The sequence below is a fragment of the Pinus tabuliformis genome, chromosome 4_2 (genome assembly GCF_031772625.1).
Source record: "Pinus tabuliformis cultivar Carrire ecotype Pingquan chromosome 4_2, CPIR1, whole genome shotgun sequence".
Taxonomy (NCBI): domain Eukaryota; kingdom Viridiplantae; phylum Streptophyta; class Pinopsida; order Pinales; family Pinaceae; genus Pinus; species Pinus tabuliformis.
In genome coordinates this window covers 770,359,577-770,428,557 of record NC_142304.1, presented here as the reverse complement: position 1 = coordinate 770,428,557, position 68,981 = coordinate 770,359,577, and the positions used below count along the sequence as shown (strand labels likewise).

The following is a 68,981-nucleotide window of genomic DNA, read 5'->3' as shown; positions in this document are numbered from 1 at the left end:
TTTTGTAATTTTATTTTATTATTAGAAAAATTGTAATAAAAATTTAAGTAAAAATTAAAACTATCTCAAATAATATAAATTAAATGGTGAATGAATCTAGATAAAAATATATTTGGTTTGATCCCAAATATTTTTGGTATAAGTTATGAATCAAAGAAGCCTGCATTCTGAGATTTTATCCTTACACACAAAGGCAATGACCAACAAAGTTAGTTAGCACTTAAGGATTTCGAAAAAAATAGCTGATATAACTTTTCTCAAGAGATGTAGAGATTAGCCATTGCATCTCTACTATAAATATTAATCTTCTATTTTAGCTATCCATTTATGTCTTGATGATGAACCACAGTATCTTTTATATATATTAGTCCTATATTTCAACTATCCATGTATATTCTAAAATTAAATTATTATAAATTATAATTAACCTAATAAATTAATCACAATTAAATAATAAAAATAAACCTTTATAAAAAATTTAATTAAAATTCTTTAATTTATAATCAAAATAAATTGAAATAAAATTACTAAAAAGCTTTAACTATTTCAAAACCATTTTGACTTTTTCCCACCGAACAAAATTATTAAACTAAATCTATTATCAGAATAAACTCAAATAAATAATTTTAGCTAAAGCAGTTTTGACTTTTAGCCTGAGACTGGTAGTTGTAATTCATTATCCATCATTTTTAAAAAAGTGACTTTGAAATGAAAATTGGTGTGGTGGATATGTGTTTGCCAAGCAGGTATGTGGATAAGGGCTCTCCAGCTGCATTGATCATATTGTGCACAACAGTTTAATATATGTGTATGGCCAAAGTCCAAACAGAATATATGGCCTCCTCCAATGCAGAGAAGATATGACAGCCGACCAGTGCTTCAGTTTTGTTGGCAATTTGCAACCACTAACATTCGACAAGATTGTGGGAATGCCATTGGCGGTAGTATCTGGCCTTTTCAGTGCTTCTTACGCTACGGAAACTATAATTTCATCGGACAGCTGGATACCGATTTGGGTCTAATTACGCTGAGACCTTCAGCGGGAACACGGTTGTGTTTGTCCCGCCTGACTTTGAAGCTACTGCACAGGATCTGTTAAAGAAATTGTCAATTGAAGCAGCAAGCGAAACGAAACGATCTGCTTTGTCTACAGCTCTAGATTCGGCGTCCCAAACGATTTACGGTCTGGTTCAGTGCACCAGAGATCTCTCTACTCGTGATTGCAGAAGGTACCTGTCATACTCTATCAGTAAAATGTTCACTTCTGACACGGCTGCAGGAATTCAGTATTGGAGTCAAAGCTGCATACTCCGTTATGCAATATATCCTTTTTTTAATTCGGCCACGTTTGCACTTAACAGTACGCAGGGGGTAGCTAATAAAGCACATGAGGCCAAGTCTTCACACAAAAGCACACCCATAATTTTAATTTTAGGTGTTGTGGGGGGCTTGGCTCTCGTATTCATGGCATGCGCGTTTCGCAACTGGGAAGAGACTGAAATCCGCTACATTCGGAAAAGGCTATGAAGGTATTTGTATTAACAACTCTTGGTATGGCTGGTTTTTGAAAGCTGCCACATGTAGTTGGATTGGAGTGCATTTTTTGCTTGTTCAAAAGGTAACCTGTATTTTCATGATACAGATGAGGAAAACACAGCAACCGATCCTGATGGACATATGGTATTTAAGATGGAAGCATTATGAGGTGCCACCAATAACTTTCATGATGACAACAAGCTCGGAGAGAAGGCTTTGGTCGTGTATACAAGGTAACATATAAGGCTAAGAAGCTTTGTACTAGTTTTCATTGTTCAGAACCTTAAATTATAGTAATAATACAGGATGGTCTCATCGCACCAGTGAGCGTTGGATGTAGATTAGTAGCCTCAAAACGAGTGTATTGCGGGAAGCAAATTAAGCTTAATTACTTTACAAAAGTTTCATTAGATTTTTTTTGTTTAAATTATTCAAGGAACTACCAAGGATGGGAAACAAATGGTTGTAAAAAACTGTCCTTCACATCCATGGAAGGAAGGAATTTCTAAATGAAGTTAAACTTGTATTCAAAATTCAACATAATAGTGGCAATAAAACTTATAATTATTGTCATGCACATATGCAGACGCAAACAAACGTAGCCAGCTTGATGGGCAGAAGCGTTACAACATCATAGTGGGATTAGCTCGTAGTCCTTTCTTGAAATGTGACATGAGAAACAAGCGCCGTATTGCATAGATTGGTCTTTTGTGTACACAGGCAGAATCCCAACTTCTGTTACATGGTCATTTGAATATGCTTTCACTGATTCCTTGAGTTACTTCTAACACCACTGCTTCCATGGGTGATTTGGTACCCAGGTAATGCTAAATCTGCAGAACAAATAAGAGAAAAGTTTCAGTTAATGTTTTAATATCTATTATAGCGAATGAAACAAAAGAGCTTAAATGTAAGGTCCGTAAGTCTGTTTGTAAAAATATAAAGACATCGACGTTTTATTTAATATCTTTATTAATAAATAAGAATTAGTCACTGAAGTTTTTATTCTTCCTGTATCATTTTATAAAAGTTTCATTTTTTATTTTGAGATTTTTTTAATGTAGAAATGTAGATTTTGAGAAGAGTTTGACATTTTCTATTGTATTTTGGAATATTTTTAGAATCTTAATTTGTTTCGGTTGATATTGAAAATTAATCTTTTCTAGATTAGTGAGCTCTTTTATGTCTATAAATCTGGATCTGTCTATTTTAGAATAAGGCTTTTACAGTTTTAATTTAATTAACAATAGTTATTAGATGGATTGTAGAGATTTAACCTTGATGACATATTTCTAGTATATTCTTTTATTAAATATTGAGATTTATCAACATATATCTTTAATATAGTTCTCTTTTTTTTTTGTCTTTTTAATTAAATTCATTAATTAAAAAAATATCGTGTGAACATGTATCATATAAACATGAGTTAATGTTTTTTCCGACATGTGTTTTTAGTAAGTCATGATATTGGTATATAGTGGCATAACAATGCCTCTTTACAAGTTAAAAAATTTGAATTGCGTTGAATCTCCATGGTTAAGAATCTTGTTACCTTTTTTAAATGTATATAAGTTTAATTCATATAATAATTATTTTTAGTATTTTATAATTGATAATAATGATAATTTAAAATAAAGTTATAATGAAGTTAATTTATATGATTTTTTGTTTGTTAATTTATATGGTTTATGTGTAAGTTTTTTTATTCTTAATTGCATTTATCAACCATTTAATTTATATGACTATGCTATAATAATGTTAGGCATAGTCTAACTAATAAATTTTGGCGAGAATTTGACAATACAATTTCTTGCAAGATTGTGATTTCTTGTTATTTAAAATATAATTTTGAATGTAGAAAATGGATTTAACATTCTAAAAACCCTTGACGAACTAGATGTTTGCAAATTAAAGAATTTAAACATATGATTTTTAAAAATATATACAACAAAATTGACTAGAGAAGTTCTAAAAAAGAATGATTTTGTCTATTAATTAAACTATACGATAAAGTTAAGTTAATATATTTGGGATGTTAGATTTATATTTTAATATTAAGTAAAGAGTTATTATGATTTTAGTGATAAGAATATTATATAATTAAATTAGAAAAACTGATAAAGTAATATTTGATATTATTAAGATAAAGCTAAGTTAATATATTTGGGGATATTAGATTTATATTTTAATATTAAGTAAAGAGTTATTATGATTTTAGTGATAAGAATATTATATAATTAAATTAACAAAATTGATAAAGTAATATTTGATATTATTAAGGGCATAGTGCAATTAAAGAAATGATACTTCTTTTAAACATTTTTGGGGCCAATTTTATAAATTTAGTTGTCCTGATTATTTGTTGGGTTAGTTTAACAATTAATTTCATGCTAGCACATTGGTTTTAATGTTGGATATATTAATTTTGTTTTTTTGTATTCTTATTGTTGTAAAAATAATTTTGATAAAAAAAATTAGGATATATAAAAAAAAAAATCTTATTTTAAATTTTTTATAATAATATTAAGGGTCATAAATTTAATTTTATTTCACACAGAAAAGAAAAAAAAATATGAGGATATATAATTGTGATAATGTTTTTATTAATATTATTAATTTTATTATATAGAATTGTAAATATATTAAGTTAATTACTGAAATATTTGACAGATAGTAATGGAATTTTATAGAGAATTGCAATCATGTTTGAATGTGAATAGAATATAGTATTTTTATTTAAAATGTTAGAAAAATATGATGTAGAATCAGAGCAATTAACTTTCTGAAGTTTGGTAAATTAAAAACGTTTTGATATTGTGGGAAAACTAAGATACTCGTGATTGTGTTAAATGAACTATAACAACCATTATCTATGAGAAAATGTAAAAAAAATAAAATAGCATTAAGCTTGCACATAAACCTTTATAAATGATTATATATGATGGTATAAAATGCCATCCTAACCAATGTTTACATCCATGTTCAATTTAAGTATATTTGATTTGGTTGATCATTTTCTCGTTTTGGTTTGAATGTTAATTGTGACTTGTTAGTATTTTCTATGACAATAGTAGTTTCTAGGAAAGAGAGTAGGGTTATAGGTAAATCACAATAGGAATAGGGTTATTAGGGTGGTTAAGTTAGAGAAAAAACAGTTTGGAAAAGAGATGGTTAGGGTTAATATTAGTTTTTTTAGGCAAAAGAACTAATAGATTTCATTAAATAAAAGTCATTACATAAGTCAAAAGAACCTAAAACCTAGAACAAAACCAAATAGACTGAAAAGATACCACCCGAGGAACCAGGGCCCAAAATGTAACAACATGTGAACTAAAATATGACTTTGTTGACTTTGCTGAAAGCATGTAATACAACCCCTATGGATACCAAAAGAAGGAAAAAAAACCCTATCATAATGACCCCAGACCAGCAAAATGAAAGAAAGACATACTTGGGAAGCTAAAGATGAGAGGCAAAAAAACCAAAACAAACCATCATAGGTTAGGTAATGAATGGACCATGTTGTTGATGAGGAAGCTGAGATGAAAAAATCCTGAATCCTGGAGTTGAGAAAATGTTGTGCCTTGAAAGATAGTCTATAAGTTTAATTCATATAATAATTATTTTTATTATTTTATAATTGATAATAATGATAATTTAAAATAAAGTTATAATGAAGTTAATTTATATGATTTTTTGTTTGTTAATTTATATGGTTTATGTGTAAGTTTTTTTATTCTTAATTGCATTTATCAACCATTTAATTTATATGACTATGCTATAATAATGTTAGGCATAGTCTAACTAATAAATTTTGGCGAGAATTTGACAATACAATTTCTTGCAAGATTGTGATTTCTTGTTATTTAAAATATAATTTTGAATGTAGAAAATGGATTTAACATTCTGAAAACCCTTGACAAAGTAGATGTTTGCAAATTAAAGAATTTAAACATATGATTTTTAAAAATATATACAACAAAATTGACTAGAGAAGTTCTAAAGAAGAATGATTTTGTCTATTAATTAAACTATACGATAAAGTTAAGTTAATATATTTGGGGATGTTAGATTTATATTTTAATATTAAGTAAAGAGTTATTATGATTTTAGTGATAAGAATATTATATAATTAAATTAGAAAAACTGATAAAGTAATATTTGATATTATTAAGATAAAGCTAAGTTAATATATTTGGGGATATTAGATTTATATTTTAATATTAAGTAAAGAGTTATTATGATTTTAGTGATAAGAATATTATATAATTAAATTAACAAAATTGATAAAGTAATATTTGATATTATTAAGGGCGTAGTGCAATTAAAGAAAATGATACTTCTTTTAAACATTTTTCGGGCCAATTTTATAAATTTAGTTGTCCTGATTATTTGTTGGGTTAGTTTAACAATTAATTTCATGCTAGCACATTGGTTTTAATGTTGGATATAATAATTTTGTATTTTTGTATTCTTATTGTTGTAAAAATAATTTTGATAAAAAAAATTAGGATATATAAAAAAAATAAAATCTTATTTTAAATTTTTTATAATAATATTAAGGGTCATAAATTTAATTTTATTTCACACAGAAAAGAAAAAAAAAATATGAGGATATATAATTGTGATAATGTTTTTATTAATATTATTAATTTTATTATATAGAATTGTAAATATATTAAGTTAATTACTGAAATATTTGACAGATAGTAATGGAATTTTATAGAGAATTGCAATCATGTTTGAATGTGAATAGAATATAGTATTTTTATTTAAAATGTTAGAAAAATATGATGTAGAATTAGAGCAATTAACTTTCTGAAGTTTGGTAAATTAAAACGTTTTGATATTGTGGGAAAACTAAGATACCCGTGATTGTGTTAAATGAACTATAACAACCATTATCTATGAGAAAATGTAAAAAAAAATAAAATAGCATTAAGCTTGCACATAAACCTTTATAAATGATTATATATGATGGTATAAAAATGCCATCCTAACCAATGTTTACATCCATGTTCAATTTAAGTATATTTGATTTGGTTGATCATTTTCTCGTTTTGGTTTGAATGTTAATTGTGACTTGTTAGTATTTTCTGTGACAATAGTAGTTTCTAGGAAAGAGAGTAGGGTTATAGGTAAATCACAATAGGAATAGGGTTATTAGGGTGGTTAAGTTAGAGAAAAAATAGTTTGGAAAAGAGATGGTTAGGGTTAATATTAGTTTTTTTAGGCAAAAGAACTAATAGATTTCATTAAATAAAAGTCATTATATAATTCAAAAGAACCTAAAACCTAGAACAAAACCAAATAGACTGAAAAGATACCACCCGAGGAACCAGGGCCCAAAATGTAACAACATGTGAACTAAAATATGACTTTGCTGACTTTGCTGAAAGCATGTAATACAACCCCTATGGATACCAAAAGAAGGAAAAAAACCCTATCATAATGACCCCAGACCAGCAAAATGAAAGAAAGACATACTTGGGAAGCCAAAGATGAGAGGCAAGAAAACCAAAACCAATCATAGGTTAGGTAATGAATGGATCATGTTGTTGACGAGGAAGCTGAGATGAAAAAATCCTGAATCCTGGAGTTGAGAAAACGCTGTGCCTTGAAAGATAGTCTATAAGTTTAATTCATATAATAATTATTTTTATTATTTTATAATTGATAATAATGATAATTTAAAATAAAGTTATAATGAAGTTAATTTATATGATTTTTTTGTTTGTTAATTTATATGGTTTATGTGTAAGTTTTTTTTATTCTTAATTGCATTTATCAACCATTTAATTTATATGACTATGCTATAATAATGTTAGGCATAGTCTAACTAATAAATTTTGGCCAGAATTTGACAATACAATTTCTTGCAAGATTGTGATTTCTTGTTATTTAAAATATAATTTTGAATGTAGAAAATGGATTTAACATTCTGAAAACCCTTGACAAACTAGATGTTTGCAAATTAAAGAATTTAAACATATGATTTTTAAAAATATATACAACAAAATTGACTAGAGAAGTTCTAAAAAAGAATGATTTTGTCTATTAATTAAACTGTACGATAAAGTTAAGTTAATATATTTGGGGATGTTAGATTTATATTTTAATATTAAGTAAGGAGTTATTATGATTTTAGTGATAAGAATATTATATAATTAAATTAGAAAAACTGATAAAGTAATATTTGATATTATTAAGATAAAGCTAAGTTAATATATTTGGGGATATTAGATTTATATTTTAATATTAAGTAAAGAGTTATTATGATTTTAGTGATAAGAATATTATATAATTAAATTAACAAAATTGATAAAGTAATATTTGATATTATTAAGGGCGTAGTGCAATTAAAGAAAATGATACTTCTTTTAAACATTTTTGGGGCCAATTTTATAAATTTAGTTGTCCTGATTATTTGTTGGTTAGTTTAACAATTAATTTCATGCTAGCACATTGGTTTTAATGTTGGATATATTAATTTTGTTTTTTTGTATTCTTATTGTTGTAAAAATAATTTTGATAAAAAAAAATTAGGATATATAAAAAAAATAAAATCTTATTTTAAATTTTTTATAATAATATTAAGGGTCATAAATTTAATTTTATTTCACACAAAAAGAAAAAAAAATATGAGGATATATAATTGTGATAATGTTTTTATTAATATTATTAATTTTATTATATAGAATTGTAAATATATTAAGTTAATTACTGAAATATTTGACAGATAGTAATGGAATTTTATAGAGAATTGCAATCATGTTTGAATGTGAATAGAATATAGTATTTTTATTTAAAATGTTAGAAAAATATGATGTAGAATCAGAGCAATTAACTTTCTGAAGTTTGGTAAATTAAAAACGTTTTGATATTGTGGGAAAACTAAGATACCCGTGATTGTGTTAAATGAACTATAACAACCATTATCTATGAGAAAATGTAAAAAAAATAAAATAGCATTAAGCTTGCACATAAACCTTTATAAATGATTATATATGATGGTATAAAATGCCATCCTAACCAATGTTTACATCCATGTTCAATTTAAGTATATTTGATTTGGTTGATCATTTTCTTGTTTTGGTTTGAATGTTAATTGTGACTTGTTAGTATTTTCTATGACAATAGTAGTTTCTAGGAAAGAGAGTAGGGTTATAGGTAAATCACAATAGGAATAGGGTTATTAGGGTGGTTAAGTTAGAGAAAAAACAGTTTGGAAAAGAGATGGTTAGGGTTAATCTTAGTTTTTTAAGGCAAAAGAACTAATAGATTTCATTAAATAAAAGTCATTACATAAGTCAAAAGAACCTAAAACCTAGAACAAAACCAAATAGACTGAAAAGATACCACCCGAGGAACCAGGGCCCAAAATGTAACAACATGTGAACTAAAATATGACTTTGCTGACTTTGCTGAAAGCATGTAATACAACCCCTATGGATACCAAAAGAAGGAAAAAAACCCTATCATAATGACCCCAAACCAGCAAAATGAAAGAAAGACATACCTGGGAAGCTAAAGATGAGAGGCAAGAAAACCAAAACCAATCATAGGTTAGGTACGACACCAGATGAATGGACCATGTTGTTGACGAGGAAGCTGAGATGAAAAAATCCTGAATCCTGGAGTTGAGAAAACGCTGTGCCTTGAAAGATAGTCAACCACAAAATCATGTTCCTCATAGACATGGGAAAAAGATATATGGACGAAAGAATCCCTCAGATTCAGAGCCTCCTGAAACTAGTGGAATAAAGAAACATTCAACGAGGAACAACCATTAACCCAGTCTATAACGGATTTGGAGTCCCCGACAATAATAATGTCCTCAATGGCAAGCTAAGATGCAAACCTTAGAACACCCCAAAGGAAAAGAACCTATATCCTGCAACTATGACCAGAACCTCTTAAAACACCCCAAAAGGAAAGAACCTCTATCCTACAACTGTGACCAGATCCTCGAGATCACAAAAAGCAAAAAGCTTTGTATTAATGGATTACAATAAAAGCCCCACACCCACATACACCCCGCCAAGTTGCACCGTAAAAAATCTAACAAGAGAGATTATTAAAGTAGTTGGTAATGTTAATATTAATTTTAATTAAATTAATAATAATATTAATGTTAGTCTGAAAAAAGCAATTTGGAAAAAAAATGACTGGAGGTAGTATTAGACTTCTAACATATTTGTCAATGTTAATGTTAAATCACATGATGCTAACTCTTCACACAAAAGCGCACACATAATTTTAATTTTAGGTGTTGTGAGGCGGTTGGCTCTCGTATTCATGGCATCCGCGTTCTCAACTGCGAAGAGACTGAAGTCCGCCATAACGCTTCGGTATTGCTTGTTATTGAAAGCTCCCAGGAGTGGATTTTTTGTTTTTGGAAAAAAATTATGGTATTATTTTTTATGATGAATTTTTTTATTTTTTAAAGCAAAAAGATTATGGTATTATTTTTTATGATGAGTTTTTTAATTTTTTAAGCAAAAAAATATATGGTATCACGTATTTTAAAGTGTGAAATAGATGAATATGAGGCATTTAAATGTTTATATTTAATAGCTTAAAAAATAAAAATAAAAATAAAATCTTAATAACTGTATACCATTTGTTTTGTTTTATAAAATTTTACTCGACTGAAATTTGGATTTTTAAAATTTCACTTCTATTGAAATTTGGATATAAAAGGGTTTTGAAATTTTAGTTTATAAAATATTTAAAGTTTAAATTTAAGTTTTTGAGGATTAATAATTTTTGTTTAATTTTTTTATTAATATAATATATATATATATATATTTTGGTATAATAAATTTAGAAATATAATTATTTTAAAATAAAATTAGTGTAATTATATGAATGAAATAGTTATTAGTAAATATGAGAGCACTTACTTTACCATAAATCTCACATTATTAGTATTTAAAAAAAATTAATTACATTATAAATTATATTATTATTATTATTATTATTATTATTATTATTAAAATTTAATTATTAATATTATTGCCAAAAATAATATTTAAAAATAATCTGGATATTTTTACAAAAATATTGCCAAACATTTTATAGTTTTTATATTAGGGAGTAGTAAGTTTTGCCTAGGTTTCTACATTTTAAAATACTTTTTCATCTTTAAATTTTTCCTTGGTACAACAATTGATGTAAATTAAAGTTGTTGCTTGCATTTACATGACAGTTAAAAGAAGATTTATGGTTTTCTCCTTGGGTTTCCATGTCAATATCCCTAAATTTATGGTTTTCTCTTTATCGTATATGATTGGTGCATCATTTTGTGATTCAACATGTTTGATTGGTTTCATAATTGTATTGATTCACATCGACTCCCCACCCCCAGTCTCAGTATTATCTTGGTTCCCAACATAATACACTAACATCTTTGATTCCTGACTATAAGATCATTTTTTTTTTATTAAAAGAGAGATTGATCTGCAAACATTCAATATGAGGGATTCCTATTGGTGTAACTTGAATTTTCTTTTAAAGCCAGAACAAAATAATGAATTCATATAAGGATATCAAGTATGATCTTTCCAATCACATCATGAAACCTTGGGAAGAAATATGTTGCAACAAACACAAAAAAACTGGGATATGATAAGGAAGTTACCTTTTATATTTCCTATTATTTCAAACCAATCCACTTCTATAATGTAGGATTCATTTAAGAAGATTCCACTTCACTAGTTTCAATTCAACATCACTAACTACCAACATTGTCATCAAGTTCATTACATGAAGAATTAGTGTTTTGATCTCCATCATTCACATAAATGTCAAAAGGAGGAGAAGGCTACAATGCAAAATAGTTCATTATAGTTAGAGACGTTATTGGCAATGGAATTCACAAATCAAATGAAATGGAACTCTCTTGCACCTAAAAAGGGTAGGATTACATTCAAAAAATAAAAAAGATTTACCCAACGCCTTCCAGGAAGAGGGCATGTTGTGAAAATGTTTGGTGGTCAACCAAAACCACCAAATACATGGTATCAAATACAATTATCAATTATGAGCTATTAAATAACAATATGAAGTCCAAGAATGGATCCCTTCCTCATAATTCTCACTTTCTAGCTAACAATCCGTACTAAAATGATGATAATTAGGATTCAAGTTTTGAAATACTATCACTTAAAATTTAATCAAATTGAGAGGAATGTGAACACAAAAACCAACCTCCTCAATAAAATATCTACAATTTAATCAACTAAAATCTATCTCTTCAAATTATTTTATTGGGGAAATATATGGCATGGAATCTAGAATACTCCCATTTCTCTTCAACTATCATTCATATTTTTTTCAACATCTAATTCTGTCTAAATTTACAAAGTTTCTCAATGACTCTATTTGTTCAGTAATAATAGATTGATGATCCTATTTATTCACAAATTAACAAAGCAAATGTTCAAACATGGAAATTATTCACTTCCAAAAATTCTACTATTTTTCAAAATTAATTTCTAATGGACCATTCAAGATCCATATTGATAGTTTTCTAGAAGTATCTTCATCAAAGATTAGTTCAAAAGTTTTAGATTGAAGATTAAAGATAATACTAGTTTATGCACTAGTTCATATTGCCTTATTAGCACAACCATTCAAACATTTGATTGAGGAGAGAAATGTTAATATTACGATTAATTAGACAATAACAAATTGTATAGCTTTTATCCTTATCTAATAATGACACATTGTCACTACCTACTTATGAGTTGTTAATGAAATCTAAATATATATAAGGTCAAATACATATATTATATACTAATATTGTTGGATGATTACAGGTGCAGAACATTGATTAGAGACTAGCATAGAAACAGTCCTCAATATGCATGGGCATTGGAAACTCTGGGTTAACTATTTGTTTACAATTTTTTGAAAGAAATATATACAACGATAAGAAATTAAAAACCCAAAATTGCCTACATCCAATGTAAAAAACCATGGTTTCTTGTCCTAGACACCTAAAATGTATTGTTACAACCAATTGAAAACTATACCAGATTCCTAATGAAGCAATCATAGAGCCAAAGAAGACGATGAAAACTATACCAAATTCCTAATGAAGCAATCATAGAGTCAAAGAAGACAATGGGTCTAGTACCCCAATGAAATCTCCAATCTATGTTGCATGTTTTTTTATTATAGGTTATCAAACAACCTTACTTGGGAGTTTTGCATCCTAAACAATAGACAAAAGTAAAGCAATGAAAAAACAACATAGCAGCTTGGTCATTCCATATTTTATCCTTTGTGAGAAAGAAGATACAAGTAAAATGTTATGTATATGAAATGATGACTTACAAACAGTATCTATGTTGTTGTAACAAAATTGGTTCCAAATTTATTTGAAGGGAAAGTTCTTCAAAGTCATTATTTAAATTACATTTTTAAATGTAAAAGTGCATTTACTATCTAAAAAATAAAACATTTAAATTATACAAATTTAGCATCTTAAAAATTACAATTTTCTCAATTTTAAACTAATTTTAACAAATAACAAATATCTCCCTCCTAAAATCTCACAAAGAATATGATTAGCAATTGCACTGAGAGGTGCAAAGGAAAACCGAAAGGAGGAGATGAGAATGTGGAAGGAAACTATCTCCTTGTGCTACATGTCAGGGTACATCATCAATGTCACCTTATGGGGTGCACAATGCCACACTGAAGGGAAAAACTTTCTAACCTCTAGACCTAGGAACCACTCCAGTCCTTGCAATCAAAAGGGGTCATGTCAATGGATGTGATCTCTACTTGAGTCTTACTTTTCTATAACATCCATGGATGTTATAGATGATAACACATCAAAAACATTCCATGGATTTTGGGCATCGATAGGTGGTTTTCCATCTAATGTTATGAGTCCAAGTTATGAAATCAGATAAATAAACAAGGATAACGATTTTTTTCTCTCCTTTTAAAGGTAGAATAAAGTTTGATAGTCAATTTGACTATTGCAACAATTCTCCAGACCAAGTTATCTTTTAATGGGTATGATTTGATTCTTTCCCCAAAGATTAGAGTTAGATTTAAGTCAACTTAGCCTTGGAGGAGTTTGGTAAAGAGGAAATTAAAAGACCAGTATAATACCAATGGGATAAATACCTCAACTCCAACCCAAAACAAAGAGGAGCTGGAATTATAACCTAAAAATATATACTTTCAAGTTTCAACCATTTTACCATAACACAGCACCAACGATATCATAAGAAGAGTGGCTCACTTGTTCAAATTGGTTTTCACTGATTTTTTCTCTCCATATTATTGGATATCAAAACGAAATGTTTGCAATGAGAATACATTATGATTTCCAAGTTTGAAAAATAAATAGTAAGAACCATACTTGAGCTGAGAATTACGATAACCAAAAGTTGCCATGGATTATTAATCCATTGTCATGGCCCTCTTGGTCTAAAGTGGTGTACAATTTATATATCCACATAGTAGAATCCCCTTTCTTGACCTATACTTCGAGTCCATTATGGTCCAAAATAGTGATTGAGAGTTCTCCTTCCTTGAATCCCAGCGAACAAAAGAGAAGGCTTACTGAATTTATCCACCTCCTTGTTTAAGGTTTGCCAGAAGGCACTTGAGGGATGTTCCCCATTCTTCCAACATTGCCCTGTAGAAGAGCTTTCACCTTTGTTTACAGTGCCCTAATATCCGCGACCTAGAGCTTTTATGTACTCCAAGGGACTTCGAAAATCTCTGCATGCTATACAATCAACACCCTCTGATGACTCAATTGCATTACCATGAGTGATTTTGCCTTTAAAACTGAGAGGTGAGCGACTAATGGTGGAAACCCTCTTGTACACTAAACCAATATCTTGCTTGAAAGTTGTGGAATTCTAGTCTCCGATTGTGGTGAGAGAAATTTCATGCTATGTAGCAAACAATAGACCTGATATCAACATTGGGCTTCTATATTTTTGAAACATAACTCAAAATTAAACACTAAAATCAAGCTAAAATCTCTACCAATGATAATGTATTGGAATTGATTTTAAGATTTCACATTTCAGAGAATGGTTGAAAACCTCACGAGTTCCAAGAAATGATATAGGAGTTCATGATAGTGCAGAATTTTACCCGTTGAATACAAAAGAAAACTTTGAGAGCACAACTTCCTCTTTGTTGAATAATCTTCCTGTATCTAAATAATCCTCATGTCTCTAAAGTCTATATTCAGAACCTCGTGTCTATAAAGTCTACATTCAGTGATTCAATTCATATTGGTGCTAGATGTGAACAAGAGGAACCTCAGTGGCATCGTTTGGAAGTCAAATTTCTGGGGGTTGTCCTCTGATTCGATTCATATGTTATCAGTTCACAAATTTTCTTCGTTGTGACATGTGGTTGTAAAGCCGAGCAAATATTTTCATAAATATATCCATAATTGATAACGATTCTCACACTTCATTGTGCTCAGAATGTAGTCACCATATCATTCCTCATGATTACAAACTTTAAACCCATGACAAATCACAACTATATTTAAGATGTCATTTTCCATTGTTACATAATCTTCAAAATTATATATATATATATATATATATAACGTTAGAATTCTTTTAATTATTTTTTATTAATCAAAATATGATTAAATATTATTCCATTACCTTTACATAAAATGAAATACAAATCCAGAAAAACAAGTATTTTAAAGTCATGGTTAAATATAAGATGGAAATGATAAATGGCCAATGGGATGAAACTAAGCCGATTTGTAATGAGTTTATGTGGACGATGCCACCATTGATTTACTTGGTAACATGGACAATGACGTCTTTATTTGGGCACATGGAAACGTCAAAATTATAGCATGGGTTATAGTATGTGAGCGTAAACACTATCTCACTCTGCTAGGTCTGTGCACAAGCTTCTCTTGTGTGCAGAGTAGAGCTACTAAGAAGATCTCGTCTCCTCCTTGGGAACTTTATTAATTTTCCATCTATAATCTTCATAACTTCTCTTTCTGACTAGTCATCTTCTTCACCCAACCTACGATGCCTCATGCCCTCGATTCATACGTGGAAGTTCACAAATTTTCCTCATTGTCATAGTTCATTCCATTAATTTATATGCCAGAGGACACCTACGCTACATTAGTCACTTAATAAATTCCTTCCTTCTGCTCTCTTGAATTTACTTACCCCTCCTGGGAATTTGTTTCAGGATACGCCGTAACAACTTCAAATGGAAAGGATAGTGCAAGAACAAAAACCTTTTATATTACTTACCTAGTTTGTGAGTTTAGAACACGCTGGGATGCAGGCTGCAAGAATCAACTCGTAAAATATGAAACTACTTTATCAGCAGCTTTAGAGTCATCTTCAAGTGAGAAGGTAAGATGCAGTACCGAATAGGCGGAGAATATCACAATCCATATTCGAACTATTTTATGCACAATTCCAAGGATCTGACCAGAGTCTGGCAAGCTGCCAAATAGAGAAGAAGGTCAGATAATTTCCACCACATTGTATCAAATACACCATCACCATTATCATCAACCATATATGATTACTGGGGTGAAGATCCCCATCCTATCCTCAAAGATTTCGCTAGTGAGAGTGCTAAACATAACTCTACACAATGACATTGAATCCAGAATTTCAACAATCTTATAGTATTTTGTTTTATAATGTATTAAAATCATAAATGATTTGCTTAGAGCATTATAGGAAACTATGATGTTGTCTATTGGAACGTGTTTATCTCTTTTCATTTCCACGAAGTGTCAGGATTTTTTTCCACTCAATAATCCATTTTATTTTGTGCCTATTCTAAATTATGACTTCCAACATCTTATGACTGGTAATGTTGGGGATTTTTCTGTCAAAATCCCAAAAACAAAATCACAGAACAGAGAATAATGCTCTGTTTTAAACACACAGGATCTTAGCACAGGGAAGCTTTAAAATTTCTTTGAGCAGACAGAGATTTCACACACAAACAAATTTCTATTCATTAATAAAAACTGTTGTTACAAACTATGGTTCTTCCTCTCTCACAGAGGGATTTACAAAAAAAACAAAAGACTCAGACTGTTGTGTCTGCTGTATATTCTATTTTGTTGTTGTTGCCTTTCTTCTTCATTCACGCGCTGCTGCGTTCTATATTTTCACTTCTTCGCACTGTTGTGCATTACAACACAATTTACACTGCTGTGTATTACAATTCTATTACCTGGGCGCTGCTGCATCTCACCTCTTCACACTCTAACACAAAAAAAAATTACAAATATATATATGACAACAAAAGAAACTTACTTCACATTTTCACTTACCATGCTCCGTAAAATAAATAATGGAAATTAAATGCTTTTACCGACTATTACTTGAGCCCATACTCCCGCTGAAATAAAATTAAAAACTTCACCAAAACTTACCAACCACAGTAAATTGCATTTACTGTTTTACTGACATTTACTGGCGGTCAATAAATGTAACCTTTACTTCACGTAAAATTCATGCTGCAGCCCTGTACTCAATCGTTGACTTCATTTAGATCGCATCGCAGAAATGGCTTTTGGCAGAACACAAAAATGGACCACACATATATGGTGCAATCTGCGATATGCGATCGGATCGCATCGCACCATCGCAATCGCCAGAAAACACAACACATATCGGAGGGTGACAAGGTGAGTTGCGATTTGCGATATGCGATAGATCGCATCGCAAATAAAATAAACTTGCAGTTGAAATTATATTTCAACACTCCCCTTTAATTTCAACTGCTGGGTTATCAATCATACCCAGATGCTTCCTTAAAAATTCAAAGCTTTTCTGGTCCAATGGCTTGGTCAGAATATCCGCAACCTGTTCCTGAGTGCTACAATGTTGTAAAACAATTTCTCCATTGTTCACCAATTCTCTGATGTAATGGAACCTTGTATCAATGTGTTTCGTTCGCTTGTGAAACACAGAATTCTTGGACAACGCATAGCTGAGCTATTGTCACAGAAAATAACTGTTGCTTTTTGCCTGCTCTTGGCCTAAGCTCCTCAACATTCTTCTCATCCAAACCGCTTGACACATTGCTGCTATAGCTGCCACGTACTTTGCTTCTGCTGTAGACAATGCTACAATGGACTACTTCTTAGAAGCCCATGAAATGCCTCCTGAACCCATGTGAAAAACGTAACCGGATGTGCTTTTCCGATCATCCACACTTCCAGCCCAATCGCTATCTGTGTATCCAATTAAATCTGAACTTTCTGAGACACTATATAATATGCCAAACTTTTTGGTACCTTTGACATACCTTAAAATTATTTTTGCTGCCTGCCAATGTGCCTCTTTTGGCCTCTCCATGAATCTGGAAATCAAACTAACAACAAACATTATGTCAGGCCTAGTTGCAGTTAAATACATAAGGCTGCCAATTATGCTCTTATATAAGCTAGGATCAAAATCCTTGCTGCTGTCCTCTTTGCTGAGTTTTAATCCCATTATCGTGGGAGTGATTGATTCCTTGCACTCTTGCATATTAAATATTCTCAACACTTCATTTACATATCTTGCTTGAGAGATAAAAATTCCATTTTCATTTTGATCTACTTCTATTCCTAAGAAGTATCTCAGCAAACCCATGTCAGTCATCTCAAATTCCTCTTTCATGACTGATTTGAAGTTCTCAATGAGGTAGTCATCATTACCTATAAAAATTACATCATCAACATACAAGACAACAATTAAAATCTTGCCATCCTTTTCATTGATGTAGACTGTGGGTTCTCCCTCACATTTGTCAAATTCATGTTCCAGTAGATAGGAGTCTATTCTACTGTACCACGCTCTTGGCACTTGCTTCAGCCCATAAAGAGCTTTCTTCAATCTGCAAACTTTGTGCTCTTGGCCTTTTTTTTCATAGCCTAGAGGTTGTTCAATGTAAACCTCCTCCTTTAACACTCCATTTAGGAATGTCGACTTCACATCCATCTGGTAAACTTTCCATTTGTTTTGAGCTGCTATGGATGGCACTGCTCTCACAGTTTCCATTCTTGCAACAGGTGCGAAAGTTTCCTCATAATCTCTTCCATATTGCTGCTTGTATCCCTTGACAACCAGCCTTGCCTTGTGTCTTTCAATTTTGCCTTCAGCATTGCACTTGGTCTTATAGACCCATTTGACTCCAATGACTTCTTTACCTTTTGGTAGCTCAACCAAATCCCATGTCTTGTTTCTTTCTATGGCATTCATCTCCTCATCCATAGCTTCTATCCATTTCTTATATTTTTAATAGCATCTTTGAAATGAATAGGATCATCAACATGACAATACAAGGCAAATAAGGAATTCATTCCTTCATTATAAATGTCACTTAAGTTTCTGAATTTCTTACCTCTTTCATTCGGTGTGCAAGTGCTTGAAGATGCACTTGAATTTCCTCCTTGTGGTGTGCTTGGAGAAGCACTCTCATTTCTCCTCAAGGGTGTTCCTTGATGTCCTTGTGTTGGCGCCACTGTTTGGGGATGTATTTCTACCATCTCTTCATCATCTTCATCATGAGACAAATAGTTTTTAACATTAAATGTTTTCTCTATGCTTCCATCCCAAGCTTCCTCCTCAATGAACTGAACATCTCAGCTCACAAAGAACTTCTTGGTGGATGGGATATACAACCTGTAAGCCTTGGATTCCTCACTGTATCCGATGAAGATACATTTCTCCCCTTTGTTGTCCAACTTCCTCCTTAACTGGTCAGGAATGTGTGCATAGGCCACACATCCAAAAATTTTCATGTGGGTGACTCCTTGCTTTCTCCCACTCCATGCTTCTTCCGGCACTTTGTTCATCACAGCTTTTGTAGGACATCTATTCAAGATATATACTGCACAGTTTATGGCTTCAGCCCAATAATCATTTGGCAAATGCTTTGCCTTCAACATGCTCCTCGCCATATCCATGATGGTCTGTTCTTCCTTTCAGCAACTCCATTTTGCTGTGGGGTGTACCTTGCTGTGAATTGCTTGTGAATTCCATTTTCTCTGCAAAAACATAAAAATTCTTTGGAGATATACTCACCTCCTCTGTCTGTTCTCAAAACTTTGATGCGCAGCCCACTTTGATTTTCCACGAGTGCTTTGAAATTTCAGAATTTTTCAAACACTTCCGATTTGTTCTTCAAGAAATAAACCCAAGTCTTTCTTGTAAAATCATCAATGAATGTTAGAAAATATTGGCTGCCTGCTAAAGATGGGTTTGCATTGGTCCACATAAATCTGAGTGGACAATTTCTAAGGGTGCTTTTGCCCTTATGCTTTTCCCGCTTGGAAAACTTTCTCTGTGTTGTTTTCCCAATATGCAGCCTTCACAAAGGCTGTCCGGTTTCTCTATCAATGGTAATCCTCTTACCATTCCTTTTCTACTCAACAAGTTAAGACCTCCAAAGTTGAGATGTCCAAATCTCAAGTGCCACAACCAATTTTCATCTTTTGGTTGGCTTTGGAAAGCCTCTTGGGAAACTGCTGCAATTACTTCTTTGTTTTTCAATTCTGCTCTTATTCTGAGAGGGAACATTTTGTTCCTCGCCATCCTCACTTCAGCAATACATATTTTGCTGGGTGGAATATCCATGATGGTGCATACATCATTCACAAAGAAAACATTGTAACCTTTTTGAACAAGTTGTCCAATACTCAAGAGGTTACATCTCATTCCAGGAACATAATAGACATCTGTTATGGTTTTCTTTTCACCTTGCTTTGTAAATATTTTAACTTCTCCTTTACCCATAACAGAAATTTTGCTATCAGTCCCAAGTGTGACTTGTGACTTCACATTTTGATCTAAAGCAGAAAACAAAGCTATGTTTCCTGTCATATGGTTGCTGCAACCGGAGTCTAGAAACCATATATCTTCACTATTTGTTTCAGCCATGTTACAAGCTAACAATACATTATCTTGGCTGACATTTTCTCTAGTAATATTTGCATTAGAGCTATTACTCACATCATGCTTCTTCTTTCTACATTCACTGGCATAATGCCCATATATTTTACAATAATAACATTGGACATTGGGTTTTTCATACCTTTGTCCTTGAGCATGATGTTGTCCTCCTTGTTGGCTGCTGCCTTGACCTTGATTCTGATTTGGATTGCTGCCTCTTCCTTGAGCATTTGCTGGACTGTTCATTCCGCCTCTGTTCTGGCTTCTGCCTCTTCCTCTCTTGTTTTCTCTACCTTGACCTCTTCCTCTTCCAAAGGACATCTGGGTCTTGAAGGCTTGCTCTAGAGATGAGTTTTCATTTCTACTCAACCTCTGCTCATGTGTAATCAGTGATGCATGAAGTTCATCAACTGAAAAGTTTGAGAGATCCTTTGTCTCTTCTATGGTGGTGACAATCACATGGAACCTTGAGGGTAGGCACCTCAATAGTTTCTCCACAATCCCCTTTCTTCTTCAAGTATCTCTCCATGAGATCTTATTTATGTGACCAGGCCAATTACTTGAGTGAAGAATGAGTCAATATTGTCTGACTCCTTCATACACAGGTTCTCAAAATCTTTCCTCAGCAACTGTAGTTTTGTTGTCTTCACTTTCTCCATGCCTTGATAGGTTGTTTTAAGAGTTTGCCATGCTTCTTTGGATGTCTTAGCTGCTGCTAACCTTGGAAACACGCTTCCATGCACTGATACAAGAAGAAGAGGGCTTTTGAGCCCTTCTTCTTGTGGCTCTTTAACAAATCCTTCTCTCCCTGAGTTAATGCATTAAACTCATTTTCATCTGCTGGTTGTTCAAAACCATCCTCAACTATTTCCCATAAGTCTTGGGAAGCAAACAAGGCTTTCATTGTTAATGCCCAATAGACAAAGTTTTTACCATCAAATAGTGGGAGCTACATACCCATGCTATTGCTGGTGCTGGTGCAAGCCATTTTTGCACTCTTAACTATGCTTCAAAATACAGTCAAGTATTTAAGAGAAATACCTTGGATTCTTTTGCCTGAGACTTCACTTTGCTGGAGAAGCTGCTGCAACAAGAAACCTTCCTTCAGCTTCTTTGAACCCTTCAAATAGCCTGAACTAGCTCTGATACCACTATTGGGGATTTTTCTGTCAAAATCCCAAAAACAAAATCACAGAACAGAGAACAATGCTCTGTTTTAAACACAGGATCTTAGCACAGGGAAGCTTTAAAATTTCTTTGAGTAGACAGAGATTTCACACACAAACAAATTTCTATTCATTAATAAAAACTGTTGTTACAAACTATGGTTTCTTCCTCTCTCACAGGGGATTTACAAAAAAAACAAAAGACTCAGACTGCTGTGTCTGCTGTATATTCTATTTTGCTGCTGCTCTTTCTTTTTCATTCACGCGCTGCTGCGTTCTATATTTTCACTTCTTCGCACTGCTGTGCATTACAACACAATTTACACTGCTGTGTATTACAATTCTATTACCTGGGCGCTGCTGCGTCTCCCCTCTTCACACTCTAACACAAAAAAAACATTACAAATATATATATGACAACAAAAGAAACTTACTTCACATTTTCACTTACCATGCCCGTAAAAGAAATAATGGAAATTAAATGCTTTTACCGACTATTACTTGAGCACATACTCCCGCTGAAATAAAATTAAAAACTTCACCAAAACTTACCAACCACAGTAAATTGCATTTACTGTTTTACTGACATTTACTGGCGGTCAATAAATGTAACATTTACTTCACGTAAAATTCATGCTGTAGCCCTGTACTCAATCGTTGACTTCATTTAGATCGCATCGCAGAAATGGCTTTTGGCAGAACACAAAAATGGACCACACATATATGGTGCGATCTGCGATATGCGATCGGATCGCATCGCACCATCGCGATCGCCAGAAAAACACAACACATATCGAAGGGTGACAAGGTGAGTTGCGATTTGCGATATGTGATAGATCGCATCACAAATAAAATAATCTTGCAGTTGAAATTATATTTCAACAGGTAATATGGTGGGAGAGTTGATAACTGCCAGGGTGATGAAAATTTTATTACAAATACCTTACATTTCCCATAGAATGCCTCATATAGATGATTCACATAATGTTTTTTGATCGAGATGAAAGAATATATGTGTCGCTTAGGTTTCCATAGGAAAGAATTTCCTTGAAAATAACTTTGTCTCGGATTTGAACATTGAATAAGCTATCAAGAACTTGTGGAGAAGAAGAAGAAAAATCACCATGAGTATTTGCGATAGTTTATTTTTTGCAAAGACATTTGCTTATGAATGCAGGAGAATGTATGTGAATCTGTGTGTTTATAAAAGTGGTTTTACATGTATTGTCATTCCAAATAAAGTATCGGTGTGAAAATTGGTGCCCTCTATGGAGGTGAAATCAAATTACCAACAAACTGCAAATTTTTAGTTATGGAATTAAATTTGAAAACTAGCTAAGTATATGAGTTTATGGATGCCCCTCTATTTATGGATTTTCACGAAGTGGAGAGTGACAACTTAATGAAAGCGAGGTGGGCTAAACTCAAATAGACAAAGTAGAATAATAGAAATGAGAAAGAGACCTATGTCTTGTGCTTTAATACGCTCTAAATTCATATAATAGTGGTCCTATGCATCCACGATTCATTCATTGATCCATTCATCCCTCGCTCGATCCATCCACAATTGTATCTTTGTTTATCCTATCCCATCAATACCAGGTCGTGTATCTTGAAGTAATCCTTGTCGCATATAGGTTGATTCCTAGAATAGTGGGTGCCTGAGAATTGATTAATAATCTCATATTGGCCAAATTCAGAAGCTGTCAGAGCTATCACCTGTAGATTGTAGTTTGGTGATTCCTTGTTGTGTTATTGTGTTGTTTCCTTGTTGTTCATTGCGGCGAATATCCTCCTGAGTTGATGCCACGTTCCCTTACACAATTGGTTGTGGGTTCGTCCTAGGTATTGTATGCCTGTACCGAATTTCATAAAGGTTGTAAGATATTATCTGAGTCAGTTTAATCATGTCTAATTATTCATAGGCGGGTTTCTCTAACCAAGTGTTTACCACAGAACATGATTATGTCATAAAAAGTCTCTCTGTTTTGAGTAACAAGGCATCCCTGTCAGCAACATGTCTGTGAGGCTACAACTGCCCATTAAGATGGTGAAAAGATGATATTTATAGAAGTGGGTCTATAGAAGTACCATTGAAGGGTTATTTCCAAGCGCTAGTTATGGAACGTACTTGGTAATGCCTCTCCTCAACCTTCTTAGGTCAGTGGCAGGCCTGTAATTTAACGTCCCCCCGGGGTGAATAACGTATTTTACAATGGTGAAAATTTTTCCATTTCAGGTTTGACATGTGGTATATCTATGCAACCCATCAAAACGTCTAATTCCATAGGTAAAATCTAAAAATATATAATACCTCTATTTTATAAGAGTCATGCCTTGAAACTAGTACAAAACATAGTTTGAATTTAAAGACTATTTAAATTCTCTAGCATTCCACTTCCTACTACCTTAGCATGGTCTACCATTAATGGGAGTAACCTCGAGCTACCATCTGTGGCTCCACCCATAAAAACGCTATGAAAATTTATATGAATGTTATGCAAATTCAATCTGATGAAATGTGCAAATTCAAATCTTACGCTTCTTATGGTTTACCTATTCCATGATCCATATTCACGAGTCACGTTGAACATTGTTGTATTTTGAATGCTAAGTTAGTGTCGGTGGACTTTGATTCACAATTTAGAGAAACATACGATTTTGTTTTGAGACTTTCATATTTTTTTAAATAGCATATTTAAAAAAAGACATAATATTCAATATGATCCATCACCACAAGATCATTTGAATGCACTTATAAGAAGATTTTATGGAATTGAAATAATTGTTTATGAGAGATTTTTCGGCTAAAATCACATGGAATACCATTTGTCGACGCGTTTCGAACCAACTAGTGTGGTTCATATACCATTTGTCGACGCGTTTCGAACCAACTAGTGTGGTTCATCTAGTTGGTTCGAAACGCGTCGACAAATGATATTCCATGTGATTTTCGCCAAAAAATCTCTCATAAACTTGATATGGATCACATAAACCTGAACTCTATAATTGAAATAATTGATTATAAAATATTATTACCACTAACTCTGTAACAAATTCATAGCAACCCAAGATTTAAACAATTTCAATATATAAGAATGGTTTTGCAATGTTTTTGAGTATATATCAAACCGTCAAAACTGCAAATATGCCAAAGCACCTAATCTGCAACACCCAATGCCATTCCTATAGAGATGAGAACGAGCAGCTCCCACATTCCCACAATATATTTTTTTGGCAAATGATCCGAATGCACACGCCCCAACTGCAATAATAATACCAAACAAATTAATTACACCCTAGAAAGTATTATTTTATTACCATGGTTAAAATAATGTTCAAATTTAGTGTGAGCAATTCTGCTTAATGTGAAGTTTGGTGAAGAATATTAAAGTCAGTATATGGCATGACTGCGGCTGCTAGGCTACCAATGAACATCGAGCCGCCCATGCATGTCAACATATGCATTTAATGATGTACACTTCCGAGCATAATGTTTGCCCGCCATGAATGAAGCTCATTCCTGCCTTTTCTGATGCCTTGTATTATGTAGTTGGCTTTGCCCGTTGATGATTAAGCTTGTGCATTTAGATTCTGTGTATGCGATCAGTATGAAACGAAACAAAGTTAAGTCCTTTGTTTTTCGTTGTATATTAATAAATATTTTTATCAAATTTTATTATAATTAAAATGATTAATTAATTAATTAATAAATATTTTAATTTAAGTCGATATTTAATTTATATGATTGTATTAATTATTATTTTGTTTGATTAAATAAGTTAATTCATTATTAATTATTACTTTTCTGTTAGATTCTAGAAATAAGTTTAAGTAAAGATTTGACTAGTAGATTGATAAGAGGTGGTTCGATAAAGTTAGGTATTGTTTGACTAGTAGTTTAATAAGGTTATTATTTATTACAAATTTATTGAATTTGTAATTTGTAATTGGAATGTGGTAATCCAAAATTATTATTAAATTGTTTGAGTGGTAGTTTAATAAATTTATTGTTTATTACAAATTTATTAAATTGGAGGATTGAAGTAAAAAGTTATTGAAGTTGAATTTGTAATTTTATTTTATTATTAAAAAAAATTATAATAAAAGTTTAAGTAAAATTATTAAATTAGAACAAATTATATAAATTAAATGACAAGAAGATTGGCAAAAAATCAAAATTTAAAATTGGAAGTTAATTATTATAAATTGCAATTAACTTAATAAAGTTTTTGTGTTTCCTGATTATCAAGCAAAACTCTTCCAGATAGATTAAGTCATCTTTCACTTATAGATATTTTAAAAAACTTTTTGGAAGTTTTTCCGTTCTAATGACAAGCTTGATTGGTAACTCTGCACAATGGAAGTCCTTTGGGTTTTTCAAGATGCTGAATCCATACATATAGTCAAAAAACTAATTTAAATAAACAAGTCAAGATTTCACCTCAAACTTTGCACAATCGAAGTAGCTTGAGGTTTTTCAAAGCGTTGAATCCATATATATAGTCAAAAAACCAATTTAAATAACACAAATCAAGATTTTACCTAAATTTTTCAACTCCAAAAAATCACACTAACACAACTCATTTCAAAACCATTTTAACTTTTTCAACCGAACAAAATTATTAAACTAAATCTATTACCACCATAAACTCAAATAAATAATTTTAGCTAAAGCAGTTTTATCTTTTAGGGTCAGACTGGCAGGTGTAATTCATTATCTATCATTTTTAAAAGTGACTTTGAATTGAAAATTGAGTGGATATGTGTCTGCCGAGCGGGTGTGTGGATAGGGCTGTCTAGTTGTATTGTTCTTATTGATTAATAGCCCACACAGAACAGAATAATTTTTTTAGTATCGTCGGTATGCTCTGTGGAGAACATCTGTGCAGGTTCTCCAGTGCTCGATGGCGATCGTAATTGTAACGAATATGAAGTTTCATGGAAGGGATCCTGCACGCTCTCTCTTGATCAGCCAAAATATTACGCTTTTCTACTCCATCATTCTTGTTTCGACCTTCATCTCAGCATTACGTTTCATGGACACATTTGCAACGCAGCGACAGGTGAACCGACAACTAAATGCGATGGCAGTAACTATACAGGAGGCAGTACGTTTGAGAAAAACCTGAACATGGTATTTGATCGTCTTGCTCAAGGGGCCAACAAAAGTGGGTTTAATATATCTGTGTATGTCCAAAGTCCTAACAGAATATATGGCCTCCTCCAATGCAGAGAAGACATGACAGCCGACCAGTGCTTCAGTTGTTGGCAATTTGCAGCCACTAATATTCGACAAATTTGTGGGAATGCCGTTTGCGGTAGTATCTGGCCTTTTCAGTGCTTCTTACGATATGGAAACTATAATTTCATCGGACAACTGGATACCGATTTGGGGTCTAATTACGCTTAGACCTTCAGCGGGAACACGGTTGTGTTTTGTCCCGCCTGACTTTGAATCTGTTAGAGAAACTGTCAATTGAAGCAGCAAGCGAAACGAAACGCTCTGCTTTGTCTACAGCTCTGGATTCGGCGTCCCAAACGATTTACGGTCTGGTTCAGTGCACCAGAGATCTCTCTACTCGTGATTGCAGAAGGTGCCTGTCATACTCAATCAGTAAAATGTTCACTTCTGACACGGCTGCAGGAATTCAGTATTGAAGTCAAAGCTGCATACTCCTTTATGCAATATATCCTTTTTTTAATTCGGCCACGTTTGCACTGAACAGTACACAGGGGTAGCTAATAAAGCACATGAGGCCAAGTCTTCACACAAAGGCACACGCACAATTTTAATTTTAGGTGTTGTTGGGGGGTGGCTTTCGCATTCATGGCATGCTTGTTTGCAACTGGGAAGAGACTGAAATCCGCCACATTCGGAAAAGGCTATGAAGGTATTTATATTAACCACTCTTGGGTATTGCTTGTTATCGAAAGCTGCCACATGTAGTTGGATTGGAGTGCATATTTTGCTTGTTCAAAAGGTAAACTCTGTATTTTCATGATACAGATGAGGAAAACACAGCAACCGATCCTGATGGACATATGGTATTTAAGATGGAAACATTACCAGGTGCCACGAATAACTTTCATGATGACAACAAGCTCGGAGAGGAAGGCTTTGGTCCTGTATACAAGGTAACATATAAGGCTAAGAAAGTGTGTACACCTTAAATTATAGTAATAATACAGGATGGTCTCATCGCACCAGTGAGCGTTGGATGTAGATTAGTAATTTAGTAGCCTCAAAACGAGTGTATTGCGGGAAGCAAATTACGCTTAATTACTTTACAAAAGTTTCATTAGATTTTTTTTTGTTTAAATCATTCAAGGGGACTAACGAGGATGGAAAAGAAATAGTTGTGAAAAAAATGTCCATGGATGTATGTCCTTCACATCCATTGAAGGAAGGAATTTCTAAATGAAGTTAAACTTGTATTAAAAATTCAACATAATAATTCTGTGAACTTACGCGGCTGGTATGCAGAGGGATTAGAAAGGTTGCTCGTTTAAGAGTACCTCCCCAATAAGAGCCTTGATAAAATCTTATTCGGTGACTGACTTCCATTAATTTATTAATAAAACTTATAATTATTGTCATGCACATATGCAGACGCAAACAAACGTAGCCGGCATGATGGGAAGAAGCGTTATGTTAGAACTTTGGACACCACATATCTCCACAATGGTATGATATTGTCCACTTTGGGCCTAAGCCCTCATGGATTTGCTTTTGGACTTACCCCAAAAGGCCTCATACCAATGGAGATATTTGTCCATCCTTATATACCCATGATCCTCCCCACTTCTAGTCAATGTGGGACTATTTGGTCGTATACCCAACAATCCTCCCCTCGAACAAAGGACCATCGAGCCTCCCCTCAAACGATTATCCATCCGTCCACTCTCTACCAACCAGGATTCTCTGCTCCAATGCGTTGGAAGCACACGCCTTACATGGAGCACCACCTACCTCCGTCCATGAAGAATCCGGAGCACACCGCCTGTCTAACTGAGCTCATCCACGGATCCCATCGTGATATTACCGGGGCCCACCACCTTCGTTCAACATTCCGAGGATTCATCCACTTGGCTAACTTCGGGGCATGGCTCTGATACCACTTGTTAGAACTCTGGACACCACATATCTCCACAATGGTATGATATTGTCCACTTTGGGCCTAAGCCCTCATGGATTTGCTTTTGGACTTACCCCAAAAGGCCTCATACCAATGGAGATATTTGTCCATCCTTATATACCCATGATCCTCCCCACTTCTAGTCAATGTGGGACTATTTGGTCGTATACCCAACACGTTACAACATCATAGTGAGATTAGCTTGAAATGTGAGATGAGAAACAAGCCCTGAATTGCATAGATTGGTCTTTTGTGTACGCAGGCAGAATCCCAACTTTTGTTGACACTGTCTGTCTGAACAAAGCTTGCCATAGACAGGATCCAAGGACAGTAGACAAGATCCGACAAAGTCTGCTTTTGTGACTTTGTTCAGATAGACAGGATGACATAGACAGTATGTTTTTGTGGTATACTTGGATGACATTTTGATTTTCAGTCAGAGTTCAGTCAGAGTTGAAGGATTCTGTCTATTTTAGAATTTTATATGCCTTTGTGACTTTGTTCAGATAGACAGGATGACATAGACAGTATGTTTTTGTGGTATATTTGGATGACATTTTGATCTTCAGTCAGAGTTGAAGGATTCTGTCTATTTTAGAATTTTATATATAAGAATTAATTTAGCTCCTGTATATTGTATTTTGAAATATTTTTAGAATCTAAATCTAGTTTAGCCGGATATTGAAAATCTCTAGATTAATGAGGTTTTTTATTATGTCTATGTTTATGGACATGGACTTATCTTAGAATAAGGCTTCCACAATTTAAATTTAATTAACAATAATTATTAGGTGGATTGTAGAGATTTAACCTTTATGAAATATTGCAACATATTCTTATATTAAAGATTGATATTTATCGAGATATATATCAAATATAGTTATTTTTTTTTTTGCCTTTTTAATTAAGTTAATTAATTAAAAAAATGTCATGTGAACATGTGTCATATAAACATGAGTTAATGTTTTTTGTGCATGTGTTATTAGTAAGCCATGATATTGGTATATAGTAGTGTAACAATGTCTCTATACAAGTTAAGAAATTTTAAGTGTTGTGAATCTCCATAGTTAAGAATTTTGTTACATCTTTTTTAAATGTATATAAGTTTAGTTCATATATTAATTATTTTTATTATTTTTATAATTAATAATGATGATAATTTAAAATAAAATTATATGAAGTTGATTTATATGATTTTTTTTTGTTAATTTATAAGTAAGTTTTTTTTATTCTTAATTGCATTTATCAACCATTTAATTTATATGACTATGCTATTTTGAATGTTAGACATAGTCTAATTAATAAATTTTGGCCAGAATCTCACAATACAATTTCTACCAACATTGTAATTTTCTATTGTTTAAAATATATTTTTGAATGTATAAAATAGATTTAGCATTCTGAAAAACCTGGAGGAACTAGATTTTTGCAAATTAAACGATTTAAACATATGATTTTTAAAAATATATACAACAAAATTAACTAAAAAAAATTCTAAAAAAAAAGAAATTTTTCTATTAATTAGACTACACCATAAAGTTAAGTTAATATATTTTGGAATGTTTGGTTTATATTTTAATACAAGTAAAGAGTTATTATGATTCTAGTGATAAAAGTATTATATAATTAAGTTAGCAAAATTGATAAAGTAATATTTGATATTACTAAGGGGCGTAGTGCATTTAAAGAAATTCTTTTAAACTTTTTGGGATCATTTTATAAATTTAATTATCATGATTATTTGTTGGGTTAGTTGAACAATTAATTTCATGTTGGTGCATTGGATTTAATGTTGAATATATTAATTTTGTTCTTTGTATTCTTAGTGTTGTAACAATAATTTTGATTAGAAAAATTAGGATATATAAAAAAATGTCTTATTTTATCTTTTTTATAATAATATTAAGGGTTATAAATTTAATGTTTTATTTTACAAAGAAAAGACAAAAATTTCACGAGGATATATAATTGTGATATTTTTTTAATAATATTATTAATTTTATTATATAAAATTGTAAATATATATATATATATATATTAAGTTAATTATTGAATATTTGATAGATAATAATGGAATTTTATAGAGAATTGCAATTGTGTTTGAATGTGCCTAGTCAACCACAAAATCTTGTTCTTGATAGACATAGGAAAAAGATATATGGACGAAAGAATCTCTCATTCAGAGCCTACTGAAACTAGTGGAATAAAGGAACATTCAAGGAAGAACAACCACTAACCCAACTTATGATGGATTTGGAGTCTCAGATAATAATAATGTCATAAGGCAAGGTAAGATGCGAACCTTAGGACACCCCAAAGAGCAAGAACATGTATCTTGCAACTATGACTAGAGCCTCGCGACCAAAAGAAGCAAAAAGCTTTGTGTTGATGGATTACAATAAAGGCCCCACACCCACATACACCGCCGGTGGATGCACCGTCAAAAAATTCTGACAAGGGAGATTACTAAAGTAGTTATTAATGTTAATATTAATATTAGTTAAGTTAATAATAATATTAATGTTAGTGTTAATATTAGTATTAGTTTTAAAGTTAATATTGGTATTAATGTTAATATTATCATTAACATGTTAATATTAATATTAAAATTAATATCGACATTAACATTAACATTAACATTAGTTAATGTTAATATTTATATTAATATTAATACTAGTTTTGGTGTTAGTTTTAATATTTATATTAAGACTCTTGGTTGAGTTTTGAACTCGAAAAATAATTAACATTAATGTTAATTTTAATATTAAGATTAACATTAAAATTGCTAATCATCTATTAATATATTACTATTCTCTTTTATATTACATTTCTCTTTCAATTTTATTAAAAATAATATTATTAATATTAATATAATGCTAACTCAACATTGATATTATTAAAAAGAATTGTAAATATAATATTATAACTATTGTTATGAATAGATATTAAACTTTCATGATTTGTTTTTTAAATAAATGGTTTTTTTTAATTTTTTTTAAATACAAGATTAAATTAATTAATATTCTCAAGTACACATTTTTATTGGTAAAAAATCTAAAAACCTTATTATATTGTGGAAAAACTTAAAAACACATGATTATGCTAAATGCACTATTGTGAAAAAATAAAAAAAAATAATGTTAACCATGCAAGAAAAACTTTTAAAACAATTATGTATAATAGTATAAAATGCCCTGCAAACCAATATTCACATTAATGTTCAACTTAAATAAACTTAAGGAAATATAAACATTATATATCACACATGGTATTAGGGAAGTTAACAATCTGATAGGGGATGGAGCTAGGGTTTAGAGCAGCACAGGAACCAGGCTCAGGGGCCTACGGCTTTGTAGGTGGAGGGCGAAGGGATGGGATTGGGACAGGGAGGCGTACGGGAGCAGGGTGGATGAACAAGGCAGGGTAGGAGGTGGCAGGCACAGGTGAATGGAAAGTGACAGGTGGAGGTGACCGGCGACGAAGGTTTTTTCTGAGAACAAGGTAGCCCATAACCCATGCATGCCTTTAGATAATGGAAGCTGGAGAAGTTACAAGGTCTGTTTACTTGTTCAAATGCGTTGTCGCTCCTACTCCGCAGCACGCGATGGCAAACATCACGGTGGAAGGAGAAGGTAACGAGCATCAGTTACCAAGGTGGATTCAGCAATTACCAAGTTCTAGCCAGATAAAAAAAAAATGGTTACAGATCATAACATTGAGAAGTATATCCGTCCAGCTGGAAATTCAGGGAAAGAGAGAGGAGGCTCGGAGTCGGCCTGGAAGCATAGGAAAACCCCAGGGTTGTTGGAGGAGAGCTTAGGGCTGTCGTTTTTTAGCAACCAAAAAGAACAAGTTCATTTTCAAAATCAAGGGAAGCCGCCACAGGCGGCACCAACACCGGAAGCGAAGGCAGCGAGAATACCTCAAGTAAGTCCAGATCCTCCTCACCCCCTTAGTCATTTTTACTCAGGAGGGCTTGAGGACATAGTAATAAGCTACGGGCTGAGGAATTTTGAGAAGCGAAGCTTGGGGTGTGGGCTAGTAGCAAATCTAGGGTTTGCTGAGGTGGAGCAGTTTTTGGTACCAAGGCAGGAGAAGGAAACTTTTGGCTTAGCAAACCCCAACGAGCCAAACCATTAAACCCTGGTCAGTGGTTCGAGCTTTGCAGGGGGTTTGGGTATTACGGAGGATGCCGAGGTGATTGGAAGAAGACCTCGGCGTAGGGGAAGGGAAGGAATAGTAGCAAAGCCAACAGGAACGAAGGAAGGGAATGATAGAGGGTCAGCAGAATGAAGGGAGGAAGAAGGAGGAAGCCGACTCATTGCAGTAGGAAGGAGTGCCAATACACTCCAGGAAGATTCAACAAATTTGAAGCAACCACACAGTATAGGGAGGAAGGGCCAAGCCAAAGGCAGGTGGGGGAGAAGAGGAAAAAACCCAAAATAGTTAAAAAGAAGGAAGTTTTTGCAAACTTGATTTTGGATATGGATGTAAAAATTGATGAAGCCATTGAAGTGGGAGATTTAACTTTGGTTGGAAGGGCAAGGGGTAAAAAGTACTCAGCACATTTCATGCAGGATTGGGCCTCTCAACATTGGCAAGCAGCCCTAGATAAGGACTTCCAAGTAACAATGATGGCAAAAAGCCGGTTCATGGTGAAGTTTGTGAAGAAAGAAGCAGTGGATTGGGTACTAGAAAGGAATTTGGATTTCGACAAACATCTGATACTGCTCAAAAGATGGAACTCGTTGTTTGATGCGCAGAGAGAGCGGGTAGATGAGCTCCTAGTTTGGGTACATATGCCTAGGCTTCCACCATTCCTTTGGGTGGAATCGATTTTCAAAGTGATTGGAAACCATCTTGGCAGATATCTGAAGACAAACATGTCCTTTTTGCTAACGAAGGATAAGAGGATGGCACAAATATTGTTAAGTTTAACTCCACGGGCTAGATTGGCGAAAGAGATCCAGCTGCAATATAAGGAATACTCATATGTTCAGCAGTTAGATTACGAACACCTGCCTTTTCACTGCCATAGGTGTCACTTATATGGACACTTGGCAAAAGAGTGCCCACTGGGGTATAGAAGACGAAGGAAGTAAAGGAAGGCTGAACCTGGGATAGCTAAAACGGAGGCTACAAAGGACCAATATTTGAAGAAGGACAAGGGGGTAGATCAGATGGATATCGACCAGCTTTAGGAGGACACGAATGAAGGCATGGAGATGCAGGAAGACCCAATTCCTGATAATTTGCCAGCTCAGGTGCAAGAAAAGGAAGCACAGGACCTGGCTACTTCAGAGGCCATTGTTGAACATCGCTCAGTCGTCAATGAGGGTACGGGTCTGGACTCAACCCTACCTTCTCTTACTCCTGCTTTTTCTTTAAAATCTGTTGGTCATTTGTCTGGTCCTTCCAAGCCTCAGAACATTGTCATTCCTATTTCTTACACCGATAACACACAAATGGAAAGTATCATCACATCTATCCCAAACTTGGATCTGAACTGTGATTTGGCTAGGGGTGAAGGGGATTGTTTGAGGGAAGACATTCCTTCTGGTTCAAACCATTATAACCTTAGACCTCGAGAGAAAAAAGCCACCTCCTTGGGTGGCGATGGGGGGACTTGAAATGCATCTATCCCAAATTGGTGATCGGAAGATGAGAGGAAGGAAAACTAATCTATTAAAAGCTCACTTACGAGAAAAATTAGATATTGCAGATGGGAAACAAATGTCAATTTCTGGGGCGCTTAGAGAAGTGAATCTCTCGCCTGTGGTTGAAAAATGATAATTCTATCCTGGAACTATAGGGGTTTAGCCAGTAAACCTAAAAAATTGTCTCTAAAAGAGGTAATTCGGCGATACAATCTGGATATCCTCCTTTTCCAAGAAACCCTAGGCATGGGAGCTGAAGTCACAAAATCCTTGTCAATCATTTTGCCGGGTTGGACCTTTTAAGCTACAGACGTAGAAGGACACTCTGGGGGTTTAGCTATGGGATACAAAGTAGGGAAGTTCAAAGTCCATAACTCATGGGGGATGGATCAAGTAATGGGAATGGAAGTCTACTCCTTAGAGTTATGTTCCAATTTGCTGATGGTAAACATATATGGGCCATGCCAAGGGAGAGCATTGTTATGGAAATCCTTGTTTTCCAAATCCTTAATGAACAATCCAAACCTAGTGATTAGAGGAGACTTAAATTTCTCCATAGGATCGGCTGAAATTTGGGGCCCCTCTACTAGAGAAGACTCTTTATCTGATTTTTTCTCTAACATGATCAGTAGCAACAAAATGTTGGATATAATCCTGCTGAAAGTAAGAACCACCTTGAGGAATCAGAGAGTAAGGGAAAATTGGATAGCAAAAATATTGGATCGATTTCTTTTACGAGAAGAGGTCACAACAAAGGTTCTAGCTTTCCGGCAGTGGGTGGGTGTTGGAGGGAGCTCGGACCATCTTCCAATTCTGCTAGAACTTACCAAACCTCCCAAAAAGTCGGCAGCTCCTTTCAAATTCAACCCTACCTGGCTGTTGGAGGATTCATATAATTCCCTCTTCAAAGAAACCTGGAGACCTGTGAGGGCTAGTGATACGAAGGACAAAGCCTTCCTATCCATGGAGAATCTAAAACGTCTGAAAAAAGAAACAGTGGAATGGGTTAAGGCAAAGAGACTAAAAGAAGATGAAGATCTAATCCAAAATGGGAAGGAGCTACAAATGATGGAAAGTCCTAAAGTTGATGGCTACGAAACTCAGGAAAAAAGGGATAGAATAATGTTACTGGAAGGTCAAGGGAGAAAAATCCTCTTAACAAGAGAAGAACAATGGCGCATGAAGAGTAGTGCCATCTGGTGAAGGAGGAGGGATGAGAACACCAAGTTCTTTCAAAATTATGCAAGAGGAAGAAAGAATGTAAATACAATTTGGAAGTTGAGGGATGAAGGAGGAAGAGAAGCCAACTCCTTTGAGGACTTGTCACAAATGGGGATAAGTCATTTCAAAAACCTTTAAACAGGACAAGCGGAAGCTTCCTTGGCTAAAGTAATCAGGATAGCCCAAAGCTTCCCTCGTTATGTGGATGAAGAAAATTTAGTGGAACTCATGGGAGAAGTCACAAAGAGGGAGGTGGAGAATATTATCAAATCTATGGCAACGGACAAGAGTCCCGGCCCAGATGGATGGACAGTGGAGTTGTTTCAACACTTCTTCGAGCAAATTGGACAGGAGGTTGTTGACATGGTAGAAGAATCTAGAAGGAAGGGGGTCATGTATGCCCCTTTTAATGAAACCTTCATAGCCCTCATCCCAAAGAAGGAAGAGCCAGTCTCTTTCAATGATTTTTGACCAATTTCCTTATGTAATTGCATTTACAAAATAATTGCGAAGGTGATAGATGTTTGATTAAAACCAATACTATCCAGGAATATTTCAAAAGAACAATTTAGTTTCTTGGATGGGAGACAGATCCATGAAGCAATCGGGGTGGCCCAGGAAATGATTCACAGTGTTAAGCAAAAGAAGGGCAAAGGATTAGTAGTGAAAATAGATCTCTCAAAGGCATATGAAAGAATAAATTGGATGTATATCTGTATGCTGCTTACTCACCTGGGAATACGAGTTGACTTCATAAATTGGATCATGGGATGCCTAACTAGTGTAAGTTTTGCAGTGATCATCAATGGAGCTACCTCTACATTCTTCCAAGGGCAAAGAGGGTTGAGATAGGGGTGTCCCCTCTCACCTCTCCTTTTTCTATTGGCAGCCAAGTGACTCAATCAGCTAATGCTAGAAGCCAGAAGGAAAGGGGCCATACAAGGGTTGGAAGTAGCTGTAAATATGTTCATATCTCACCTTTTATTCGTAGATGACATCTTTTTTTTCAACAATGGAGGCTATAGTGAAATAAGGGAACTAAAGAGGATTCTGAACCTCTTTATGAAGGCTACAGGAATGAAAGTGAACAAGGACAAATCTCAACTGATTTTGGAAGGCTTCAGCAGACAAGAAACAAACCGAATCTCAGAAGCTTTGCCCTTTGAAGTCCAGAAGCTTGATGAACCCTTCAAATATCTGGTTTTTTTTCTAAAACCAAACTCCTATAGGAAGCAGGATTGGCATTTTCTTTTAGAAAAAATTGAAGCCAGGATTACTCATTGGAGCTTCAAATGGCTCTCAAGAGCTAGAAGGACGACCCTTATAAAATCTGTAATCCTGGCTATCCCAGTTTATTGGGCATCTTTGACTCGGATACCGAAAAGAATTCTGGAAAAAATAAGAAGAATATGCAGCAGATTCCTATGGGCAGGATCAAAGGATGAATTGGTTCTCCCATTGGTGGCATGGGAGAAGGTGGCAAGGCCTAAGGAATGGGGTAGGTGGGGTATCAAAGATCTCACTACCTTTGGGCCATCGCTAGCAGTGAAATTATGATGGATGATTATTAAGAAGGAGAATCTGTGGATGATGGTGGTCAAGCAGAAATACATCGACCCTATTCCTTTGGAAGAATAGATAAGAAGCCCCAAAAAAAGGAACAGGAATGCCTCAGTAGTGTGGAAGGCCACCATTGATGCTTTCAACATCATTGAACAAGGGTTGTCTTGGCAAGTAGGGAATAGGGAGCAAATCAGGATAGGGAAGGACCCTTGGGTAGGATGCAACGAAAACTTTACCTTTTCACTAGGCCTCATCAATCATCTCGATTCCAAAGGCATCCACTTTCTCAGTCAGATTGGGAAACAAGGCCATTCCACCATTTGGGGACAAGACTGGTTATCAGGGATGGACCTAGATCTAATACCACAATGGTGGGAAGAATGGAATGTCTTTATTAAGGAACTATCCATATCCCATGTTCGTTTGAGAGAGAGACCAGATCAGCTGGTTTGGGCACATGCTGATTGATGATCCTACTCCCCAAAACAAGGATACAAGTACCTCATGTCTAAGAAAGGATGGGGGAATCCAGACTCGTGGGTCAATCTCTTATGGAAGTTGAAATGCCCAGCAAAAACCAAAAGGTTCTTCTGGTTCATCCTGAGGAAGAAGGTGCCAACCTGCGATATCTTACAGGCTAGATATAAGTCGAGCCTAGGGAGATGCACATTATGTAAAAATGATCTCAAAACAATCAAATACCTTTTTATTGAATGCCCATTTTCTAAGAAGGTGTGGATGGAGGTAGGAAGATTTATTCAAAAGTCAGTAAGATGGGAAGGGAGATCGGTACCGGAAGTTTGGCAAAGATGGTGGCAACTATATCCTGAAGGGAACATGCGAAACCTTCCATTTATCATTGCATGGGGCATTTGGATAGCAAGGAATAATTGTATATTCATGGAACATATTTCTCCTTTTGGGAACATAGCAGTTATATGCACGTCAGTCTACTCCAGTATTCCTGAGCCAAATAGAGAGGACATCCCCTGACCAGTATGAGAGGAGTATATTAAGGAAGGAGTCCCTTGGGCATATTTCGATGGGGCATGCCAAACAATAGAAGTGGAGCAGGTTTGGTAATCTACCTAAATCAGAATAGATGTCTAAAAGCCTCGGTGGGACTCGGGAATGGAACAAACAATTTTGCAGAATTATCAGCCCTCAAACTACATCTCTGTTGGCTTACCCATTTAGGCATTCTCACGGTTCAGATCTTTGGGGACTCTTTGAATATCATTAAATGGTTCAATGGAGAGAACAGATGTCAGAATTACATTTTATCACCCTTACTAGAAGAGACAAAACATTTAAAGCATTTTTCTAATGAGTTTTCTTCATGCCACATCTACAGGGAACGCAATGTTGTAGCAGACCAGCTTTCTAAAATAGGTTTGCAACAAGATTTGGGTAGTTGGAGGATAGAGGGGGCGGACCAGGATGAGATCCGTGTGTTGGATCAGCCACCATATGCATAGCCTTCAGTTTTTGTCTCACTGTCTTATTATCAGACAACAATTTTTGTTTTTGTTTTTATATATGTATGCTCAAAACAATTCAATTACTTTTCTCTTACTTTTTATACTTATAGTTGATGACACTCCTATTTGGACTGTTTTCCTCACTAAGGAGGCCCAGGGGTGACTCAACAAACAGATATGGGTGTTTAAACTTTTGGACATATGTTGTTTTTGTCAAGAAGCTGATCAAAGGGGCTGTTTTCCTCATAAGAGGAGGCCTGTTAACAACTAATCATTGAAATCTTCAGGTTTTGAGGATGACAGAGCCACAAAACATCATCCTGGAAACTCTACGATCAGAAAATCATACAGCTAAATGAATGCTCAACAGCATATACTATGTAACTTTTTATACTTGTTAATAAAAAGTTCGATTTTTTCCCCGGAAAAAAATAAATTTAAATATATTTGAATTGGTTGATATTTTCTCATTTCAGTTTGAATGTTAATTGTGACATGTTAGTCTTTACAATAACAACAATGGCTCGTGGGTATGTTGGGGTTATTAGGTAAATTGCGATAGGGTTATAATGGCATTAGAATCGTTGAGTCTGAAAGGAGCAGTTGGGAAGAAAGATGAATATGGTTAGTATTAGGTTTCTAATTACATATTTGTTAATATTAATATTAATTCTAATTTTAATGTTAAAGTTAAAACACATTATGCCCACTTTTCACACAAAAGCGCACTTAAACTTAAAATTAAAATTAATATATATCTATATATATAATATGGATTTATAAATATTAAATATATATAAAATAAAATACATATTTTAAATATAGTGGTATAATAAATTTAAAAATATAATTATTTTAAAATAAAATTAGTGTAGTTATACGAATGAGATAGCTATTAATAAATATGAGAACACAGATTTCATCATAAATCTCACATTATTAGTATTTTAAAAAATATAAATATTAATTAAATTATAAATTTATTTTATTATAATTATTATTATTATCAAATAAAAATAATTATTAATATTATTGCCAAAAATAATATTTAAAAAGAATTTGAATATTTTTATAAAAATATTGCCAAACATTTTATAGTTTTTATATTAGGGAGTAGTAAGTTTGGCCTAGGTTTCTACACTTTAAAACATTTTTTATCCTTAAATTTTCCTTGGTACAAGCATTGATATAAATTGAAGTTGGTGCTTGCATTTACATGACAATTAAAAAAAGATTTATGGTTTTCTCCTTGGGTTTCCATATCAATATCCGCTAAATTTATGGTTTTCTCCTTGTGGGCTTCCATGTCAATATCTTGTATTCAATATCTTATATGATTGGTGCATCATTTTGTAATTCAATATGTTTGATTGGTTTCATAATTGTCGAAAATTTTATAATATTGATTCACATCGACTGGTTTTCTCCTTATGGGTTTCCATGTCAATATCCTGTATTCAATATCTTATATGATTGGTGCATCATCTTTTGATTCAATATGTTTGATTGGTTTCATAATTGTCAAAAGTTTTATAATATTGATTCACATCGAATCCCTAGCCCCCGTCTCATTATTATCTTGGTTCCCAACATAATATGCTAACATATTTGATACCTGACTATAAGATCAATTTTTTTATTAAAGGAGATATTGATCTACAAACATTCAATATGAGGGACTCCTATTTGTGTAACTTGAATTTTCTTTTAAAGCTAGAAAACAAAATAATGAATTCATATAAGAACATCAAGTATGATCTTTCCAATCACATCATCAAACCTCGGGAAGAAATATGTGACAACAAACACAAAAAACTGGGATATGATAAGGAAGTTACCTTTTATATTTACTACTATTTCAAACGCATCCACTTCTATAATGTAGGATTCCTTTGAGGAGATTCCACTTCACTAGTTTCAATTCAACATCACTATCTACCAACATTGTCATCAAGTTGATTACATGAAGAATTAGTGTTTTGATCTCCACCATTCACATAAATGTCAAAAGGAGGAGAAGGCTAAAATGAAAAATAGTTCATTAGAATTAGAGACTTATTAGTTATTGGTGCTTATTAGCAATGGAATAGACAAGTCAATTTATTGCATATGTATTACTATCTAGTTTAGACACAAGTAAAGATATATTTCTATATAGAAACTACAAATGTAGATGGAATTAAACTAATTGTTATAGATTAAACTTGAAATTCACTCCAAATGGTACTCCCTTATAGCTTCAAAAAGGAAAGTACACAAATCAAATAAGAATGGTACTCTCTTGCACATTAAAAGGGTAGGAATACATTGAAAGAGAAAAAATGGATTTATCCAACACCTTCAAGGAAGAGGGCATGTTGTGAAAATGTTTGGTGGTCAACCAAAACCACCAAATACATGGTATCAAATACAACTATAAAATTATGAGCTATTAAATAAGAATATGAAGTCCAAGAATGGATCATTGCCTCATAATTCTCACCTTCCATCTAACAACCGGCACTAAAATGATGATAATCATGATTCAAGTTTTGGAATGCTATCACTCAAAATTTAATCAATTTGGGAGGAACGTGAGCACAACAACCAACCTCCTCAATAAAATATTTACAATTTAATCAACTATAATCTATCTCCTCAAATTATTTTATTGGGGAATATATGTCATGGAATCTAGAATACTCCCATTTCTCTTCAACTGTCATGAAGATGTTTTTCAACATCTAATTCTATCTAAATTTACAAAGTTGCTCAATGACTCTATTTGTTCAGTAATAATAGAATGACGATCCTATTTATTCACAAATTAACAAAGGAAATGTTTAGAAATGGAAATTATTCACTTCCAAAAATTCTACCATTTTTCAAAATTAATTTCAAAAGAACCATTCAACGTCCATATTGATAGTTTTCTAGAAGTATCTTCATCAAAGATTAGTTCAAAAGTTTTAGATTGAAGATTAAAGATAATACTAGTTTATGCACTAGTTCATATTGCCTTATTAGCACAATTATTCACACATGTGATTGAGGAGAGAAATGTTAATACTATGATTAATTAGACAATAACAAATTGTATAGTTGTTATCCTTATCTAAGAATGAGACATTGTCACTATCTACTTATGAGTTGTTAATGAAATATAAATATAAAGAAGGACAAATACATATATTATATACTAATATTGTTGGATGATTACAGGTACAAAATATGGATTAAAGGCTAGCATAGAAACAAGTCTTCAACACGCATGGGAATTGGAAACTCCGGGTTAACTATTTGTTTACAATATTCTGAAAGAAATATATATAATGATAATAAATTAAAAACACCAAAAATGCTTACATCCAATGTAAAAAACATGGTTTCTTGTCCTAGACACCAAAGATGTATTGTTACAACCAGTTGAAACAATAAAAAAAGCAATGAAAACTAAAGTACCAAATGCCTAATCAAGAAAAGATAGAGTCAAGAAGATGATGAGTCAAATTCCCCAATGAAATCTCCAATCTATGTTGCATGTTTTGTTATTATAGGTTATTAAACAACCTTACTTGGGAGTTGTGCATCCTAAACAATAGACAAAAGTAAAGCAACGAAAAGACAAATGAGTAGCTTGGTCATTCCATATTTTATCCTTTGTGAGAAAGAAGATACAAGTAAAATGTTATGTATATAATATCTAAAAAATATGGCAAAGTAAATAATGAAGATTTTTTTTTTATGAAATTGAAATGATGACTTACAAACAGTATCTATGTTGTTGTAACAAAATTGGCTCCAAATTTTTTTGAAGGGAAAGTCCTTCAAAATTATTATTTAGATTAAATTTTTAAATGTAAAAATATATTTACTATCTAAAAAATAAAACATTTAAATTATACAAATTTAGCATCTTAAAAATTACAATTTTCTCAATTTTAACTAAATTTAACAAATAAGAAATATATGCCTCCTAAAATCTCATAAAGAATATGACTAGCAATTGCACCGAGAGGTGCAAAGGAACACCGAAAGGAGGAGCCGAGAATGTGGAAGTAAAATATCTCCTCGTCCTACATGTCGTGGTACATCATCAATGTCACCTTATGGGGTGCACAATGCCACATTGAAGGGGACAATTTTTCTAACCTCTAGACCTCAGGAACTACTCCAGTCCTTGCAATCAAAAGTGGTCATGTCAATGTATGCGATCTCTACTTGAGTCTTACTTTTCTATAACATCCATGGATGTATAGAAGATAGCACAGCGAAAAAATTCCATGGTTTTTGGGCATCGACAGGTGGTTTTCCATCTAATGTTATGAGACCAAGTTATGAAATCAGATAAATAAACAAGGATAACGATTTTTTCCTGTCCTTTTAAAGGTAGAATAAATTTTGATAGTCAATCTGACTATTGCAACAATGCTCCAAACCAAGTTATCTCTTAATGGGTATGATTTGATTCTTTCCCAAAAGATTAGAGTCTGACTTAAGTCAACTTAGCCCTGGAGGAGTTTGGTAAAGAGGCAATTAAAACACCAGTATAATGCCAATGGGAGAAATACCTCAACTCCAACCCAAAAGAAAGAGGAGCTAGAATTATAACCTAAAAATATATACTTTCAAGTTTCAACCATTTTACCATAACATAGCACCAATGGTATTAGGAGAACAGTGGCTCACCTCTTCATATTGGTTTTCACTCATTTTTTCCATCTCATTAGATATCAAAATGAAATGTTTGTGATGAGAATATGGTACGATGTCCAAGTTTGAGCAATAAATAGTAAGAACCATACTTGAGTTGAGAATTATGATAACCAAAAGTTGTCATGGATTGTCAATCCATCATCATGGCCCTCTTGGTCTAAAGTGGTGTACAATTTATCTATCCACATAGTAGAATTCCCTTTCCTGCCCTATACTTCGAGTCCAATATGGCCCAAAACAGTGATTGAGAGTTCTCGTTCCTTGAATCCCAGTGGACAAAAGAGAAGACTTACTGAATTTATACACCTCCTTGTTTAAGGTTTTCTGTAAGGCACTTGAGGGATGTTCCCCATTGTTTCAACATTTACCTATAGTAGAGCTTTCACCTTTGTTTACAGTGCTCTAATACCTACAACCTAGAGCTTTTACATACTCCAAGGGACTTCGAAAATCTCTGCATGCTATACAATCACCACCCTCTGATGACTCAATTGAATGACCATGAGTGACTCTGCCATTAAAACTGAGAGGTGAGTGACTAATGGTGGAAACCCTCTTGTACACTAAATCAACATCATGTTTCAAAGTTGTCAAAGTCTAGTCCGTGTTCGTGGTGAGAGAAATGTCATGCTACATGGTTGACAATCGACTTGATATCAACACTGGGATCCTATATTTTTGAAATGTAACTCAAAATTAAATCCTAAAATCAAGCTACAGTCTCTACCAATGATCATGTGTTGGAATTGATTTTAAGATTTCATATTTCAAAGAACGGTTGAAATCTTCACGATTTCCATGAAATGATACAGGAGTTCATGATAGTGTAGAATTCTACCTGTTGAATAGAGAGCAAAACTATGAGAGTACAAATTCCTCTTCGTTGAATCCTCTTTATCTATCTTAATAATCCTCATGTCTCTAAAGTCTACATTCATATCCTCGTGTCTCTAAAGTCTACATTCAGTGATTCAATTCATATTGGTGTTGGATTTGAAGAAGAGGAACCTCAGTGGCATCGTTTGGAAGTCAAATTTATGGGGGTTGTCCTCTGATTCGATTCATACATTATCAGTCAAAAATTTCCTTCATTCTGACACGTGGTTGTCAAGCCGAGCAAATATTTTCATAAATATCTCCATAATTGATAACGATTCTCACACTATCATCGTGCTCAGAATGTAGTCACCATATCATTCCTCATTATTAGAAACTTTAAACCGATGACAAATCACAACTATATTTAGGATGCCATTTTTCATTGTTACGTAATCTTCAAATTTTTAATTATATATATATAACATTAGAAAGTCTTTTAATTATGTTTTATTAATCAAAATACGAATAGATTCCATTACCTTTACATAAAATGAAATACAAATTCAGAAAAAACAAGAATTTTACACACATGGTTAAATATAAGATGGGAATGATAAATGACCAATGGGCTGACACTAAGCTAATTTGTAATGAGTTTATGTGGATGATGCCACCATTTATTTACTTGGTAACATGGACAATGACGTCTTTCTGTGGGAACATGGGAACGTCAAAATTATAGCTTGGGTTTATAGTATGTGAGCATAAACACTATCTCACCCTGTTGGGTTTGTGCACAAGATGCTCTTATGTGTAGAGTACAACTAGTAAGAACATCTGCATCACCTCCTCCTTAGGAACATTGTTAAGTTTTCCATCTATAATCTTCATAACTTCTCTTTTCTGACTAGTCGTCTTCTTCACCCGCCCTGTGACGCCTCATGCCCTTTATTAATATGTGGCAGTTCACAAATTTTCCTTGCTGTCACGGTTCATTCCATTAATTTACATGCCAAAAGACACCTACAATACATTAGTCAATTAATAAATTCCTTCCTTCTACTCCCTTGGATTTACTTACTGCTCTTGGGAATTTGTTTCAAGATATGTCGTAACAACTTCAAATGGAATGGATAGTGCAAGAACCAAAACCTTCTATATTACTCACCTAGTTTGTGAGTTTAGCACACGCTGGGATGTAGGGTGGAAGAATCAACTGTAAAATATGAAACTACTTTATCAGTAACTTCAGAGTCATCTTCATGTGAGAAGGTGAGATGCATTACCAAATAGGCTGAGAATATCATAGTACATAATCAAACTATTTTACGCACAATTCCAAGGATCTGACCACACTTTGGCAAGCTGCCAAATAGAGAATAAGGTCAGATAATTTCCACCACACCGTATCAAATACACCATCACCATTATCATCAACCATATATGATTACTGGGGCCAAGATCCCCATCCTATCCTCAAAGATTTCGCTAGTGTGAGTGCTAAACATAACTCTACACAATGATATTGAATTTGGAATTTCGACAATATTATAGTATTTTGTTTTATAATGTATTCAATTGTAAATGATTTTCTCAGACCATTATAGGAAACTATGATGTTGTCTATTGGCAACATGTTTTTCTCTTTTCATTTACGCGGAGTGTTAGGGTTTTTTGCCACTCAATAATCCATTTTATTTTTTTGCCTATTCTAAATTCTAACTTCCAACATCTTATGACTGGTAATATGGTGGGAGAGTTGATATATGCCATGGTGAGAAAAAAATTAATACAAATACCTTACGTTTCCCATAGAATGCCTCATATAGATGATTCACATAATGCTTTTTGATCAAGATGAAAGAATATATGTGTCGCTTAGGTAGCCATAGGAAAGAAGTTTCTTGCAGATAACTTTGTCTCAGATTCGAGCATTGAATAAGCTATCAATAACTTGTGGAGAAGAAGAAGAAAAAGAACCATGAGTATTTGCGATACTTTATTTTTTGCAGTGACATTTTCTTATGAATGCAGGAGAATGTCTGTGAATCTCTGTGTTTATAAAAGTGGTTTTACGTGTATTTGCATTCCGAATAAAGTACCAATGTGAAAATTGGTGCCCTCTATGGAGGTGAAATCAGATTGCTGACAAACTATAAATTTGTTGTTACAGATTTAAATTTGAAAGCTAGCTAAGTAAGTGAGTTTACGAATGCCCCTCTATTTATGGATTTTTACGAAGTGGAGACTGACAACTTAATGAAAGTGAGGTGGGCTAAACTCAAATAGATGTAGAATAATAGAAATGAAGAAAGAGACCTATGTCTTGTTCTTTAATACGCTCTAAATTCATGTAATAGTGGTACTATGCATCCACGATTCATTCATTCATCCATTCATCCCTTGCTCGATCCATCCACAATTGTATCTTTGTCTATCCTATCCCATCGATACCACTTTGTGTATCTTGAAGTAATCCTTGTGGTACTGTATGCCTGTACTGAATTTCATAAAGGTTGTAAGATAGTATCTAAGTCAGTTTAATCATGTCTAATTATTCATAGGTGGGTTTCTCTAACCAAGTGTTTATCACGAAACATGATTGTGTCCTAAAAAGTCTCTCTGTTTTGAGTAACAAGGTATCCCTATTAGCAATATGTCTATGAGGCTACAACTGCCCATTAGGATGGTTAAAGGGTGATATTTATAGAAGTAGGTCTATAAAAGTACCATTGAAGGGTTATTTCCAAGCGCTAGTTATGGAACATACTTGGTAATGCCTCTCCTCACTCTTCTTAGGTCGGGTGAAGGCCTAGTATTTGACATCCCACATGATGTTTTTTTGGTTTCAGAACCTATTTGACGATGGGTGAAAAATTTTCCATGTCATGTTTGACATGTGGTATACCTCTGCAACCCATCAAAACAACTCCTAATTCCAAAGGTAAAATGTAAAAATATATAATACCTCTATTTTATAAGAGTGAGGCCTTGAAACTAGTACACAACACAGTTTGAACTTAAACGTTATTTAAATTCTATAACATTCCACTTCCTACTACCCTAGTATGTACCATTAATGGGAGTAACCCCAAGCTACCATCCATGGCTCCGTCCGTACGAATGTTATGAAAAATTATACGAATGTTATGAAAATTCAATCTGATGAGACAGGCAAATTGTAATCTTATGTTTCTTACGGTTTACCAATTCCATGATCCATTTCATGTTGTATTTTGGTGCTGGTGGGTTTATATTGGTATTTGATTGACTATCCTATTAAATGACTCAATCTAGAGAAGTAAATGATTTCGTTTCGAGACTTTCATAATTTTGTATATATCAGATTAAAAAAAGACAATATTCAATATTGATCCATCACCACAAGATCATTTAAATTCAATTATGGGATTTTTATGGAATTGAAAATAATTGATTATAAAATATTATTACCACTAACTCTGTCACAAGTTCATAGCAACCCAAGATTTAAACAATTTCAATATATGAGAATGTTTTTGGAGTGTTTTTGAGTATATATCAAACCGTACAAACTGCAAATATGCCAAAGCACGTAATATGCTACACCCAATGCCATTCCCGTAGAGATCGGAACTAGCAGCTCCCACACTCCCACCATAGATTTTTGTTGCATACGGATGCAATAATAATACCAAACAAATTAATTACACCATGGAAAGTATTATTTTATTACCATTGTTAAAATAATGTTCAAATTTAGTCAGAGCAATTATGCAATACCATTGTCGGCTTATGAGTAATCTTAATAGGCGAGTTTAGAGTGATGGATGAAACTGCTGTAACTTAACATTGGGCCCGAGACTGTACAATGAGCATCAAATTACGTCCCATTACACAGGTATGAGGTGCAGTAGCCATTTCAACTTTCACCAGTCGAATAAACTCCCAATAATCTATAGTTATACCATAGCTCAGTGGACAATGATGTACAGAATAGAATGGAAACACACGTTTTATGTCTATAGTATGTCCCATTACACGAATATGGGGATCAGGAGGCATGAAACTTTACAGTCTCTATTAAAATGGTTGGAACCTGGGTATTATCAGTTTTTTTTAACCAAAAAAATGGCCACATTCTGGCTAGAAATGGTTGTCGGGACAACATTGTCATGTCGATAGGGAATTATAAATGCAATCATCTGGCACTGGGGTTTGTAAAAGAAAGCTTATGTGCCTTCCTCTCTCACATATTGGCTATTGATAACAACACCAACAACGTCATACCTATGGAGTCGTCGTCGTCTTCTTTATCCATCGTCGCTAAGGTTCTCGGTATGCGGAAGGTCTACGAAGACGGAACGGTTCAACGCCTGCTCGACGAGGGTACTGCTCGAGGATGGAGTAGCATCGAAGGACGTGAAGAACCCTGTACCGGAAAAAGGACGACGACAAGGAAAAGCAACGAAAATGATGGTTTCCACGTGTTGATTTATGATGGGAGGTAACGACAAAAATGTAACGAGGAGATTGGCTAGGTTGAACAATGTTTGCCCAGCCAACTCCATATAGAAAACGCCTCTTGGGGTAAAAATGAAAGTTGAGTAAAGTTGTGAACCACAACGTTGGAAAAAATAAAATAACGTGTACATACATCCTCGTCATGCATGTACCTTCACATGGTCAATATGCGAATCACCGTAGTCTGATTAGAAAAGGAATTGACTATGTGAATCACCGTAGTCTGATTAGAAAAGGAATAAGACGAAATAGACTTTGAAAGGATGATATTGAAGTTAGAGGTTTATATCAATTGTGAAGTTCGGTGAATAATTTTCAGGCCAGGATATGGTCGCCGCGAGGCCATCAATGAACAGTGAGAGAATTCTCAAGTCAGGGTATGCATTTAATGATGTACACTTGGGAGCATAATATTCCCCTCACATCTTCTCAATAACTTGCTTTGTGTACATGACTTTCATTGTAGATGATTAGGTTTGTGTATGAAACGAAACAAAGTAAGTCAATAGTTGATTTTGTTATGTGTTAATAAATAAGGTACACTTGGGAGCATAATGTTCGTCAACGATCACTTGCATTATATAGTTGAGTCATATAGTTGACTCTGGTTGTAGATGATTCCTGCCTCCTCCGGTGACTTGCATTATGTATTTGAATTTTAATGTAGATGATTAGGTTTGTGCATTTGGATTCTGTGTGTCCAATGATTATGAAACGAAACAAAGTTAAGTCAATAGTTCAGTTAAGTGGATAGTTTTTTTTCGTTGTGTTAATAAATTTTTTTATTCAATTTTATTATAATTAAAATGATTTATTTATTAATTAATACATATTTAATCTATTTATACATTTAATAAATATTTAATTTATATGGTTGTTTTAATTATTAATTTATTTTATTCTGCCTAGAGGCGCATTCTAACCCAGTATGATCCCAATGTGTAATTTTGGCACATAAATAATAAAAATATTTTTCGTTAATGTCGGCCAAAACATTAGCTTGAAGCTTAAATTATATATAACTTTTTAATATTATTAATGGACTAAGATTAATTATTAAAATATAACTATGTCTTATTATATATAATTTGAATGGATAATAAATTATCTCATGTATTTAATAGTTCCTTTTTCATTTACCTGAATTTCAATTACTTTTAACAAAAAATTGTACCACATTAAAATTCTAACTTAGGTAAAATTTTAAATATTTTTACTCTTTACTAAAGTCAATACCATTTCTTAAATCAAAGGAAACAAGTTAATTTCACACAAAGAATAAAAAATCTCCAAAAATTTTTAATGTTTCCTTTAATTAAATATTTGTAAAATGAATCTTTAAAAGGAAAAACCATATCCTATAGATATATTAAAATATTTAAAGCCATAAATATTTCCACATCAAAGTTGTAATATTTGAAAATATTAATTTCATATAGTTTTATTATAAATTTTGTTATCATGCTATGTAAAAACATCATTTAATCTAATATTAATATTCTTAAATTTAATAACTTTGGATTAAAACAATATTAAATTTAGTATAATATTAAATTTGTTATATTACAATCTATATTAATATATCATGATATATATTAACTATAAATATATATGGAGGGAAGAATGAAGACATAGAGTGATAGAGGTGGAGAGATAGAGGCAGTGAAAGAGAGGAGTGAGATAGGAAGAGAAGGGTAAGAGAGAGAGAGAGGGAGACAGAAAGATGGAGGGGTGAGAGAGGGGGAGGGAGATAATCACAAAGTTGGAGGGCGGAGAGAGACTCGTGAGAAGAAAAGGGGGAGATAGAGGGAGGTGGGAGAGAAAGGGAGAGGGAGGAAGGAAGAGAGAGAGTACATGAGGGAGACAAGGAAAGAGGGAGGGAGAGAGAGAGGGAGGTAAGAAGAAGGATGTAGAGAGAGATAGTTGGAGAGAGATAGAGGGATTGATAAGGGAGATAGGGAGAGAGGGATAGAGGAAAGCAGCAGGGAAGAAAGATAGAAGGCGGGGAGAGGGAGAGAAGGGGAAGAGAGATGGAGAAGGGGAGGAAGAGGTAGGGAGAGATAGATAGATATGGAGAAAGAGTGTGTATCCTTGGTGAGACAAGGAGACAAAGGAGAGGCGAGGGGAGTTAGAGATATAGATGGGAGGTGAAGATAGGGAAGAAGATAGAGATAGAGAGAGGGAGGGAGGAAGGGAGAGATAGATAGATATGGAGAGAGAGAGCGTGTGCATTTTTGGGGGTGAGATAGAGAGACAAGGAAGGAGAGATGGAGGGAGATGTAGATATAGATGGAGGGGGAAGCGAGAGGAGAAGGTTTCTTGCACTAGATACAATTATTTCATAGTAGATGAAGGTTTATAATCCTATTTGATTTATTTCACTAGATGCATTGATTTCAGTGTAGATGTTGATTTCTAATTATATTTGATTTCTTTCATTAGATGCATTGAATTTAGTGTAGATGTTGATTTCTAATTATATTTGATTTCTTGCACTATATGCAATTAATTTCTAATCCTATTTGATTTCTTGCTTTAGATGAATTGATTTTAGTGTAGATGGTGATTTCTAATTGTATTTGATTGCTTACACAAGATACAATGATTTTAGTGTAGATGTTGATTTCTAATCCCATTTGATTGCTTGCACTAGATGCATTGATTTCACTGTAGTTGTTTATTTATAATCTTATTTGATTGCCTACATTAGATGCATTGATTCAATATAGATGTTGTTTTCTAATCCTATTTTAGTGCTTGCCTTAGATAAATTAGAAGTTGTTACTCTTGAGGCTATAAATTATTAAAATTGTTTTTCAATATTAGATGGAGGGGGGAGAGAGGGAAGAAGATTGTTTGCACTAGATGCATTGATTTCCATGTAGATGTTGATTTCTTATTATATTTGAATTCTTGCACCACATGCAATTGATTTCTAATCATATTTGATTATTTTCCCTAGATGCATTGAATTCAATGTACATGGTGATTTCTAATTCTATTTGATTGTGTGCACTAGATGCATTTATTTTAGTGTAGATGATGATATCTAATCCTATTTGATTGTTTTCACTAGATGCATTAATTTTTCTGTAGATGTTGTTTTCTAATCTTATTTGAGTGCTTGCATTAGATGCATTGATTTAGTGTAGATGTCGTTTTCTAATTCTATTTGATTGCTTGCATTAGATGGATTAGATGTTGTTAATCTTGAGGCTATAAATATTAAAATTATTTTTCAAGGTTAGATGGAGGTGGGAGAGAGGGAAGAAGATTTCTTGCACTAGATTCATTGATTTCGATGTAGATGATGATTTCTAATCCTATTTGATTTATTGCACTAGATGCATTGATTTCAGTGTAGATGTTGGTTTCTAATCCTATTTGATTGCTTGCACTAGATGCATTGATTTCAGTGTAGATGTTGATTTCTAATCCTATTTGATTGCATGCACTAGATGCATTGATTTCAATATAGATGTTCATTTCTAAACTAATTTTATTTCTTGCATTAGACATTGAATTGATTTCAGTATAGTTGTTGTTTTCAAATCCTATTTGATTACGTGCATTAGATGTTGTTAATCTTGAGGCTATAAATTATTTAAAAAAATAAAAGAATCAAGAGATATTTAGTAATAAATTGAAGTTGGTGCTTGCATTTACATGACAATTAAAATAAGATTTATGGTTTTCTCCTTGGGTTTCCATGTCAATATCCACTAAATTTATGGTTTTCTCCTTATGGGTTTCCATGTCAATATCTCGTATTCAATATCTTATATGATTAGTGCATCATTTTTTTATTCAATATCTTTGACTGGTTTCATAATTGTCGAAAATTATATAATATTGATTCACATCAACTCCCTAGCCCCCATCTCAATATTATCTTGGTTCCCAACATAATACACTAACATATTTGATACCTGACTATAAGATCAATTTTTTTTATTAAAAGAGATATTGATCTACAAACATTCAATATGAGGGACTCCTATTGGTGTAACTTGAAATTTCTTTTGAAGCTAGAAAACAAAATAATGAATTCATATAAGAACATCAAGTATGATCTTTCCAATCACATAATCAAACCTCGAGAAGAAATATGTGACAACAAACATAGAAAACTAGGATATGATAAGGAAGTTACCTTTTATATTTCCTACTATTTCAAACCAATCCACTTCTATAATGTAGGATTCATTTAAGGAGATTCCACTTCACTATTTTCAATTCAGCATCATTCCCTACCAACATTGTCATCAAGTTCGTTACATGAAGAATTAGTGGTTTGATCTCCATCATTCACATAAATGTCAAAAGGAGGAGAAGGGTAAAATGAAAATAGTTCATTATAATTAGAGACTTATTGGTTATTGGTGCTTATTGGTAATGGAATATACAAGTCAATTTATTTCATATGTAATATTATCTAGTTTAGACACAAGTAAAGACATATTTCTATATAGAAACTACAAATGTAGATGGAATTAAACTAATTGTTACAGATTAAACTTGAAATTCACTCCAAATGATACTCCCTTATAGCTTCAGAAAGGAAAGTACATAAATCAAATGAGAATGGTACTCTCTTGCACCTCAAAAGGGTAGGATTACATTGAAAAAGAAAAAATGGATTTACCCAATGCCTTCAAGGAAGAGGGCATGTTGCGAAAATGTTTGGTGGTAAACCAAAACCATCAAATACACGTATCAAATACAATTATAAAATTATGAGCTATGAAATAAGAATATGAAGTCAAAGAATGGATCCCTTCCTCATAATTCTCACCTTCCATCTAACAATTGGTACTACAATGATGATAATCACGATTCAAGTTTTGAAATGCTATCACTCAAAATTTAATCAATTTGGGAGGGATTTGAGCACAACAACCAACCCCCTCAATAAAATATTTACAATTTAATCAACTACAATCTATCTCCTCAAATTATTTTATTAGGGAATATATGTCATGGAATCTAGAATACTCCCATTTCTCTTCAACTGTCATTAAGTCGTTTTTCAACATCTAATTCTATCTAAATTTACAAACTTTCTTAGTGACTCTATTTGTTCAGTAATAATAGAATGACGTTCCTTTTTATTCACAAATTAACAAAGGAAATGCTCAGACATGGAAATTATTCACTTCCAAAAATTCTACTATCTTTCAAAATTAATTTCAAATGAACCATTCAACGTCCATATTGATAGTTTTCTAGAAGTATCTTCATCAAAGATTAGTTCAGAAGTTTTAGATTGAATAATAAAGATAATACTAGTTTATGCACTAGTTCATATTGCCTTATTAGCACAATTATTCACACATGTGATTGAGGAGAGAAATTTAAATACTATGATTAATTAGATAATAACAAATTGTATAGTTGTTATCCTTATCTAATAATGAGACATTGTCACTATCTACTTATGAGTTGTTAATGAAATATAAATATAAATAAGGTCAAATACATATATTATATACTAATATTGTTGGATGATTACAGGTACAAAATATGGATTAAAGGCTAGCATAGAAACAAGTCCTCAATACGCATGGGCATCGGAAACTCTGGGTTAACTATTTGTTTTCAATATTCTGAAAGAAATATATACAATGATAAGAAATTAAAAACTCCAAAAATGCTTACATCCAATGTAAAAATCCATGGTTTCTTGTCCTAGACACCTAAGATGTATTATTACAACTAGTTGAAACAATAAAAAAAGCAATGAAAAGTAAAGTACCAAATGCCTAATCAAGAAAACATAGAGTCAAAGAAGATGATGAGTCAAATTCCCCAATGAAATCTCCAATCTATGTTGCATGTTTTGTTATTATAGGTTATCAAACAACCTTACTTTGGAGTTGTGCATCCTAAACAATAGACAAAAGTAAAGCAATGAAAAGACAAAGGAGTAGCTTGGTCATTCCATATTTTATCCTTTGTGAGAAAGAAGATACAAGTAAAATGTTATGTATATAATATCTAAAAAATATGGCAAAGTAAATAATGAAGTTTTTTTTTTTTTTTTTTTTATGAAATTGAAATGATGACTTACAAACAGTATCTAAGTTGTTGTAACAAAATTGGTTCCAAATTTATTTGAAGGGAAAGTCCTTCAAAATCATTATTTAAATTACATTTTTAAATGTAAAAATATATTTACTATCTAAAAAATAAAACATTTAAATTATACAAATTTAGCATCTTAAAAATTACAATTTTCTCAATTTTAACTAAATTTAACAAATAAGAAATATATGCCTCCTAAAATTTCATAAAGAATATGACTAGCAATTGCACCAAGAGGTGCAAAGGAACACCAAAAGGAGGAGTCGAGAATGTGGAAGTAAACTATCTCCTTGTCCTGCATGTCATGATACATCATCAATGTCACCTTATGGGGTGCACAATGCCACATTGAAGGGGAAAAATTTTCTAACCTCTAGACCTCAGGAACTACTCCAGTCCTTGCAATCAAAAGTGGTCATGTCAATGGATGCGATCTCTACCTGAGTCTTACTTTTCTATAACATCCATGGATGTTATAGATGATAGCACATCAAAAAAATGCCATGGATTCTGGGCATCGACAAGTGGTTTTCCATCTAATGTTATGAGACCAAGTTACGAAATCAGATAAATAAACAAGGATAACGATTTTTTTTGTCCTTTTAAAGGTAGAATAAAGTTTGATAGTCAATCTGACTATTGCAACAATGCTCCAAACCAAGTTATCTCTTAATGGGTATGATTTGATTCTTTCCCAAAATATTAGAGTCTGAATTAAGTCAAATTAGCCCTAGAGGAGTTTGGTAAAGAGGCAATTAAAAGACCAGTATAATGCCAATGGGAGAAATACCTCAACTCCAACCCAAAAGAAAGAGGAGCTAGAATTATAACCTAAAAATATATACTTTCAAGTTTCAACGATTTTACCATAACATAGCACCAATGGTATTAGGAGAACAGTGGCTCACCTCTTCAAATTGGTTTTCACTAATTTTTTTTCCATCTCATTGGATATCAAAACGAAATGTTTGTGATGAGAATATGATACATTGTCCATGTTTGAGAAATAAATACTAAGAACCATACTTGAGTTGAGGATTATGATAACCAAAAGTTGTCATGGATTGTCAATCCATCATCATGGCCCGCTTGGTCTAAAGTGGTGTACAATTTATCTATCCACATAGTAGAATTGCCTTTCCTGCCCTATACTTCGAGTCCAATATGGCCTGAAACAGTGATTGAGAGTTCTCCTTCCTTGAATCCTAGTAGACAAAAGAGAAGACTTATTGAATTTATACACCTCCTTGTTTAAGGTTTTCTACAAGGTACTTGAGGGATGTTCCCCATTCTTCCAACATTTTCCTACATCAGAGCTTTCACCTTTGTTTACAGTGCTCTAATACCTGCAACCTAGAGCTTTTACATACTCCAAGGGTCTTCCAAAATCTCTGCATGCTATACAATCACCACCCTTTGATGACTCAATTGAATCACCATAAGTGACTCTACCATTAAAACTGAGAGGTGAGTGACTAATGGTGGAAACCCTCTTGTACACTAAATCAACATCCTGTTTCAAAGTTGTGGAAGTCTAGTCCGCATTCGTGGTGAGAGAAATGTCATGCTACATAACAGACAATCGACCTGATATCAATACTAGGATCCTATGTTTTTGAAACGTAACTCAAAATTAAACCCTAAAATCAAGCTACAGTCTCTACCAATGATCATGTGTTGGAATTTATTTTAAGATTTCATATTTCAGAGAATGGTTGAAATCTTCACGATTTCCAGAAATCATACAGGAGTTCATGATAGTGCAGAATTCTACCCGTTGAATAGAGAGGAAAACTATGAGAGTACAAATTCCTCTTCGTTGAATCCTCTTTATCTATGTTAATAATCCTCATGTCTCTAAAGTCTACATTCAGGTCCTCATGACTCTAAAGTCTACATTCAGGTCCTCATGTCTCTAAAGTCTACATTCAGTGATTCAAATTCATATTGGTGCTAGATTTGAAGAAGAGGAACCTCAGTGGCATCGTTTGGAAGTCAAATTTGTGGGGGTTGTCCTCTAATTCAATTCATACGTTATCAGTCAAAAATTTGCTTCATTGTGACACGTGGTTGTCAAGCCAAGCAAATATTTTCATAAATATCTCCATAATTGATAACGATTCTCACACTATCATTGTGCTCAGAATGTTGTCACCATATCATTCCTCATTATTAGAAACTTTAAATCGATGACAAATCACAACTATATTTAAGATGCCATTTTTCATTGTTAAATAATCTTCAAAATTTTAATTATACATATATATATAGATATATATATATATATATATATATCTATATATATATATATATATATATATATATATATATATATATATATATATATATATATATATATATATATATATATATATAACGTTATAAAGTCTTTTAATTATGTTTTATTAATCAAAATATGAATAGATTCCATTACCTTTACATAAAATGAAATACAAATTTAGAAAAAACAAGAATTTTACACTCATGGTTAAATATAAGATGGAAATGATAAATGGCCAATGGGCTGACACTAAGCTAATTTTTAATGAGTTTATGTGGATGATGCCACCATTGATTTACTTGGTAACATGGAAAATGACATCTTTCTGTGGGAACATGGGAATGTCAAAATTATAGCTTGGGTTTATAGTATGTGAGCATAAACACTATCTCACTTTGTTGGGTTTGTGCACAAGATGCTCTTATGTGTAGAGTACAACTACTAAGAACATCTGCATTGCCTCCTCCTTAGGAACATTGTTAAGTTTTCCATCTATAATCTTCATAACTTCTCTTTTCTGACTGGTCATCTTGTTCACCCACCCTACGATGCCTTATGCCCTCTATTAATATGTGGCAGTTCACAAATTTTCCTCGTTGTCACTGTTCATTCCATTGATTTACATGCCAAAAGACACCTACACTACATTAGTCAATTAATAAATTCCTTCCTTTTGCTCCCTTGAATTTACTTACCACTCCTGGGAATTTGTTTCAAGATATGCCGTAACAACTTCAAATAGAATGGATAGTGCAAGAACCAAAACCTTCTATATTACTCACCTAGTTTGTGAGTTTAGCACACACTGGGATGTAGGGTGCAAGAATCAACCGTAAAATATGAAACTACTTTATTAGTAGCTTTAGAGTCATCTTCATGTGGGAAGGTAAGATGCATTACCAAATAGACTAAGAATATTATAGTCCATAATCAAACTATTTTACACACAATTCCAAGCATCCGACCACACTCTGGCGAGCTGCCAAATAGAGAAGAAGGTCTGATAATTTCCACCACACCGTATCAAATACACCATCACCATTATCATCGACCATATATGATTACTGGGGCCAAGATCCCCATCCTATCCTCAAAGATTTCGCTAGCGCGAGTGCTAAACATAACTCTACACAATGATATTGAATTCGAAATTTCAATAATATTATAGTATTTTGTTTTATAATGTATTCAATTATAAAGTAGACCATTTAGGAAACTATGATGTTGTCTATTGGCAACATGTTTTTGTCTTTTCATTTCCACGAAGTGTTAGGGTTTTTTGCCACTCAATAATCCATTTTATTTTGTGCCTATTCTAAATTCTAACTTCCAACATCTTATGACTGGTAATATGGTGGGAGAGTTCATATATGCCATGGTGAGAACAAATTTAATACAAATACCTTACGTTTCCCATAGAATGCCTCATATAGATGATTCACATAATGCTTTTTGATCAAGATGAAATAATATATGTGTCGCTTAGGTAGCCATTGGAAAGAATTTTCTTGCAAATAACTTTGTCTCTGATTCGAACATTGAATAAGCTATCAATAACTTGTGGAGAAGAAGAAGAAAAAGAACCATGAGTATTTGCGATAGTTTATTTTTTGCAGTGACATTTGCTTATAAATGCAGGAGAATGTCTGTGAATCTCTGTGTTTATAAAGGTGGTTTTACATGTAATTGCATTCCGAATAAAGTACCAATGTGGAAATTGGTTCCCTCTATGGATGTGAAATCAAATTGCCAACAAACTATAAATTTGCTATTACGGATTTAAATTTGAAAACTAGCTAAGTAGGTGAGTTTACGAATACCCCTCTATTTATGGATTTTTACGAAGTGGATACTGACAACTTAATGAAAGTGAGGTGGGCTAAACTCAAATAGATGAAGTAGAATAATAGAAATGAAGAAAGAGACCTATGTCTTGTTCTTTAATACGCTCTAAATTCATGTAATAGTGGTACTTTTCATCCATGATTCGTTCATTCATCCATTCATCCCTCACTCGTTCCATCCACAATTGTATCTTTGTCTATCCTATCCCATCGATACCACTTCGTGTATCTTGAGCTAATCCTTGTGGAATATAGGTTGATTCCTAGAATAGTGGGTGCCTGAGAATTGATTAATAATATCATATCAGCCAAATTCAGAAGTTTTAAGAACTGTCACCTGTAGGTTGTAGTTTGGTGATTCCTTCTTGTGTTATTATGGTGACTCCTTATTGTTCGTTGTGGCGAATATCCTCCTGAGTTGATGCCACGTTCCCGTACACAGTTGGTTGTGGGTTCGTCCTAGGTACTGTATTTAATGATGTACACTTGGGAGCATAATATTCCCCTTACATCTTCTCAATAACTTTCTTTATGTACATGACTTTCACTGTATATGATTAGGTTTGTGTATGAAACGAAACAAAGTAAGTCAATAGTTGATTTTGTTATGTGTTAATAAATAAGGTACACTTGGGAGCATAATGTTCGTCAATGATCACTTGCATTATATAGTTCACTCTGGCTGTAGATGATTCCTTCCTTCTCCAATGACTTGTATTATGTAGTTGAATTTTACTGTAGATGATTAGGTTTGTGTATTTAGATTCTGTGTATCCAATGAATATGAAACGAAACAAAGTTAAGTCAATAGTTTAGTTATGAGGATAGTTTTTTTTCGTTGTGTTAATAAATATTTTTATTCAATTTTATTATAATTAAAACAATTAATTAATTAATTAATATATTTTTAATCTAGTTAGACATTTAATAAATATTTAATTTATATGGTTGTTTTATTATTAATTTATTTTATTCTGCCTAGAGGAGTATTCTACAACTTAGTATGATCTCGATGTGTAAGTATGTCACATAAATAATAAAAATATTTTTTGTTAATGTCGACCAAAACATTAGCTTGAATCTTAAATTATTTATAATTTTTTGATATTATTAATGGACTAAGATTAATTATTAAAATATAACTATGTATTATTATATATAATTTGAATGGATAATAAATTATCTCATGTATTTAATAGTTCCTCTTTCATTTACCTGAATTTCAATTACCTTTAACAAAAAATTGTACCACATTAAAATTTTAAATTAGGTAAAATTTTAAATATCTTTACTCTTTACTAAAGTCAATACCATTTCTTAAATCAAAGGAAACAGGTTAATTTGAGAGAAAGAATAAAAAATCTCCAAAATCTTTTAATGTTTCCTTTAATTAAATGTTTGTTAAATGAATGTTTGAAAGGAAAAACCATATCCTATAGATATATTAAAATATTTAAAGCCATAAATATTTCCACATTAAAGTTATAATATTTGAAAATATTAATTTCATATAGTTTTATTATAAATTTTGTTATCATGCTATGTAGAAACATCATTTAATCTAATATTAATATAAATTTAATATTATTAAATTTAATAACTTTGGATTAAAACAATATTTAATTTAGTATAATATTAAATTTGTTATATTATAATGTATATTAACATATCATGATATATATTAACTCTAAATATATATGGAGGGAAGAACGAAGACATAGAGTGATAGAGGTGGAGAGATAGAGGTAGAGGAGGAGAGGGGAGAGGAGGAATGAAGAGAGAGGGAAAGAGAAAAGTGAGAGAGGAAGAGAAGGGTAAGAGAGAGAGAGGGAGACAGAAATATGGAGGGGTGAGATGGGGAGAGAGAGGGAGATTATGACAATGTTGGAGGACAAATAGAGAGCGAGAGAGAGAAAGAGATATGGGGGGAGATAGAGGGAGGTAGGAGAGGGGAAGGAATAAATAGAGGACTTGAGAGAGAACAGAACGGGGGGGATAGAGAGGGAGCGACAAAGAGATGGAGTTGGGGGATGCAAGGGGGACAGAGAGGGAGTGAAGAAGAAAAACATAGAGAGATAAATTGGAGAGGGAGGGAGGGCGTGACAAGGGAGAGATATAGAGAGAGTGTGTATGTTTCAGAGTGAGATAGAGAGACAAAGAAAGAGATATGGAAGGAAGGGGGGAGAGAAGGAGAGAGAAGGAGAGAGGGAGGAAGAAAGAGAGAGAGTACATGAGGGAGACAAGGAGAGAAGGAGGGAGAAAGAGATATGGAGTTGGATGGGGAGAGAGGGAGGTAAGAATAAGGATGCAAAAAGAGAAAGGTGGAGAGAGAGACAGGGAGTGATAAGGGAGATAGAGAGAGAGGGAGAGGGGAAAGAAACAGGGAAGAGAGATAGAGGGAGGGAGAGGGAGAGAAGGGAAAGAGAGATGGAGAAGGAGAGAAAGAGGGAGGGAGAGATAGATAGATATGGACAAAGAGTGTGTATGCTTGGTGATACAGGGAGACAAAGGAGAGGCAAAGGGAGTTAGAGATATAGATGGAAGGTGAAGATAGGGAAGAAGATAGAGATAGAGAGAGGGAGGGAGGAAGGGAGAGATAGATAGATATGGAGAGAGAGAGAGTGTGCATTTTGGGGGGTGAGATAGAGAGACAAGGAAGGAGAGATGGAGGGAGAATGTAGATATAGATGGAGGGGGGAGAGAGAGGAGAATTTTTCTTGCTCTAGATGTAATTATTTCATAGTAGATGAAGTTTTATAATCCTATTTGATTTCTTGCACTAGATGCATTGATTTCAGTGTAGATGTTGATTTCTAATTATATTTGATTTTTTACACTATATGCAGTTGATTTCTAATCATATTTGATTGCTTTCTTTAGATGCATTGATTTTAGTGTATATGGTGATTTCTAATCCTAGTTGATTGCTTACACAAGATACATTGATTTTAGTGTACATGTGGATTTCTAATATCATTTGATTTCTTGCACTAGATGCATTAATTTCAGTGTAGATGTTGATTTGTAATCTTATTTGATTACCTGCATTAGATGCATTGATTCAATGTAGATGTTTTTTTCTAATCTTATTTGAGTGCTTGCCTTAGATGGATTAGAAGTTGTTACTCTTGAGGCTACAAATTATTAAAACTATTTTTCAAGATTAGATGGAGGGGGAAGAGAGGGAAGAAGATTGTTTGCACTAGATGCATTGATTTCCATGTAGATGTTGATTTCCTATTATATTTGAATGCTTGCACTATATGCAATTGATTTCTAATCATATTTTATTATTTTCTCTAGATGCATTGAATTCAGTGTATATGGTCATTTCTAATCCTATTTGATTGTTGACTAGATGCATTTATTTTAGTGTAGACGATGATTTCTAATCCTATTTGATTGTTTGCACTAGATACATCGATCGATTTTAGTGTAGATGTTGACTTCTAATCTTATTTGAGTGCTTGCATTAGATGCATTGATTTAGTGTAGATGTTGTTTTCTAATCCTATTTGGTTGCTTGCATTAGATGGATTAGATATTGTTAATCTTGAGGCTATAAATATTAAAATTATTTTTGAAGGTTAGATGGAGGTGGGAGAGAGGGAAGAATATTTCTTGCACTAGATTCATTGATTTCTATGTAGATGATGATTTCTAATCCTATTTGATTTCTTGCACTAGATGCATTGATTTCAGTGTAGATGTTGATTTCTAATCCTATTTGATTGCTTGCACTAGATGCATTGATTTTAGTGTAGATGTTGATTTCTAATCCTATTTGATTGCTTGCACTAGATGCATGGATTTCAATATAGATGTTCATTTCTAAACTCATTTGATTTCTTGCATTAGATGAATTGATGTTTTCTAATCCTATTTGATTACTTGCATTAGATGTTGTTAATCTTGAGGCTGTAAATTATTTTAAAAATATAAAAGAATCAAGATATATTTAGTATTACCTAGAGGGACACTATTATGAATTAAATAGCTATCAAAAGTTGTGATTCCTAAAATTAAAATGAAATAGATGTGAATAATCAATCCTCTTGCAAAGTGCATATTAATCCTTGACAAGATCATCTCCCTTTTTTCTCACCAACTAATTACTAATAGACAATTACATATATTGAAAATTACTAATACACAATTATATATATTCAAAATATATTAAATTTACATATATTGAAAATTACTAATTGATAATTGCATACAATAATATATTCAAAATATTTGTAAGAGGAGAAGATATATTTATAAACATTCAAAACAAATCAAAATATTCTTGAAGGAAATAAATTATTTCAAACACTAACAAAGAAACAAAGTATTTCAAGAGTAATGTTGAGACAATAAATTATTAAAACTTGTCTTGAAAACATATTTAGTAATACCCAAAGCGACAATATTAAGAATTAATTAGTTGTCAAAAGTTGTGATATCTAAAATTAAATGAAATAGATGTGCAGTATCAATCCTCCCGCAAAGTATTGACAAGATTGTCTCCCTTCTTCATCACTAACTAATTACTAATAGACAATTACATACACATATAAAAATATAACAAAACAACTATAACATTCACAAATGTTACCATCCAAATCCAAACACACAAACCACCCAAATTAAACCATTCAAGGCAAACAACAAAGACTAAATTAAAGAGAATGATATGGTCATGCCAAGCAAAGAAAATACAATGTGAATTTTGAAGATTATCTCAAACATATGCATAATAATGATAATATAAAAATGTGACATTGTTCCCTCAACTAGAACCAGCTTAGATCCATCTAACACCCGATCTATCATGCAGTGAGAGGGATCAAATCCCTCGAATGACAAACCTTTCCTCAAGTTCTAAACTCCAAAAAAAAGGTTTGCAACTCGATGGATTTGATCCCTCTTGGTTCATGATAGATTCAGTGTTAGATAGATCTAAACTCGTTAAATAGGCTAGTGGAATAAAATCGTTGTCCCTCCATTCTGTAGGAATAAATTTAGGTAAAGTTTGATTAATAGTTTGATAAAGCCAGGGGTTGTTTGACTAGTAGTTTAAAAAGATAATTGTTTACTACAAATTCACTCCATATTGTAGGAATAAATTTGGGTAAAATTTGACTAATAGTTTGATAAAGCTATGGGTTGTTTGGCTAGTAGTTTAAGAAGATAATTGTTTATTACAAATTGACTAAATTTGTAATTGAAACAAAGTCAATCAAATTTATTAGATTATTTGACAAGTAGTTTAATAAATTTATTGGTTATTACCAATTTATTAGATTGGAGGATTGAAGTAAGAAGTTAATGTTGATTTTGTAGTTCTATTTTATTATTAAAAAAAGTTGTAGTAAATTTAAGTAAAATTATCAAACTAATCTAGTCATATAAGTCAAATAGATTATTAATTAATAGATTGTTGGAGGGGTACCAATATAAAATCACTTCTCTCTTCCAAATTGTAGGAATAATCTTAGGTAAAATTTGACTAGTACTTTGATAAAGCTAGGGGTTGTTTAACTAGTAGTTGAATAAGATAATTGTTTATTACAAATTAATTGAAATTTGACTAGTACTTTGATAAAGCTAGGGGTTGTTTAACTAATAGTTGAATAAGATAATTTTTTATTAGAAATTAATTGAATTTGTAATTGGAACAAACTCATCCAAAATTATTACATTGTTTGACTAGTAGTTTACTAGATTCATTGTTTCTTACAAATTTATTAAAATGAAAATTGAAAAATTGAAATAAAAATTTAATGTTAATTTTGAAGTTCTATTTTATTATTAAAAATATATATAGTAAATTTAAGTGAAATTATGAAACTAATCCATTGATATAAGTAAAATAGTTGACAGGGTTAGAACGAAAAGATAAGGATGAAAAATGTCACAAAAAGATTAATAAAAATTCGAAATTTCGAGTTGAAAGTTAGTAATAATAAATTAACTTAATAATTTAACCACAATTAAACAATAAAAATAAATTTATATAAAATAATTGTAATTAAAAAAATCGCAAACCTAATGCCTATAAAAATAGGCACATATAAAATAATTGTAATTAAAAAAGTCTCAAACCTAATGCCTTTCTTTCTTATAGATTCATTTAATTTATAATTAAAATGAATTGAAATAAAATTATGAAAACATTTTAACTATTTCATAACCATTTTAACTTTTTCAACTAAATAAAATTATTAAACTAAATCTATTGTCGAAAAAACTCAAATAAAATTACTAAAGCCCCTTTATCTTTTATGGTGAGACTCGTAGGTGTAATTCATAATCTATCATTGTCGGTATGGTATGCTATGTGCAGGTTCTCCAGTACCCAATGGCCATCGTACCCAATGTTCATCAACATTACCTTGGAATTTCATGTTGGTACATTGGTTTTAATTTTGAATATATTCATTTTGTTTTTTGTATTCTTAGTATTGAAAATAGTTTTTCTCAGACAAATTAGGATGTATAAAATCTTTATTAATGATTTCATTTTCCTCATGGATTCTAGGTTTAATTTCACAAAATAAAAAACACAAATTTCATAGGGATAGGTAATTGTGATAATATCTTTAATTTTACAAAAATAAGTTTATAAGGATATATAATTGTAAATAATAAGAATTATGAGTGAGCTTTTTATTGAGTAATATTTAGAAGAGTGTGCAAGTAGAATGTTGTTTTTTTTTGTTAGGTAATGTGAGTCCTAAGATGACTGGCACATATAGAATATGGCTTGAGTATCTGTGACCTAGGGGCATCTAAGTCGTCAAAATCACCCAAGTGTCACACCTAGCCTGGGCCACACTAGCCCTTATCATGGTTGGATTTTTGCCCACAAAGTTTCAAACTATTGGTAATGTTGGCATTGATGTAAAATGTTCATAGTCATATTCATGAGTTTGTAATGTTGATGAGGTTTCTTGATGTTAATAAAGTTGCATAGTGATGAGGTTTCGTGATGTGCAAAGGCTAATCAAAGTGATGTAAAGTGGAAAGATTGATTAGTGATGTGATGTACAAATACTTGGATGTTTTTCCATTGATGATTACTTTGATAATAGGCTTTGATGCTTGGAAATTGATGATTTATTTGATGTTTATCCTTTAAACAAATTGAAGACATGACACGTAAAAACCATAGAAAAATGTCTAAAGAAATAGGGAACCAAGGAACAAGTCCTGAAGAAATAGAGAACCAAAGAAAAAAGGTTGAAGAACATATTGTTGTGATTTAACATAATCAGTTGTATAAAATAGTTTATATTTTTAGCCTCTTTATATTAGTAATTCTCTTTTTTCTCTCAGGACCAACATTATAACATAGGTCATCTAGTTTCTAAACTATGTTACCCTAGGTAGTAACACACCTCAAATTCAACGAACTTGTGTTAAATCATATTTTTCCATCTAAGCCTTGTCTTATGCAATAATTAATGCTTGACCATGATTTTTCGGATGCGAAAACAATGCAAAGAAAATTTGTCCTAATTTGAGACTCATCTAAAAATGAAAAGATAAGATGCAAATAGTTCTAGAATACTAAGAGACAACTCCTCATTCTGAATTCCTGCATAGAATGCAAATAGTTAGAGAGCTATGTTTATAAAAGATGGATTGTTGAATAGGAATTAAGTTTTATGAATTGAACATTTTTATGAGAGATTTGTGAATAACCTAGTAAGGAGAACAAAGAAAGAGAAAGAGAAGAAGAAGTGGAGCAGACTTGAAGAAAACAAGAAAAGAGGATAAGCAACAGAAAAGAGGACATAAACTAATTTTAGAACATAGACAAAGACCAAGTAACAAGGAAATCTAATTCATAATTTGATTGGGGGATTGTAGTCTACTTTCAAGTTGTAGCTTGATAAAAATAGGTTGTAGTGTGTTGAGATAGGAGCCTCTTATTGGTTGTAGTCTACAAAAAAATCGTGGTAGTTGGAGCTTCTTTGCAAGTTGAAGCTTGTAGAAGAATTAAGGTAGCAACCTCATGTAGGTTGGAGATGCACAAAAATTGATGTAAAAAGGGAGTAGGAGTTTTCCTTCACATCACTTCAGCCAAAAATTCGTGGTTTTCTCCCTTTATGGGTTTCCACTTATATCTGGTGTCTTCATGTGTTGAATGTTGGATGTCTCACTTGCGTGAATTCTTTTAAATTCTGTTTATATATGCAAATATCTCTCTAGTAATTGTAAAAGAAACATTTAAAATTTAAACACATACATAATCAATTCATTTCAAAAGAAAAGATTTGAGAAATGAAATTAAGATGAATTGAATAATTGAAAAGATTCAATTTCTTATTCAAACCCCCCTACCCACCCCACTGCCTCTCCCCCAAGTAATTGCAAAGTATTTATCAATTAGTATCAAATCTAGGTTCCTTCTATGTCAACCTAACAATTGGAAGGTAGACCTAATTGAGTCATGGACTATCAAAATGTACATTTACTCATTACTACAAACTTTCAAGAATGGAAAGAGAAAGTAAAATTTGAACTAATAGCCTATGGACCTAATGTTTAGAAGCTAATGTATGATGGATACAACAAAGACTCCCTGTCTAAGAAGGAATAATAATGGAATGCCTAGGAAAAATGTGTAATGCATAACAACCTTCACAATGTGGATCTTGAGACTATGATAGATTAAAATTATGCAAATTCGGAAAAGGTTGCAACTCATGCATGAAGGGGGTACTTGTAGCAGCGATGTAGAAAAGGAGAAGAAAAAGAGGAAGAAGACAAAGGTCTTCAAAGGGAAAGTGTTCAATCAAATGAGAAATGTTCTACTAGTGTGAGTGTACCTAATTTTCATGAAAACAATAAAGTTGTGAAAATGTGAAGATGGGTTACACTTTTAGCCCTTTTTTGAGAAAAAAATATCATATTTAGAAGTTTTTCAATTTTCAGTAAGAAAAAGTAATTTTTTTGTTTAGAATTTTATTTTACAGTAAAAAGAAAACTTGTTAGAAATTTTATTAACTTTCTATTGCTTATATTTTAGAATTTTTTTTACTCACATTTGATATGTTAACTTAAAAAGTGTTTGACTATGTGTTCTTTAAAAATAAAGGGATTGATAAAAAGCCATGTTTTTTTGCCCCAATGACTTCCTCGTTAACCTTGTTTTTTTGAAGAAAAAAAAATTAATATGTTGCAAAAATCTAGACATACTCTACTTCAACATGTCTATATTTATGAAGCCAACATATGCATATCATAATGGAGTCGTCTTTAGTGCAACTTTTTAGACTTTCCGGTGATGGAATCTGGGGGAAAAATTTGAGGTGAAATCTTGATTTGTGTTATTTAAACTAGTTTTTTCACTGTATATATGGATTCAACACCCTCAAAAACCCCTAGGGAACTTCCATTGCACAAGAGTACTCATCCAACTTTTGATTTCAATAAATTCTTGCCAGATTTTAGAGAAATTTGACTAGAAAAACCCACCGTAAAAGCTTCCAAAAAGTCGCACTAAAGACAACTCCTATCATAATTACTATTTTTTTTTAATTGAACTAAGATAAAAACACTGCATATTTTGAAGATGTTTAACAACACACCATGTTTCTCATCATAGTAGTTAAAAGCTAAAAAATTTAAAAATTACCCATTAAAGAGGACGGACCAACATAATGCACCATAAATTTTCCTTATCTTTCCACAGTGTAATTTGGAAGATACAAAATTTTGATTTCACTTAATCATAATGACCTTCAGAACATTTTTGCACACATTTTACTAGAAAATTAGTTAAAATTAGTAAATATCTATATGAAATTCCATAAAATATATATCTAGTGAAAGTAGATTCAATTATGCAAATGTTAAAGTTGGCTCTAAACATAAATGCAATATATTTTATGGAGTTTAACCATTCTAAAATTGGATAATGGTGAATAGATGTGAGCCTCCTCTCGTTGTCTGCAGGGTTGCAGGTTTTCACTTGAACAACTTTTCAGCCGAAAGCAATATTTTTTTTCGGTTGAAAGTAAAATTAATGGAAAAAATGTTTTTGGCCAAAAATAAT

At 32.8% G+C, this 68,981-nt stretch overlaps 1 protein-coding gene and 1 long non-coding RNA gene across 2 annotated transcripts; both read left to right on the top strand.

Annotated features, from left to right (window-relative positions):
- The first annotated feature begins 25,974 nt into the window (after positions 1-25,974).
- On the top strand, positions 25,975-27,304 carry LOC149171894 (cysteine-rich repeat secretory protein 38-like). Its single transcript, XM_089426122.1, has 3 exons — positions 25,975-25,990; positions 26,536-26,964; positions 27,057-27,304. The coding sequence occupies exons 1-3, from the start codon at positions 25,975-25,977 to the stop codon at positions 27,302-27,304; spliced, it is 693 nt and encodes a 230-aa protein (XP_089282248.1).
- A 176-nt stretch (positions 27,305-27,480) lies between these two features.
- On the top strand, positions 27,481-28,285 carry LOC149171893 (uncharacterized). The gene is made up of 3 exons (XR_016259588.1): positions 27,481-27,537; positions 27,654-27,781; positions 28,257-28,285. It is a non-coding gene; the product is annotated as an uncharacterized LOC149171893 (long non-coding RNA).
- Positions 28,286-68,981: the final 40,696 nt, after the last annotated feature.

What these genes read in the sequence shown, in the direction of transcription:
- LOC149171894 (XM_089426122.1), top strand. An exon ending in TTGTGGGAATGCCGTTTGCG is followed by an intron (nt 26,965 to 27,056) that starts GTAGTATCTGGC and finishes AATTACGCTTAG; the next exon opens with ACCTTCAGCGGGAACACGGT.